This window comes from Lissotriton vulgaris, unplaced genomic scaffold (assembly GCF_964263255.1).
Source record: "Lissotriton vulgaris unplaced genomic scaffold, aLisVul1.2 SCAFFOLD_1312, whole genome shotgun sequence".
Classification (NCBI taxonomy): domain Eukaryota; kingdom Metazoa; phylum Chordata; class Amphibia; order Caudata; family Salamandridae; genus Lissotriton; species Lissotriton vulgaris.
In genome coordinates, this window is record NW_028241407.1 from 302,072 (window position 1) to 374,160 (window position 72,089).

The 72,089-nt window shown below is 45.7% G+C and overlaps 1 protein-coding gene across 1 annotated transcript; it reads right to left on the reverse strand.

Annotated features, from left to right (window-relative positions):
- Positions 1-25,034: 25,034 nt before the first annotated feature.
- LOC147671306 (uncharacterized) lies at positions 25,035-27,035 on the reverse strand. Its single transcript, XM_086948088.1, has one exon. It carries the CDS (start codon positions 27,033-27,035, stop codon positions 25,035-25,037), a length of 2,001 nt encoding a protein of 666 aa, XP_086804214.1.
- Between the last annotated feature and the right edge of the window lie 45,054 nt (positions 27,036-72,089).

Sequence of the window (72,089 nt, forward strand, 5' to 3'; positions counted from 1 at the left end):
TTGTCAAGTCGATCCTTGAATGCTGTTTTCTTGGCCTTTCGGATTAGTTGGTGGTGAGTGCGGGTGGCGTTTTTGAAGGCGTCCTTGGTGCTGGTGGTTGGGTCTTTTTTCCACGCTTTTTCAAGGGTGCAGCAGAGTTTCTTGGACTTCTTAAGATCATCGTTGAACCATGAGGCCTTCTTGTTGCCAGGTTTGCTTTGGCGTTTTTTCAGTGGTGCTAAGGTGTCGGCGGTGTTGGATAACCATAGGGTGAAGTTGGCGGCGGCTAGGTTTGGGTCCGAGGAGTGGGCTGGGGTGTTTAGAAGGAGCGATGAGGAGATCTGGTCGGTGGTGATTTTGTTCTACCAAAATTCCAGCCCTGATGTTCACTGATGATTCCTTCCTCCTAACAAAATCTCCCGTGGGGATTTCAAAGGATACTCAATGGGTTTAACTCATTTTGCATCGAGCGCAGTCTTGAGATTAACGTTGCCAAGATGAACTTTATGGTTTTCAATACCATGCATTCCACCAGAACCAACCCCGTGCTGAATGGAATCCTACTGGAGAAGGCTGTCATCTTTGAGGATTTGGGGATTACTCTCAATGAGCCATTACTTACGAGGCAGAGCTAAGGGGACACAGTTTTGGTAAAGACATTGTATTGTTAGAAAACAAATTAATTGGGGTCTTAGTGATTCTTCTCCCTAACACCCACAGACTCCGCTCCAACTAGATCTAGGGCTGTGCCCCATTTCAGAGACCATTGCCTTAAGGCTTCTGCTCTTCAGGAGGAGGATCTGGTCGACCCCAGAGCAGATCCCATACCCGGGGCCAAAAGCCTACCCTGGTTTTCTCATCTTAGGAACACCCTGAGTTTCTTTATGGGATGACCCTCTAACAACCTACCTAGCAATTTCCAAGAAGACACTTGTGGATTGCTACAGAGCTTCCAGACTATCCTCTTTTAGGAAGGGCCCAACAGAGGTTATTCTGACGAGGAATTTCCTACAGATTAAATACATTTAAAGATATGAAACTTTCTTACATGAGATCAATTAAGTACTAGCCAGGAAGTTGTATGCGCAGTTCAGGCATCACTTGCTCCCCCTACGGACATTTACTAGTGCCTGTTTGAGGGAATTCGATCAGAATTGTCCCTCCTGTGGAACAGCAAAAGAAACTGAAGCACATGTACTTTACTTTGTCCAGCATATAAAAGAGTTAGACATATGTGGATAGTACAGATCTGCAGGAACTTAGGGATCTCTAACTACCTGGAGACCCCCAGATACAGAAATACAATTTCAACATTTGCGGTATCTAGATTCCTCTTTTTCAAATGGTGTTTTAGGAAAAGGTTCCTAGAATAAGGGATGGACAATTTATATTGACTAGAAAAGAGGGCTTCTCGGATGAGGAAGACTAGGCTCATGCTGACATGGCATTTGATTTTGATATTACGTGAAGGGGGACTAGATAGCAATTAATTCTACCTTAAGACTTATTTTTAATAAATTAGCTTTTTAATTCAATTCAGACCTTAACGGGTGTATATTTCGGCGCGCCAAAGGCAATCCTGTCTGCGCCCTTAGCGCGTCCAGTGCCAGAACACCTGGCTGAACTAGGTCCCATATATATGGAAGGCAAAAACTGCTCAAACTGCAAGGAAACAGGTGCACATCCCACAACATACTCCCTCAGCACCTGGGTGGGGCCGGGGCTCGCTGCACAGACGGCTCCTTTTGTATTAACCCTGATGGCTCCTTGACCCCTATGTTTACAAACACGCCAGGAAAAGGGTGGGACGATAATGTGCCTGTAAACCAAAGAAACAGAGAAAATGGCTGCAGGGAAAAAGTGACACACAGGACCATAAATGACCCTAAGGCAACACCAATGGCATCTGCCAAGTGTCTTTTGCCCAATGCCCGCTCTGTAGTTAAGCATAAACACGAGCTAGAAGATCTAATCCAACTCACTACACCAGACTTAGTCTTCGTGACCGTAACCTGGACAGACCTCACATCTGCGCCAGACTGGAATATTGCCCTACCAGCAGGCTATTCTTTCCTCTCACAAGATAGAGAAATAAGTAAGGGGGGGCATAGCGATCATTTATCACAACCATTTAAACGTACACATGGAGGCAATCTCTGCTCTGCCCGCAGAAGCATTGCATTTCTATATACAATTAAGCAACCTATCTTCATTGCAGGGGATACTAATCTACTGTCCGCCGGGTACCGATGCGGCGTTCTCCCATGCCCTCTTGACGATCCTGGTATCATCTACTGATCCTCATTTCCTCACAATCCTTTGGGACTTTAATTACCATCTAGAATCTAAAAATAATTCTGACACCATCAGACTACTGGACAATCTAGAGTCATTTAGCCTTAACCAGCTTATAACCGAACCCGCACACCAGGCAGGACATATATTAGTCGGAATTTTCACAAGCAATCCAGATATTACTCTGACCAACCTGTGAGCCTTGCCATGGACAGATCATAAGGCTATTTAGTTTAACATCAGAGTTACGCAGCCGCATCTCTGCATGCCGGCCAAATCAACGAAGGTCCACATCAGGCGCTGGAATAAAGTCAAGGATAGTGACTTTGAGTCGGCCTTTGGCCATTTCCCTGCTTCACTAGAAACAGATAACAACGTAGCAGCCCTGCGTTTCAATGGCTGGTTACTATCAGCAGCCGATCAGGTGGCCCCCAAACAACTTGTGACAGTAAAAAGAGCCAAGATATCATCACCCTGGTACACTCCAGAGCTTAAATGCCTAAGAACCAACTACAGGAGAGCTGAGCACCTTTGGAGACAAGACTACAACACCTCTACGAAATCCACATATAACTTAGTTATTTCTCAATATAAGGAGGCAATCACTCCCACAAAAAAACTTGTTTTCACTACCAAAATAAAGGAGGCTGGCAACTGCACAAAGGAACTTTTTAAATCTTTCAACTTGCTAGCTAAGCCGCAACAGGAAAATGCTTTTAAGCCCGATCAAACCTTGTGTAATAAACTCGCCGGGTATTTTTAAGACAAGGTGCAAGGAATTTACAATGATTTCATAACTGCCACAGGACCTCAGGCCATACAAATACAAAAGGGACCTACCCACTGTAGATTATCCCGCTTTCAGCCAATAACCAACGAGGAAACACAAAAACCTTTGCTTTCCATAAAATCCAGTTCCCCTACTGACCCCTGCCCTTCCTCCATTATGCATCAGGTTGCCCACAAGATTTGCGACAATCTTACCCCCCTCTTAAACCAAGTTTTGGAATCTGGTCATTACCCAGAAATCTGGAAAAAAGTATTGATTTCATCCCTTCTGAAGAAATCCAATCTGGACCTCAATGAACAAACAAATGATCGTCCCATTGCTGGCCTACCTATTGTGGCCAAAGTCCTGAAAAAACAATTGAATGTAGTGCTGACCGACTATTTGGATGTAAATAATCTGTTGGGTACCTCCCAGCACGGTTTCCGCTCACGCCACTACACCAAATCCGCCTTAATTCTTGCTACTGAAGAGATTCGAAGGGTGATGGACGAGGGGGGGACCTATCAGCTGCGTTTGACACCGTGAACCATACAGTTCTGGTGCAGCGGCTGAGGGACATGGGGGTAGGGGCAACTGCCTTGGCCCTCCTGTCCTCCTTCTTGGAGAAAAGAGAGCAGAGGCTGTCCTGGGATGGCCTGAAGTCAGACAGCTTTCATCTCCCATGCGGTGTTCCACAGGGGTCTGCCCTTTCCTCGGCAATGTTCAACCTCTTCGTCGCACCACTGGCCAACCTTATCAGGAAGCATGGTTTCGTCCTGGTCTCCTATGTTGATGACTCGAGTCACAACTAGTCATCTCTATCACCAATCAGCCTGCGACTACAGCAGCCAGGTTCCATGTCTGTCTCAAGGAGATTATGACCCGGATGAGCCATAGCTTCCTGAAAATTAATACAGACAAGACAGAGGTGATGGAATTCGGCCCGGGCCAGCCCCTGTGGAACAGATCCTGGTGGCCAACTGAGGCCGGAGAATGCCCCGGCCCGGTAAAAAAGGTCAGAACCTAGGGATCATCTTCAATGACAAACTGAATTTTGGCACCAAGGTAAACAGCCTCACTTCATCCTGCTTTCTCTTATTAAAAACTCTGAGGAATGTTTTCCATACATCCCTCTAGAGCTTCAAAAGACGGTGATGGTAGCACTTTTACAATCTAAGTTGGACTATTGTAATGCCTTATTTTTGGGCATTGGCAAAATCCAAATCAGAAAACTAAATTTTCTGCAAAATGCCGCAGCGAGACTACTCCTGGGCATTCCCAAAGGACAGTCAACCTCTGCCGAAATTAAATCACTCCACCGGCTTTCAGTCAAACAGCGCGTAGAGTTCAAGTGCCTCAGCCTTGTGTACAAGGCAATATATGGTGATGGGGCTGAAGACATCAAAAAACTGTTCCCACCATATATCCCGCCACATACCCTCAGATCTGCCAGCTTGGGCCTCATTAAGATTGCAAAGACCCGACGGGCAAGATGGGGGGGTATGGCAATATCACAATGTGCGGCAAAGCTCTGGAACAAACTGCCACTACCGATGAAGATCCAACCCAACTTACAGCTTTTCAGTAAGAGCTTGAAAACCTTGTTGTTTACATCTGCATAGGCCTCCATCAGGCATGGTGCACCATTCCTGTCCACACACTCAGCGCCAAGGCGCAAGGGCGTTCGAGCGCTATACAAGCATATGAACATAAATATGTGCTTTAAATGGTTGATTAATTTTTATGGTTTTTAAGACCCGAAACAAAGACCAAATAGTATGAATGAATGGAAAAAATACATACAACTTGGACGACATAGCGGGCCCTATAGGAGCAGTTTTTCTAAGGTCTCTCTTATTGGGGTTTTTGTCTCTGGTATTGGGATTTAGTTGGGGGCAGTATTTGCCAATTTTTATTTTAGACTGATTTTTTGTTTCTCTTTTTATATGTAAATTGATATCTGGATGTGATTTATTTTTATGATCTTTTTATGTATGTATAATGTTGTTTGCACTGTGCCCTTATATGGTGCAGCTGAAATAATCCCTGTGTATAAGAAAGGTTCCCCCCTTCTATTGGGGAATTACAGGCGCATTATCCTCATAGATGTGATACAGAAGGTTGTCTCAAGGGTCACTCTAGAATGGCTATAGAGGTCATAAAGGACAATGATGCTCTTTGCTCTATACAAGCAGACTTTAGAAACCAAACTTCTACCATTGACCAGGTATTCTGCCTCAACTCCTCTACTGGAAAACAGAGGTGCTGGAGGGTGGCAGTCTGTGTCTGATCTTCATAGATATAAAATCAGCTTGTGACCTAGTTACGAGTATCAAACTCTGGTCTGTCCTATCCAACATGGGGTTTCCACCTACCTCTGAAATATCATCATGAGGATACATGAGAAGAACTATGCGCAGGTTTGATGTGGGAAACTAGGGGAGCTTTCTGAACAATTTCCAGTAACTAGGGGTGTACAACAGGGCTGTGTGTTGGCCCCGATGCTATTTTGTTTGTACATCAATGGGTTGGTGGATACTTTAAATGAGGTCAATGACAATGACATTCCCAGGTTTTGTTCTACCACAATTCCAACCCTGATGTTCACTGATGATTCCCTCTTCCTATCAAAATCTCCCATGGGGATTTCAAAGGATACTCAATGGGTTTAACTCATTTTGCATCAAGCGGGGTCTTGAGATTAACGTTTCAATTCCATGCATTCCACCAGAACCAACCCCGTGCTGAATGGAATCCTACTGGAGAAGGCTGTCATTTTTGAGAATTTGGGGATTACAATCAATGAGCACATGGACTGGGCTTTTCACATAGGGAATCAGAGGTTGAAACTAGCACAGAGTACAGGTGGCCTGGCTAAGGTTTATAGTTCTACATTCTCTAAGCCTCTTAACCCTCATGGAAATATACAAAACCCAATCCATTGGAGCCATTACTTATGAGGCAGAGCTATGGGGACACAGGTTTGGTAAAGACATTGTATTGGTAGAAAATAAATTCATGGGGGACTTATTGATGCTTCCCCCTAGCACCCACTGACTCCACTCCAACCAGATCTAGGGCTGTGCCCCATTTCAGAGACCCTTGCCTTAAGACTTCTCCTCTTCAGGAGGAGAATCTGGTCGACCCCAGAGCAGATCCCATACCAGGGGCCAAAAGCCTACCCTGGTTTTCTCCTCTTAGGAACACCCTGAGTTTCTTTATGGGATGACCCTCTAACAACCTTCCTGGCAATTTCCAAGAAGACACTTTGGATTGCTACAGAGCTTCCAGACTATCCTCTTTTAGGAAGGGCCCAACAGAGGTTATTCTGACGATGAATTTCCTACAGATTAAATACATTTAAAGATATGAAACTTTCTTACATGAGATCCAGTCAGTACTAGCCTGGAAGTTGTATGCGCAGTTCAGGCATCACTTGCTCCCCCTATGGACATTTACTAGTGCCTGTTTGAGGGAATTCGATCGGAATTGTCCCTCCTGTGGAACAGCAGAAGAAACTGAAGCACATGTACTTTACTTTGTGCAGCATATAAAAGAGTTAGACATATGTGGATAGTACAGATCTGCCGGAACTTAGGGATCTCTAACTACCTGGAGACCCCCAGATACAGAAATACAATTTCAACATTTGCGGTATCTAGATTCCTCTTTTTCAAATGGTGTTTTAGGAAAAGGTTCCTAGAATAAGGGATGGACAATTTATATTGACTAGAAAAGAGGGCTTCTCGGGTGAAGAAGACTAGTCTTATGCTGACATGGCATTTGATTTTGATATTACGTGCAGGGGGCCTAGATAGTAATTAATTCTACCTTAAGGCTTATTTTTAATAAATTAGCTTTTAAATTAAATTCAGACCTTAACGGGTGTATATTTAGGCGCGCCAAAGGCAATCCTGTCTGCGCCCTTAGCGCGTCCAGCGCCAGAACCCCCTGGCCGAACTGGGTCCCATATATATATGGTAGGCAAAAACTGCTCTAACTGCGAGGAAACACGTGCACATCCCACAACATACTCCCTCAGCACCTGGGTGGGGCCGGGGCTCGCTGCACAGACTGCTCCTTTTGTATTAACCCTGATGGCTCCTTGACCCCTATGTTTACAAACACGCCAGGAAAAGGGTGGGACGATAATGTGCCTGTAAACCAAAGAAACAGAGAAAATGGCTGCAGGGAAAAAGTCACGCACAGGACCAAAAATGACCCTAAGGCAACACCAATGGCATCTGCCAAGTGTCTTTTGCTCAATGCCCGCTCTGTAGTTAAGCATAAACACGAGCTAGAAGATCTAATCCAACTCACTACACCAGACTTAGTCTTCGTGACCGTAACCTGGATAGACATCACATAAGCGCCAGACTGAAATATTGCTGTACCAGCATGCTACGCTTTCCTCTCACAAGATAGGAAGATAAGTAAGGGGGGGCATAGCAATCATTTATCGCGACCATTTAAATGTACACATGGAGGCAATCTCTGCTCTGCCTGCAGAAGCATTGCATTTCTGCATACAATTAAACAACCTATCGTCATTCCAGGGGATACTAATCTACCGTCCGCCGGGTACCAATGCGGCATTCTCCCATGCCCTCTTGACGTTCCTGGAATCATCTACTGATCCCCTTTTCCTCACAATCCTTGGGGACTTTAATTACCATCTAGAATCTAAAAATAATTCTGTCTCCATCAGTCTACTGGACAATCTAGAGGCATTTAGCCTTAACCAGCTCATAACCGAACCCACACACCAGGCAGGACATATATTAGTCGGAATTTTCACAAGCAATCCAGATATTACTCTGACCAACCTGTGAGCCTTGCCATGGACAGATCATAAGGCTATTTATTTTAACATCAGAGTTACACAGCCGCATCTCTGCATGCCGGCCAAATCAACGAAGGTCCACATCAGGCGCTGGAATAAAGTCAAAGATAGTGACTTTGAGTCGGCCTTTGGCCATTTCCCTGCTTCACTAGAAACAGATAACAATGTAGCAGCCCTCCGTTTCAATGGCTGGTTACTATCAGCAGCCGATCAGGTGGCCCCCAAACAACTTGTGACAGTAAAAATAGCCAAGATATCATCACCCTGGTACACTCCAGAGCTTAAATGCCTAAGAACCAACTACAGGAGAGCTGAGCGCTTTTGGAGACAAGATTACAACGCCACTATGAAATCCACATATAACTGAGTTATTTCTCAATATAAGGAGGCAATCACTGGCACAAAAATCTTTTTTTCACTACCAAAATAAAGGAGGCCGGCAACTCCACAAAGGAACTGTGTAAATTTGTTAACTTGCTAGCTAAGCCACAACAGGAAAATGCTTTTAAGCCCGATCAAACCTTGTGCAATAAACTCGCCGGGTATTTTCAAGACATGGTGCAAGGAATTTACAATGATTTCTTTACTGCCCCAGCACCTCAGGACATACAAATACAAATGGGACCTACCCACTGTTGATTATCCCGCTTTCAGCCAATAACCAACGAGGAAACACAAAAACTACTGCTTTCCATAAAATCCAGTTCCCCTACCACCCCTTCCCTTCCTCCATTATGCATCAAGTTGCCTACGAGATTTACGACAATCTTACTCCCCTCTTAAATCAAGTCCTGGAATCTGGCCATTACCCAGAAATCTGGAAAAAAGTATTGATTTCCTTCCTTCTGAAGAAATCCAATCTGGACCCCAATGAACCAAAAAATTATCGTCCCATTGCTGGCCTACCAATTGTGGCCCAAGTCTTGGAAAAACAATTGAATGTAGTGCTGACCGACTATTTGGATGTAAATAGTCTGCTGGGTACCTCCCAGCACAGTTTCCGCTCACGCCACTCCACCAAATCTGCCTTAATTCTTGCTACTGAAGAGATTCGAAGGGTGATGGACAAGGGGGGGACCTATCAGCCGCATTTGACACCATGAACCATACAGTTCTGGTGCAGCGGCTGAGGTACATCGGGGTAGGGGGAGCCACCTTGGCCCTCCTGTCCTCCTTGGGGAAAAGAGAGCAGAGGCTGTTCTGGGATGGCCTGAAGTCGGACAGCTTTCATCTCACATGCGGTGTTCCACAGGGGTCTCCCCTTTCCCCGACAATGTTCAACCTCTGCGTCACAGACTGATTTTTTGTTTCTCTTTTTATATGTAAATTGATATCTGGATGTGATTTATTTTTATGATCTTTTTATGTATGTATGATGTTGTTTGCACTGTGCCCTTATATGGTGCAGCTGAAATAATCCCTGTGTATAAGAAAGGTTCCCTCCTTCTATTGGGGAATTACAGGCGCATTATCCTCATAGATGTGATACAGAAGGTTGTCTCAAGGGTCACTCTAGAATGGCTATAGAGGTCATAAAGGACAATGATGCTCTTTGCTCTATACAAGCAGACTTTAGAAACCAAACTTCTACCATTGACCAGGTATTCTGCCTCAACTCCTCTACTGGAAAACAGAGGTGCTGGAGGGTGGCAGTCTGTGTCTGATCTTCATAGATATAAAATCAGCTTGTGACCTAGTTACGAGTATCAAATTCTGGTCTGTCCTATCCAACATGGGGTTCCCTCCTACCTCTGTAATATCATCATGAGGCTACATGAGAAGAACTATGCTCAGGTTTGATGTGGGAAACTAGGGGAGCTTTCTGAACAATTTCCAGTAACTAGGGGTGTACAACAGGGCTGTGTGTTGGCCCCGATGCTATTTTGTTTGTACATCAATGGGTTGGTGGATACTTTAAATGAGGTCAATGACAACGACATTCCCAGGTGTTGTTCTACCAGAAGTCCAACCCTGATGTTCACTGATGATTCCCTCTTCCTATCAAAATCTCCCATGGGGATTTCAAAGGATACTCAATGGGTTTAACTCATTTTGCATCGAGCGGGGTCTTGAGATTAACGATGCCAAGACGAAATTTATGGTTTTCAATTCCATGCATTCCACCAGAACCAACCCCGTGCTGAATGGAATTCTACTGCAGAAGGCTGCCATTTTTGAGAATTTGGGGATTACAATCAATGAGCACATGGACTGGGCCTTTCACATAGGGAATCAGAGGTTGAAACTAGCACAGAGTACAGGTGGCCTGGCTAAGGTCTATAGTTCTACATTCTCTAAGCCTCTTAACCCTCATGGAAATATACAAAACCCAATCTCTTGGAGCCATTACTTATGAGGCAGAGCTATGGGGACAAGGGTTTGTTAAAGACATTGTATTGGTAGAAAATTAATTCATGGGGGACTTATTGATGCTTCCCCCTAGCACCCCCTGACTCCGTTCCAACTAGATCTAGGACTGTGCCCCATTTCAGAGACCATTGCCTTAAGACTTCTCTTCTGGAGGAGAATTTGGTCGACCCCAGAGTAGACCCCATACAGACAAGCTCTTAAAGAACTGGGAATCCAGGGACAAAACACCTACCCTTATTTTCTCTTCTGTGGGGTTACCCTGACTAGTATAGGACTAGTTTTTGTATGGGATGACCCTCTAACAACCTTCCTGGCAATTTCCAAGAAGAAACTTGTGGATTGCTACAGGGCTTCCAGACTGTCCTCTCTTATGAAGGGCCCAACAGAGGTCATTCTGACAAGGAATTTCCTACAGATTAAAGAAATGTAACGATATGAGACTTTCTTTTTTTTTTTATTATTTTTTTTTGTAGCAACATTCAGTCAAACAATATAGTAAAACAAAATTAATCGACATATTTAACATATTTCAGAAATATTAAGAATCAGAGCAGGGTAATTATGCCTATTAATCAATATCTACATCAGCTGTTAGAAAAAATAGAAAAAGACAAACCAGAAAAATCAACATATCCAAGATTATATACTCGATACCGTATTTTCTACAATATGATCTTAACAAATCAAGATATAGTAATCAGAGTAGGCGACTTCACATTGGAATACCAGTTAGAAATTGGGGCCCAAATCTGGTTCCCAAGAAGTCTAGTTTTTTTACCCCTAGTATTATAAATTGAAATCTCCTGTTTATATGTGGCGAGGAAACGACCAAGCCACATCTGAAATGTGGGTGGCTCCAGATCTTTCCATCGGGCAGCAAGAATGATACGTAAAATTGCAGTTGCTAAGAACATGGATCTTTGCTCCTAGATGCTATGGCCCAGAGAATCGTCATGGCCCATCAGATAAAGGGTTACTGAGTCTTTTATATTCCGTCCAAAAACCTGGGCCCAAAATTTCATTATCACCGTTTTTAATAGGTCTAATTTGGGGCATTCGGCAAACATATGGATTAAATTTGCTTGAGGTTGTTTACATCTTGGGCAATTATCATCAGCTCGCAGGCCCCATGAGAATAATTTGGCTGGTGTATAATACAGGTCATATATAACTCTATAATATTGAGCTTTAAGGTTGGAGGCAATAAACAATTTTGATGATAAAGCTAATGAAAGATCAATGTCTATATTTGGATTAGTCAACATTAGAGCCCAGGCTTGCTCTACTCGCTCCAAATCATCTCTGACATTTTCCATAAGCATTTCATACAGGATACCTATACTGGTAGATTGCTTCCCAACAATAGAAAAAAAATGAAAGTGGCTTAGTTCAATTTTGGGAGTGCAGTCACGAATATATGTAGAAATGTGAAAATATTTAAGAAAGTCAGTGGCAGGAATGGTATATTTCTGTTGAAGCCATTCAAAGGTAGTAATACCAACTGGATTTAAAAAATCTGCCACTGTCTGAATACCTATATTCGCCCATCTCCGGGAGGTACTATCGTTAGGGCAAGCCGGAATAATTGAACTATCCCACAAGGGAGAGCCCAGGTCTAACCCAAGTAGGTGACATCCTGCCTATGAGTTGGACAGACCACTCGCTCATCAAACTCTACATTAAGAATGCTACAACAAGCAAAACCAAACCCCACCCGCCCCCACAATTTTCGTACCGAAACTGGAAAGCGCTAGAAAAACTCAGCACCTCCACCGGAATCTTCGAGGTGGAAGACAGTTTCACCATTACCAACTCAGTGGAAGATAACTACAGGTCCTTTAGCTCAAGAATTACCTCCCTTGCGGACTCTGCTGCCCCTCTTAAACTCTGTAAACCGAAAGGTAGAGCCTCGGCTCCTTGGTACAACGATTCTTTGAAAACCCTTAAATCAGCCTGTAAACAAGCCGAGAGAAAGTGGAGACACGGATACTGTAACAACAATAAAATTCTCTGGAAGAAGGCACTCCGTGACTACAAGTCCGCTATTGCAGAGAGTAAAGCGAACTACTACTGCTCTACCATTACCAATGCGGCCAACAGCCCAAAAAGCATATTCCAGATTCTGGACAATATCTTACACCCTGACTGCGTCAAAAATTCCATCCCCCCTTCTCAGTCCCTTTGTGACAGCCTCGCTCAGTTTTTCACTGATAAAATCGAGACTATTATTAATAACCTGGCAACACCTCCGTCTTCCACTCTTTCCACCCTCCCCGAAATCAACTCCACCAACCCTGAATCTCTGAGGCCAACCTGTTCTCCCACGAATAAATTGCTGGCTTTCCCTCTTATTTCTCAAGCAGAATTTGAAATAGTAGCACAGGGCATCACTTCCGGATCCCCTCTTGACCCTCTGCCACCGAAAATATGGAAAACCTGTGGGCACCAACTATATCACACCCTTCGGTTGATTTGTAATCAATCCCTGAGCTGTGGCGTTGTTCCCCGCTCCTGGAAGCAAGCGCTTATTACCCCGCTGCTAAAGAAACCCACGCTAAATCCAGACTGTCTGTCCAATTTCCGCCCCATATCACTCCTGCCATTCCCAGTGAAGGTGCTCGAACGCTGGGTCAGTAAATGCCTCTCAACCCACCTCGAGCAGCACCACTTTCTGGACGAATTCCAATTTGGGTTTCGCCCAGCCCATGGCACTGAAACCGCGGTGCTCACGGCCATGGAGGAGCTCCGAATGCGCGCAGACAGGGGCCAAGCTGCGGCCCTCATTTTACTTGACTTGTCTGTCGCATTCGATACTGTCAATCATAGAGTCCTGCTCCAGCGGTTGAGAGCGGCAGGGATTGACGGCACGGCCCTGATCTGGTTTCACTCTTACCTCAGCGACAGAAAACAAGCTGTCTCCCTCCCCCCTTTCCAATCGGTCTTCTCCCCGGTCCCTCACGGTGTCCCCCAGGGTTCCTCTATCAGTCCGATTCTTTTTAACGTTTACTTAAAACCTCTGGTCACGTTAATTAAGTCACACAACATGACCACAGTAAACTATGCGGACGACACACAGCTCCTTCTCTCGTGGGAAGGCGAAGACTCCATCTCCTTACAAGCCTTCCACGACTGCCTACGAGACACGGCATGCTGGTTGCACCGGAACTCACTTCAGTTCAACTCCTCGAAGACCGAGGTGATGTACTGCCCTGCGAGTCGCATACCCCGCCCTCTGCCCGCTGAGTTCTGGCCCCCGGAGAACTCCAACAACCCCCCACCAGTTACCACCGTTCGCAACCTGGGCGTCATGCTCAACCATCAATTGAGCATGGAAACACAGGTCTCAAGAACAGTCGCAACCTGCACCGGCCTTATGCGCTCACTGCGCAAAGTCTTGCCTCTGCTTCCATCCTCCGCCAGAGCACTAGTAGTCAGGTGTACTATTCTTAGTCGCCTTGACTACTGCAACGCCCTGCTGCTTGAATCTCCGGCGACACTACTGGACAGACTCCAACGAGTCCAGTCGGCAGCAGCCAAACTGGCTCTGGGATGGACCAGGAGATCCTCGGCCACTGCCGCACTGGCCGAGCTGCATTGGCTGCCTTTGAGGCAACGCATTGCCTTCAAGGCCCTTTGCCTGGTCTTCAAGGCACTACATGGAATAGGACCCAGACCTCTTCAACGTCTGTTCTCCTGGTATACCCCCACCAGAACACTTAGGTCCACAACTGCTTGCCTCGCGAGAGTGCCCAGATGTAAGAAGGCCAGGATGGGAGGAAGATCGTTCAGAGTAGCTGCAGCCAAGCTATGGAACAGTCTGCCTGCCGACATTCGCCATATCCCTCATCTCCTCCCATTCAGGAAACGTATCAAAACTTGGCTCTTTCCCCTGTCCCTATAAAAAACCGGCCATTCCCAGCCCGCCCCCGTCTATAAACCACATGAGTAGCTACCACAAAAGCCCCACACGGTATCTGCCATTGCATTGGGAGTACCTCTGGGATATAAATTTCACCACTCTGACCGACCTGACAAAATAGGTGGCGGTATCGCCATAATTTACAAAGAGTCCCTCAAACTAGACATCTTGGACAAACAATGCTGCAAAGAGATGGAAACTATGGTTTTCAGAGTTATTCTCCCAAACAGAAAAGCTAGTAAAGGAGTACTCATATATAGACCACCCCCTCCTTGTCCCAATTTCTCTACATCTCTCCTAGAGATGCTTGGCCCTTATATACGGGCTAATGGGGATTTTCTCCTTCTTGGAGATTTTAATATTCATACCGACCAAACTGACTCCATAGGCGCTAAAAGTCTGACTACCGACATGAACACCATCGGTCTGACACAAAAAAATCAGGATCCCACCCATGAAGGTGGACACTGTATTGACCTGATTTATACCAACTTTGACAATATATTGTGTCATAAACCCATCCAACTTAATTGGTCAGATCATTTCTTACTTCAATTTACAATTCTTCAAGCCAATGCAGGTCCCCACAAGAAAATCCTACCCCCTTCCATACGCAGACAGTGGCATAAAATCACACTGGACACGTTACAAAAGGCGTGGGAAAAACCCGAGACTAGAGACACCGAAGTGGTTGAACACAAGCTAACTATGTTCCAACAATCCCTTACCACAGCCTTTGACAAAATTGCCCCCTTGAAAACATTCAAACAATTCCCTGCAGCTAAGCAGGAGAAATGGTATACCGAGGCCCTTAGGAAAGAGAAACAAGAATGCAGGAGGATAGAAAAAAGATGGAGGAAATCACACTCCGAGGAGAACGAAAAAGCATACCGCACAGCGCAAAACAACTATTACAAACATATTAAAGCTGCCCGCAAAAACACCATTGCTCAACAACTATTAGAAGCAGGCAATTCTCCCAAAGAATTGTATAGGATTCTGGAAACTTTTACTAAACCCATGGCCTGCACAAGTCCAGATGACTTCTCACAAAATCTTTGTGAAGAGGTCTCACTGTACTTTGAAAACAAAATAGAGAAAATCTATGAAAAAATTCTGGCATCCCAACCAAATAGTGATATCATGAATACCTCCTCCTCTAATAACAACACAAACTTCACATTAACTACATTTCCTCCTGTCAATACCGAAGAGCTCCATACCATCATGACCCAAGTAAAATCTGGATCACCGAATGACCTCATTCCTGTCAAAACCCTGATTTCTCTCCGTACCTTGCTAGCCCCTTACATTCAGGACGTAATAAATCAGTCTTTGAAAGAGGGAAAAGTACCAGCTGAGTGGAAAAATGCAGTGGTGAACCCCATCCGCAAGAATGCGGCACTCCCGTGGACAGAGCTTTCCAACCTCCGTCCCATCTCCCTTCTGCCTTATTACAGCAAGATGGCCGAGAAACATGTTAATGCTCACCTGTCTAGTTATATCGAGGCAGCGGGCGGCCTAGACCACTCGCAATCTGGTTTTAGGCCTAACCATAGCACCGAATCGGCTCTCCTCTCAGTGACAGATAACATCAGAATGTCACTTGACAGGGGGAGCTCAGTGATTCTGGTGCTATTGGATTTGTCCGCTGCCTTCGACACGGTGTCGCACGAAATTCTTCTCGACCGTCTGAAGGCAGTGGGAGTAAAAGGGACCGCCCTTGCATGGCTTGAAAGCTTTCTCGAAGACAGACAACAAGAGGTCAAATTAGGCTCTCACAAATCTGTCTGCAGGAAGCTCACCAAGGGTGTGCCACAGGGCTCATGTCTGAGTCCCACGTTATTTAACGTATATGTGGCCCCCTTGGCAGAGATTATAAGATCTTACGGGTTCTCTCCAATCTCCGACGCTGACGACACTCAGCTGCTGTTTCCCTTCCAGACCATCACTCCTGCTGTCATGAAATCTTTTCAAGACGGCATGAGAGCAGTGGCGGGATGGATGGCTCAGAACTTCCTCCAGTGCAACGTGTCCAAAACGGAGGTCATGTTGTTCGGAGGGGCCACCTTGCTCTGGTCGCCTGATTGGTGGCCACCTGAGCTAGGACCTGTCCCAGCGCCCAAACTTACCATCAAAAATCTGGGAGTACGCCTAGACCAAGCTCTGATAATGAAAGACCACGTCAATCAGGTTACGGGAACATGTTTCCGTACAATTGGTCTCCTACGGCGTATCTTCCCCTTCCTACCCAACATCCATAGGAAGACGCTGGTACAGGCACTAATCCTTGGACGAGTGGACTATTGTAATAGTCTACTCTTCTCCGCCAACCAGGAACAACTACGCAGACTGCAGGTGGTGCAGAATACTGCGGCAAGACTCATCCTGAATGTTCCCCCCCGTACTCCTTCCCGCCCTCTTCTCTCCCATCTCCATTGGCTTCCAGTGCAACAGCGTATTAATTTTAAAATCTGCTGCATTATGCACAAGTGTATATATGGTTCTGGCCCCAAATATCTAAAAGAAATTTTTCTTCCATATTCTCCTGGACGGGCTCTGCGCTCTAGCAATATCATGCTGCTACATGTCCCTAAAGTCTCCAGAGCAAGACAGGGGGGACGTGCACCCTCCTATAAAGGCCCTCTGTTGTGGAATTCTCTTCCTCCTCAGCTGAGACTTACGCCCAATCTTTTCTCCTTCAGAAAAAAATTAAAAACTCACCTGTTCTCGCACGAATAACATGGTCACTCCTGCTGTCATCCACTTACTACAGTCTGCCCAAGTCATGCAAGCTACGCGCGGAGATACCCCTTCGGGGCTGATTCATGCGCGATACAAGACTTTAAATAAATAAAATAAATACCAGCGCCAGGATACCTGCCAGGTGACAGTCGCGCTTTATAAATATTTTAAATAAATAAATAAATAAATAATTAAACAAGGGAGTATATTTAGTGAACTTTGGGATCTTCAGTTGTTTTGATGTAAATTTCCAGACCTTCCAGGCATCAACAACAACTTTGAACTTAATTTTTTTAAAATAGGATGGTTCAACCTGCCTCATAAATAACCCCTGACATTTAGTCCCCAGGCTAAGCTCATAGATAGAAGGGATACAATAATGTTCATTATTACGTACAGTACGTGAGTTTAACAGAGGGCCCATGTGTTGGATCAGTGTTGCCCATAACTATAATGTTAAATTAGGGATAGCTAATCCCCCCTTTCTAATGGTAGAGTTAAGTATGGTAGAGCCCTTCTAATTTTACCGTAACTCCAAATAAATTTAGACATGAAGGAGTCAAGAGTCTTTATATAGTTACCTCCGGCCAAGAGCGGTATTGTTCGAAATAGATAGAGTATTGTTGGGAAGATGTACATTTTTAGATAGTTGGCCATTCCGATAATAGACAGATGTAAGTTGTCCACTCTTCTAAGATCTTCTTTAATCTTCTTATTCAGGGGGGTATAGTTAAGGTGATTAATTTCGCTCACGTTGGAGGATATAATGACCCCTAAGTATGTGGCTTGTTTAACTTTATAAGGGCTTTCAAATATCGTATTATTCGTGCATAGGACCATTGTTTTATCCCTGTTAAGGGAATAGCCTGAGTAAATACCAAAAGTATAAGTAATTAGTTCAATTTCGCTAATCGCCTCAGTTGGGTTTGTTGTTAGAACAGCCACGTCATCGGCGTAGGCCAGAATTTTCGTTGAGAATCGATCCACCGTAACAGGTTTAATAAGAGGTGAGGAAAGAAGTTTTAAAATAAGGGGGTTTATATAAAGGGCAAATAATAACGGGGAACAGGGACAGCCCTGTCTTGTGCCTCTTTGTATCTCAATAAACTCTGACTGCGAGTCACATATCCGGCCTTTATAGCATTGATGAATTTGTACCCGATGTTGTTCAACGCCAGTATGTTCCACAGAAATTGCCAGGAAACACGGTCAAATGCCTTTTCGGCATCGAGTAGGATCATCGACATCCTACCCCCCGTGGCGCCCATGATGTCAAAAAGGGCAATGGCTCTGCGGGTATGATCTGTGGTACCCTTCCCCGTGATAAAGCCATGTTGCCACGGGGAGACAAGACGTTCGATGACCCGACTCAACCGATTAGCTAGGACCTTGGCATATAATTTGGAGTCGGAGTTTATAAGAGAAATGGGTCTGTATGATGATGGGAGATGTGGGGGTTTGCCTTTTTTAGCAAATATTGCTATATTGGTATGCTTCCAAGATTCTGGTGGTATTGAATTACATTGGACCCCTAGAAAAAGATTTAATTATGTAGGGTAATATTTGTTTGTTTAATATTTTGTAGAGGTCCAAGGGAATTTTGTCGGGACCTGCGGCTTTGCCATTTGCGAGCTCCGCTAGCGCCCGTTCCAGTTCTACAATCGAGATGTCCCTATCCAATTCTTCTTTAATTGATTCATCAATCAGTGGGTTGTGGCCTATCTCTAATAGCCAGTTGTTGAGAAAAGTTTTTAATTCTCTGCTAGAGTATTGATCTTCATTTTGATATAATTTTTGATAGTACCTCTGGAATACTCCTATTATGTCCTGTGCGGAGGTATATTGGTGACCCTCGTACTCAATCATTTTTATGTTATTGTATGATTGTTTTTGGCGTGTACGTAAGGCTAACTGCCTGCCAACATTTTCCCCAGATTCATATAGACTTCTTTTGTTTGATTCATATGTTTCTGCGGCTTTCCTAATTAATGAGCTGTTGATTTCAGTTTTCAAAACTGTTATTTTATGAAGAGTATCATAGGCTAGGTCTCCTTGATGGATCTGGGTTGCATGTTGAGCTTCGAGTTTGGACAGCTCCAGGTTAAGCTCATAGTTGTTGATATCTTCCCTCTTTTTCCTTTTGGCAACAAAAGAAATAGTTTCACCCCTTAGTGCTGCTTTAAAGCAATCCCATACAATCAGTCTAGACGCACTAAATCTATTACAGTCAAAAAAACCCTGAGCCCAGGATGTTATATGGGTTATATATTCCGCATTGACAAGTAACTTTCTGTCAAAGGTCCATTGCGATTTGGGTATATTATGACTAGGCAGATTGATGATAAGGGTAAGTGCATTATGGTCCGATATTGTTCTTGGGGATTTGATTATATCTAATATTTCGGGATCCATCAAGGAGGTCATGATGTAATCGATTTCGGACATATTTATTGTGGGGGTATGAAAAGAAAGTGAAACCAGAATCATGATGTTTTTTCAAGTCCCAGACATCTCGCAAATTATGGTTATCCATTAATTGGCGTATGGCCCTGTATACCTTAGGCTTACGGCCATTGTAGTTCAGGGGCAATTGATTAAGAACATAAGCCCCCACTGAAATATTAAAATCTCCACAGAGGATAAGAGGAGAGGGCCAGGAGGCTAGTTCTAGATCTAGATCCCTGAATGTTGTAGGGTCATCTAAGTTTGACCCGTAAATTGCACAGATCGTGGGACCCAGTTCTAATTGTACTATAGCCCACCTTCCATGTTTGTTAGCTAATTTGCGTCTAGGATTACCAAGTAGTGGTTTGGCCAGAATTGCAACCCCCCTGGTTTTAGCTATTTGGGAAGTGGCTACGATCACATTATACCCTGGGATCTTCAAGAGGTCTTTATCGGAATCTGCTATATGAGTTTCTTGCAGGCACAGTATGTCAACTGGATCTTGCTTCAATAGTTGATATAGCTGTGCCCTTTTGTTTCTGTCATTCAGGCCTGCAATATTCCAATTACAAAGTTTTAATCTCCCCATTTAATATGGCAATTCTGAACTTAGACTTAACCGCATGGTGAAGTATATATATACATGTTTCAATCCACATGTTCCTATTCTGATTTATCCCTTTCCTCCCTTTAGCCGTCACATGATCCCGTATTCTAGGCAAAAAGATTGTTTGAAATTGATTTATTTGTCTGAAGTTGCTATTAATTTGATTTCTCCCCCCCTGCCCCCACCCTCAACTCCCCTCACCCCACTCACCAATCCATGATATGAGACTTTCTTAGATGAGATCCAGCCAGTACTAGCCAGGAAGTTGTATGTGCAGTTCAGGAATGGCTTGTTCCCCCTGCGCACATTTACTACTGCCTGGTCGAGGGAATTCGATTGGAATTGTCCCTCCTGTGGAACAACAGAAGAAACTGAAGTACATGTACTTTACTTTTGTCCAGCATATAAAAGAGTTAGACATATGTGGATGGTACAGATTTGCAGGAACTTAGGGATGTCTAACCACCTAGAGGCCCTCAGATACTGAAATACAATTTCAACCATGCAATAGTGTTCACAGTATGTAGATTCCTCTTTTTCAAATGGTGTATTTGGAAAAGGTTCCTAGAATAAAGGATGGCTAATTCATATTGACTAGAAAAGAGGGCTTCTCGGTGAAAAAGACTAGGCTTATGCTGACATGGCATTTGATTTTGATATTACGTGTAGGAGGCCAAGATAGTAATTAATTCTATCTTAAGACTTATTTTTAATTAATTTGCTTTTGAATTAAATTTAGACCTTAACGTGTATATAATTGACTTATGTGCTTTTAATGTTTGATGAATTTTTACAGTTTTTAAAACCCGAAACAAAGACCGAATGAATGGAAATAATACATACAACTTGGACGACTAGAGGAGTAGTTTTATAAGGTCTCTCTTATTGAGGTTTTTGTCTCTGGTATTGGGATTTCGTTGGGGGTAGTATTTGCCAATTTTTATTTTATGATTGAATTTTTGTTTTCTCTTTTTACATCTACATTAATATCTGTATGTGATCTGGTTTTATGATCTTTTTATGTATGTATAATGTTGTTCGCACTGTGCACTTTTATGGTTCATCGAACCAAAATAAAGTTAATATGATGACGAATTTTGGGATCTTATTAACTCTCCCTATAACACATCAATCAAACGTGAAGGTGGGCGAGTCAATAAAAATTCTTCAAGTAGATAGAGTATACCCCAGAAATATTGTTACCGGAGGTAAGTAACCTTTTCCTATGATGGACTTGGTAGAGGGTTGACGCACTGATGAGATGATATCTACCACCTCCGGTGGCAGCTGCAAGGAGTTCATATGTCCTCTGTGGATCTCCAGGCATGAAGGAGAATGCCTCTGAAATTGGGATGCAGCACCATTCCCTCCGACTGGGAGAGAAGGTCTAGTCTCCATGGCAGCTTGAGAAGGGAACATCTGGAGAAGCGCTGAAGGTCTTCATACCACACTCCCTTGGCCAATCTAGGGCGATGAGAATTACTTAGAACTGGGTCTTAGTGCATCTTCCACAGAACACAAGAAATGAGGGGAAATGTGTAGTGCCCTTGAAAGTGTCAACTCAACTGAAACATGTCCCACAACACCCCATGAAGGGATACTGGGGGGCACAGATCTGCTGGCATTGAGCATTTTCCAAAAAGGCAAACAAGTCCACCTGAGGAGTACCCCAGCAGGTGAAGATATCCTAAGCTAATACCCATAGTGGACGCCACTCATAATCGGCAAACCACTCCTACTGCAGCACTGGGGGAGATTATGATGGAGTCAGACGGGTCTCCCCCGTACTGTAGCCACTGCTCATAGAGGCACCACTGCAGGGTTCAAATGAGCCAAAGAACATGCAGGACTAGGAGAATGCAGAGACCCATCAGACCTGAGAGTCAGAGGACCTTCAGAACTGTGACTCTCCCGGTGTGCTGGAAAGAAGGAACCATTGCAGTCCTCAGAGGTGGAGGAAAGGCCTGGAGCAGAGTGGTGTCCAGTATTGACCTTATGAACTGGATATGTGGGCGTCGGGTGGGATTTCGGCTCATTCGACCAGAACCCCGGTCAAACAGTAGGGCTACACTTGACTGTAGATGGGGAGATACCGCCTCTGGAGATCCAACTTTGATTAGCCAATCATTCAGGTTTGGGAAAATAGGTATGACCAACCTTCGGAGATGGATTGAAACCACTGCCATCACCTCTGAAATCTTGAGGTGCCGATGTTAACTCAAAGGGTAGCACTACAAACTACTACTGCATAGAACCCCCTACAAAACATAGATACCTCTGATGCAAATGCAGGGCCAGGATGTGGTTGATTGGCACTGTACAGTCTACTGGTTTCAATGCCGGTTACATTAGAGCTAGAGTTTGTCTCTTGAAATTTTCCATTTTGACCTGTAGTGTGATCGGAAGCAGTGTCAACTGCGCTCTTCGTCCCTGGCCCAGCGTATAAAGCGCCTCGCCTCATGGTCCTTGATGGCCTTCGTGTGCTTGCTCTGGCAGGAGTAACAAGACCAGTAGGCGTGGTCTGAATCGAGGCACTAGGGGCAGATGAAGAGGGGCTCTGTTCTAGATCTCAGTCCTTCCCAGTCCCTACAGGGTTTGAACCCTGATCTCTAGGGAGGAGACACAATACTCCACTTGTTGGAAAATGCCTGTGGGAAAACATAAGACTCTTTGAGAGAGTAAGCGCTGGACCAGCACCATAGGAGTAGGTAAAAGGGAATTGATGACCTTGTGCTGGGATGCTTTGGTGATGTCATCGGATGCTGCTTTTGCTACTGATGCAATGCTAGAGTCTACTACTGGCAATGTGATAGCCTTGAAGATTCCTGATCCAGACTGGCACCTGGGATTATGCTATAAGTGAGGAAGCGTCAGGTAGAAGCATCCATCAGATGAGATCTCTCTTTAGACGCTTGACTCTCACTGGTTCACAAAACCTTCAATGCAAAACATGCAGTGATGGACAGAACTCTGGCGGCATAGATGTGCTGTGCTCAGTCTGGTATTTAACAGCAAGTAACAGTTTCCTTTCCAAGTTCTGGAAGTGACCTCATCCCAAATTACCACTACAAGATGGTTGTGATGATGCACAGCAGCAAGGACTAGGCACTTTGTTAAAATGAACTCAGTGGAATGCATTAGTTTCTACCATCTTTGGCTACTAAAGGTGTTCCTTTTCTGTCTTGTGACATGAATATTTTATCGGTGATCTCCTTCGTCTATACAAGGCTGGGTTATGAGAACACTGTATTTGGTGGCTCCAGCAACACAAAAGCAAATTTCTGATGATTCTGAATGCTATGGTCTATCTTATTTGTGGGCTAAGAAAGTCTAAAATGCATCAAAAACTTTCACTATTTGCTCACGAGGCAGCATATGCTTTTTAAGTTCGTGCATTCACCAGCAGAGTTTATAAAATGAGGGTTCCTTTTAGCTTGTAAACACAAACCTGAATATAATTTGTGCTCCTTTCCTTCTGAATCCAGATTTCTTTCCCAGTGTCAAGGTTGCACGAACTGCATAACAGAGAGTCGATACTTGTGGATTCTAGCTTCTAAGAGCTGGAATTATTTAGTGCTCAATATTTAATCTTTACTTAACCGTCAAACCTTAAGAAACCTCATTAGAAGTAAACATTTCAACATCGTTTTCTCATATCAATAATTTTGCCATCAAGCACTAATTCTATCCATGAAACAGTTAGGATTTGGTCAAATGATTCTCCGCAAATAAGAAACTCATAAAATATTTTTACATGCAATTAATCAAACAATTAATTATTTACATAGTCAGTGGTGAGCGGTCCAATCCCCCAAGGATCCAGCTGTTGAATGCCACTGGGGAAATACCCCTATAGTGGGTGCATTTACAGATGCATGTGATGATGGAAATGAGCGTCACTTCTCCCGTGTCAGGTCTTGGGAGGTACATGTGCACTGCATGCATTAACCCAGAGAGTTACAGATCACAATGTCCTACTTTCACTTCTCATGTTTTTGGACTCTGTTCTCTGGCTGCAGCAGTGGAACCATCAATGTTGCACAAAGCACCTAAAGCCCACAATTAACTATGAATATTCTCCAGTGCCTGCCAGTTAAATCAGTTCGAGTGTGTTGGGTTTATAGGTTTTAGAATTAATCCCTAAAGTTAGCTGAAAATACCCTCGTTAGTCCAAGCCCTGTCCATAGTGTTGATTTTAAAAGTAGCATGAACAGGTGTGTGTGGATGTTGTTCTTTATAACTCTACTTTACCAAAGTAAAAAACAACACTATTTATTTTCTTTGGTCTGCACTCTGCTAATGTCTTAATGTGTTTCCTGCAACTTCATTTTTCTTATCTGTAGAGAAATGAATTGATCAATCACTTAGTAGACACAATTATTCCACAAATATCTGTGTTGCTTCCATTCTGCTAGTCGGGGTGTCTATCTTCTACTTAACATCCTCCGGCGTTTGAATGCCCCACATAATTGTAACTTTATCATCTTCTGTACTTTGCTGATGGCTTTGTAGGCTTGGTAACCAACTAAAGCTCTTCTCTTACTAACTGGACTTGAATGGTTTTCCCCGGCATGTGTTTTCTGATGTCTTTTGAACTCTGAAGATTGACTAAAGCTCTTCACACATTTACTGCAATGGTATGATTTTAACCCTGTGTTAGTTTGCCGATGTCTTAGGAGGTATAATAACCAACTAAAGCTCTCATACATTTACTGCAATTGTATGGTTTACCCATGTGTGTGTTGTCAGATATCCCTGTAGGGCTGGTCATTGACAAAAGCTCTTCACACATTAACTAGAGTTGTATGTTTTATCCCATGTGTGTGTTTGTTGATGCCTTTGGGGGTGTGATAACCAACTAAAGCTCTTCACACATTTACTGCAGTCATATGGTTTTTCCCTAGTGTATGTTCAATGATGTTTTTGTAGCTCATATAATTGAGTAAAGAATTTTGCACATTCCCTTCATTTGAATAGCTTTTCCTGTGTGTGTTCGGTGATGTCTTTGCTGCTCTGATAAGTGACTAAAGCTCTTCATACATCCCCTTCACTTGAATGATTTTTACCCTCTGTGTGTTTGTTGATGTCTTTGTAGGTCTGATAATTGACAAAAGCTCTTCAAACATTCACTGCACTTGAATGGTTTTTCCCCTGTGTGTGTTCGTTGATGTCTTTGTAGGTCTGATAATTGATTAAAGCACTTCACACATTCACTGCACTTGAATGGTTTTTCTCCTGTGTGTGTTCGCTGATGTCTGTAGAGGTGTAATAACCAACTAAAGCTTTTTTCACATTTACTGCAATGGTATGGTTTTAACCCTGTGTGTGTTAGCTGATGTGCTTGAAGGTGTGATAACCGACTAAAGCTCTTGACACATTCGCTGCAATGGTATGGCTTTTCCCCTGTGTGTGTTCGCTGATGTCTTTGGAGCTGTGATAACTGTCTAAAGCTCTTCACACATTCACTGCAGTGGTATGGTTTTAACCCTGTGTGTGTTCGCTGATGTACTTGAAGGATTGATAATTGACTAAAACTCTTCACACATTCATTGCAGTGGTATGGCTTTTCCCCTGTGTGTGTTCGCTGATGTCTTTGTAAGATTGATAATTGACCAAAACTCTTTTCACATTCACTGCAGTGGTATGGTTTTTCCCCTGTGTGTGTTTGCCGATGTACTTGGAGGGCTGATAACTGGCTAAAGCTTTTCATACATTCACTGCAATGGTATGGTTTTTCCCCAGTGTGTGTTCGCTGATGTACGCGTAGGATTGATAACTGACTAAAGCTCTTCACACATTCACTGCAATGGTATGGTTTTTCCCCAGTGTGTGTTCGCTGATGTCCGTGTAGGATTGATAACTGCCTAAAGCTCTTCCCACATTCACTGCAACGGTATGGTTTTTCCTCAGAGTGTGTTCGCTGATGTCTTTGTAGGTCTGGCGATCGACTAAACCTCTTCACACATTTACTACACCCGAAAGGCTTTTCCCCAGTGTGTGATCGCTGATGTGTTTGGAGGTGTGATAACCATCTAAAGCTCTTCTCACATTCGCTGCAGTTGTATGTTTTTTCCCCTGTGTGTGTTTTCTGATGTCTGTAGAGGTGTGATAACTGACTAAAGCACTTCAAACATTCATTGCACTGGTATGGTTTTTCCCCTGTGTGCATTCGTTGATGTCTTTGGAGATCTGATACCTGACTAAAGCTCTTCACACATTCATTGCACTTGAATGGTTTTTCCTCTGTGTGTGTTCGCTGATGTCTTTTCAGGGTTGATAACAGCCTAAACCTCTTCACACACTCACTGCATCTGAATGGCCTTTCTTCTGTGTGTTTTTGCTGATGTGCTTGGAGATGTGATAAACAACTAAAGCCCTTCTCAGATTCGCTGCAGTTGTATGTTTCTTCCCCTGTGTGTGTTTTCTGATGTTTGTAGAGGTGTGATAACTGACTAAAGCTTTTCACGCATTCACAGCAATGGTAAGACTTTCCCTCTGTGTGCTTTCGCTGATGTCTTTGGAGATCTGATAACAGCCTAAAGCTCTTCACACATTCATTGCACCTGAATGGCTTTTCCACAGTGTGTGTTCGCAGATGTACTTGGAGGTGTGATAACCAACTAAAACTCTTCTCACATTCGCTGCAGTTGTATGTTTTTTCTCCTGTGTGTGTTTTCTGATGTCTGTAGAGATGTGATAACTGACTAAAACTCTTCAAACATTCACTGCAGTGGTATGGCTTTTCCCCTGTATGCGTTCGCTGATGTCTTTGGAGATCTGATAACTGACTAAAACTCTTCACACATTCATTGCACTCGAATGGTTTTTCCCCTGTGTGCATTCGCTGATGTCTTTTTAGGGTTGATAACAGCCTAAAGCCCTTTACACATTCACTGCATCTGAACAGCTCTTTGCCTGTGTGAGTTTGACGATGGGACTTTAATATGGATGAGAAACTAAAGCTTTTGCTGCATGTGTATGATTCTTCCTTCTTGATTAGTGTCTCTGGGTCGGGTATATATTTGTCTACATCCAATGACTGTGTTTCCTGAAGGGCCAGCATGGTTGAAAAAGCACTTGTATTATTCCCACATTTCCTGCATTTGTTGGCATTTACAGCATTTGATTTCCGATTTAAAAATAAAGTACAATGGCCACTAAACACTTGCCACACGCATAATATTAGACAGGCTTCCTTGCAAGAGATGTTGTCTTTGGATTGGATAACAGGTTTTGACACTTGTGGGTAAAAATAAATCCTTCCCGTTGGTTTAATAGGGACAGTGCTCTAAATGTTAGACAGCAGAACTCCTCTTTCTTTAACACTTTAGTTGTTTGTCTCCACTCTGTTGTGCTCTACACTGGTTGCTGTGGTATAGCCAGGAAGAGTTTACAATACACCTAGAGCATTGAATGATGGTCTGTTATCATTTTATGAATCAACGCACTGCTGTAACCACGTTATATCGATCCCATGATCACAGCTGAAGGTGGTGTTGTGCCTTACTTTTCTAGAGGTCATTTCCTCAGTCCTGTGACGTGGAGGTGCACAGCTCAGACTCTTACGTCCACTGAATTATCCTTCACAGCCTCTTCCGGAATCTGTCAGTTTATGTTCAGGTCTGTCCGTCTCTGACTGCGCTGATGTTTTCCTGAATACTGTAGTTCATTATTTCTGACCATTATTTGTAGATTTACAGAACAATAGCTGTTATTCAAAAGCATTTCATGCTTTCAAAGCTTGTGTTCTGTTGGATGTAAAGAGATTTAAAATTACGAAATGCAAATGTAACACAATATGAATACACAATATTTAACTGGCTTTTAACGACATCTCAACTTCACCATCTTTGAAATTTAGCAAGGATTATTTCACCATACACAGATATTTAAGCAAACAATCTGTTGAACATGTAATATCTTATTAACTTCTGAAAAGGAGGTGAATTACCAGTGCTCACAGAGTAACATAGTATAAAAAGGGCACTCACGGAGCACCACGTGCTAGAGGTAAAGCTTTAGTTAGATGCACGTGGACAAGATTTCATTTAAACAACAGATTGTGGAAAAAGAGAGATTAGGGTGTACGGTTGTTTATTTAGTTTCAGGAAGTGTACAACAAATTTGACTCCTCTGGAGGTACATAAGAAAGGTAACTGCATTCACATACTTCAGTGCTTTCCTGTTCACATTATATCAGCTCAAGTACTAACTCTTGTCTTTACCTTGCTGTTCGTTAAGTAATCACTGCCACCATCTCAGCCCACGCCGGGGTTGGTTCAAGAATTTCTGGTTTCTTCTAATCTGAAAGATTGGAACATTATCATGTGATGAGGTAGATATTTTTATTGCTGTAACATCCGTCCATCTCCCTAAAACTAGTTCAACTTGCAGGGCCTGGTTCTGGCCGCACACAATACATACACAAGAGATTCTTTTGTTCTTCCTAAAGTATCTAAAGTTCAGACCTTGTTGCATTTCAAGCCGCAGCTCCTTCCACAGCTCTTGCTGTAAAACCACGAGTGGTTCATTGTAATGCCCGACCCTTACATTGTAAGCGCAGATAAAGCAAACAAACACTGATCTATAAGTTAATATTCAATCATAACAGGTAATTAGTCCTTATTTTTGAGACTTTATGACAACCAATAATTTATCTGACATATCAGTGCAGCCAGCAGATGTCTGCATATTCATCTTTTTTTTTCTTCCTTTCAGGGGTATCTGACTTAGTGTTGTCTCTTTTGTGCCGAGTAGGCTACTCTTTGGCCGGACGGGGTTTTGGCAGCGCGCGAGGAGGTATCCGTCATCCGCAGCTGAATATAGCATTTCTACCTCAAGGCATTTCTTACATCCAGGTTTGACTTGTTCCCTGTTATTACCCGCCCACAATGTCTGTGTACTCATTTAACAGGTTATTTTTTAGCTGAATCAGGGGGAACATACTTGATGCATTCACACAGCAGATGCCAGATAATTGCCTGATAATCATGCGCCCGTTGCTGTCTGTGTAGGATTACAAGCTTCATTGCAGAAGCTCACAAGGTACAAACAGATGACGTGCACAGGTAGGTGCTTATGAGCTATAGATGGAGGAGGTGCACAGGTAGGTGCTTATGAGGTATAAACTAAGGAGTCGAATATTTAGGTAATTACGATATATAAGTAAAGGTGGTAAACATGTAGGTGATTATGAGGTATAAACAGAGGCGGAGCACAGGTAAGTGCTTATGAGGTATAAAGAGAGGAGGCGCACAGGTAGCTGCTTGTGAGGCACAAAGACAGGCAGTGCACAAGTAGGTGGTTGTAAGATGTAAATAACAGAGGTGTATAGGTAGGTTCTTATGAGGAGTAAACAGAGGTGCACAGGTAGCTGCTTATGAGGTACAAACAGAAGAGGTGCACACGCAGGTACCTATGAGGTACAAACAGAGGAGAAACACAGGTAGATGCTTATGAGGAATAAACAGGGAATGCGCAGAGGTAGGTGCTTATGAGGTAGAAACAGAGGAGTGTCGAAAGATGGATCTTTATATAGTACACCAAAAAGAGGTATGCTGTACAAAGAGTCCACATATTCCTATAAGTGGACAGGGTTTGCTCTAGCAATCCCAAGATGCTCTTCTCGGGGGTAGTGAGGCCGAGTAGCCTTAGGCTTATCAGAGATCAGTGTTAGACATCTGTAAAATACACATACAATAAATAAACGATACACACAACTCAATAAGGAGATCCCCAATTTATAAAAATAACAAATACATTTATATATATGTAAGTGGCAGAATCAATATGATCAGGTAAGTACGTTTCGAGATAGAAATTCTTTCAATTTTAAAAAGTCAACACTTCGTCCATTTTCAGAAGCTGCAATGTTATCTTACGGGAGGAAAAACAAGTATGGGGTACAGTAGAGTAATGATACTTACGAGACCAATCTCTTGGACTTAAGGTAAGTATGGGGCAAGGTCCATGGCAGCGCCAGCAGGTCACCTTCAGTGGCCCTAGGTCAGCAGGGTGCAGTGGCAAAATACAGCGTCCGGTGGCCAATATTAGTCTATGGGGATCAGTCTGCATGAAAGGAGACTGCAGGTTTGGATTGGGAGGCCAGACGGGCTAAACCAACAGGGGGGCTCAAGCCACACAATGCTGCGGGACATGGAGAAGCCTTCAGTCCTCGTCTCCTTGGGCCACGGGTTGACGTAAATAATTAATTTACTCTCTTAATTTCTATGCAGGTAAGTACCTAATCAATAATAACTCAATCAGAAGGAAAGAAAACAGAGTCCGTGGTGTTAGAGTTTCTAAGGGTTTTATTCCTCATAAAGGAATCAGGATATCATGTTCTGACCACCACAGGGGTGTCAGAAGGGATAGATGAGCGCGCTCTCGTTTATTGATATTACATAGCTTATATACTTGATTTACATCATAAGTTTCAATGTGAGAGGCGTAACAGCTGAGAGAAGACAAGATAACAGTATGCACGTGGTACCAATACATCATCAAGAGGCGTAAACTAGGCGTGAACTAGAGGTGTGTGCTAGAAACGTCACTGACAGGTGACGCAAGTGGGTGGCACCAAGGGGTGGTGCTAACAGAATGTTGCAATGTCAGCAGAAATCGGAAGCTTGGATGCGCGCGCAGCTGTATGACGTGTGACTGACGGGGTGCAGGGGTCTTGACATTTACACTGACGGGAAGAGACAGAAGTCTGGCATGTCAGATCAACCTGTACTTCTATCATATCTGATATCTGATGTTTAGGAACTATACTATCTGGGCGGAAAGGTCTCTAGGGTAGAAGCTATTCTATGCTAACTGTGAATGCGTGTATAAGCGCCTGAGTGTCTACATGTGAAGCGTGGGGGCACGGGGCCTTCCATGGAAGCATGGCAACGGAGGCTATGAATTACTTGTATTAAGACAGATCGGCCTTTTGGCTCTGCAGCTGGAGAGGATGTTTACAGGATCTAGTAGGCAGGAATGTATTCTCGGGGAGCGGAACAGATAACTCGAAGGTTATAGTCAGTCTTGGCAGAAAGCAGGCTTGAGCTGAGCGCGAGGGGCCGCGCTGAATATAGGACATAGTTCATGAGTACAGAGGTAGCCTGGGCAGAGCCAGGAGCCACAAGAGAGGTTCAGATGGCAGGAATTCAGGGCCTACTCTGGCTAGAGCAGGAAAAAGTGAAAGTGTACTACAAAAAGACGTTGGCATAGCATACTTAGGAACGGACTATATAATCCATTCATGGTGCGTCTGAAAGAGGACAAGTTGACGGTGGACGCAAATGTATTTGCGTCTTCATAACTGGCACAGGAGGGAAGTTACATGCACTTTAAGCTGGTACATGGAGTCGGTGGGGTACGCGCTAGGGAACACAACATGGCCAAAATTTAATTTTCCTCATTCCCTCCTTGTTCCCTACGGACCCTTCATGAAATATCGATCCTCATGAATCGATCAGTCTGTTCTTGTAACATCATTTGTTCTTCTTTCTTTCGGTTACGTTTTGAGTGAAAACTGGAATGTTCAATGCAAGAAGTGGCACACAGTCCACAGATCGCTGGCCCACACTGTAGGCACAGACAGCAACTGAATACTAGGACTAGGCCAATGCCTAGGAAGGATAGTATTTTCCATCCCCAAGCTGTTAACGTTGTCCAGAACCAACCGGACCAAGTCCAGGTGCCTGGATTCTGATGTATCTGATTTGCAATTTTATGAAGACGGGTGATAGCTTGATATACAGATGGTGCATTCTGTGGAATGAAAACACAGCAGCTTGACCCGATGACCTTACAGGCTCCACCTCTATCTGCCAAGATGACGTCAATTACAAGACGATTCTGAAGGACAACAACCCGCATAGCGGACTGCTCCTCTGTTAAGTTTCCTAAGGCGGAGGTAGTTTCATTTACTACAGCTTCAAGTGTTCTAGTTAATCTGCGTATTAATTTACTATTCTGGACAGGACCTAAGAAGAAAAAGAACCCTTTATTAAAATCAGTGTACTGTTCCCATGCTGTTTCTGTGTAGTCGACAAGGGGGGCATCTCTTCTGGGTCTATTCTTTATTAGATTGCTATTTCTGTGGTAATCAGAAGGAGCTAGAAAAACGGGTGGCAAAAGGAATGCAATGTAACAGGTACCATCCCAATCTGGAGGTAGACGAATGTATGCGGTATGACCACACACAAAGTAAGAATGACTGATAGCTTTGAAGGATGACTTTCCATCATCACTGAATTCGACCACAGTAGTGCATTTACTATGACCTAAGTGTACTGAACCTTTCTTCTTGATACATAATTCACCAGTGACTGGCAGTACTGACATAATAGGTAGAACTGGTGCAGCTTCGGATTCGACGGTAAGAATCATAAGGCTAATTGTGTAATTACCTAATCCATATACTTCATTTTCTAGATCAGTTCCTATTCTAATGGGGAGTCCCTCCTTATCCGGGTAACAGACGTCTAGTAGGACCAAGTTCAAGTTTCCCCAAACCCAACCCCCATCGAAAACAGCAATGTCTGGATCTAAAGAATTAATTATCTTAAACCATGCCCCGCAGGAGCCATTGTGAGTGAACGGATACGGAAAGAGAGGCAGTGCTCCCTTGTAATTCTGGTAGGGAGGGAGTCGGCCACATATCCAGCAATTTGTAGCATTGTTAGTTTGATGAGAATGATGTAACATACTAATGAATGTATTGTTGCGCAGCGCCAGTCTGTAGGAAAGCTCATGAGGAGGTAGCTCACTAAAAATGTGTTCAGCAGAGACATTGTAAGTAGATTGTTCACGCTTGAAGATAGGATAGTATATAGATAACAAGATACTAGCAATGATTATTAATATACTGAGAAAAAACATAATTATTAGTGTCACTATGCAGTGACTACGAAGTGATTTGCAATATGTTCTTTTCTTTTCCTCTCTCTCTCTAACTCGATCTAGGGGATACATGTCAGAAACTATTTAACCGATTCACCTAGGGGAGGACTTAAACAATTAAACTGTCTGACTTGCTAGATCGTAACTTCATACGATATTGTTCTTGAGGAGTTTTTCCTCGTTTGCATTCGGAAAAGTCTTTTTTATCAGAGTCTTTGGTGGGGGTGGGTGTGTCTTGTTCCGGTTTCAGTCCTGGGAATGTTTTGATATGGCTTAGGTGGACCCACCCCTTTCTTCCTTCCAATTTGACTGCGGTCTTTGTTGTTAGAAGAACGGTCTTCGGAGACTTCCAGCGGGGCTCCAACGGACTTTTCCTGTCGAAGTTTCGGACTAAAACAACGTCACCGGGGCGGACATCATGCTCCTTCACATCGGTGTTGTCAGGGAAGGCAGCGGCAACCTGTGAACGACATGATTGGAGTGCAGACATCAAGGAGGCAAGGTAATCTGTCAACATATTAGAATCAACATCGGTTATCTTTTTAGGAATGGGCGTCCCCCACATATTCGGTGGTCTTCCAAAGACCACTTCGTACGGAGATAGCCCTGATCTCGAATGGGCGACCATTCTCATATAGAATAGTGCCACCGGCAGGGCGACTATCCAGTCGACCCCTTTGTCCTGACATATTTTGGCAAGGCGAATCTTTAATGTCTGATTATGCCTTTCTACAAGGCCTGCTGCTTCTGGATGTCGGACACAATGGAACTTCCACTGGTATCCCAATAACAAGGAAACTTCTTTCATTAGGGCAGACGAGAACGGCTGACCGTTATCTGAGTACACGACACGAGGCAAGCCGTACCGTGGGAAAAATTCACGAACCAACTGTTTGGCAGTGGTCGGAGCAGTGTAATCTGGGACTGGATATGCTTCGGTCCAGCGGGACAGAGCACAGACAACTACGAGAACATATTTAAATCCTCGACAACGGTCCATCTGGATATAATCCATCTGGAGGACTTCAAAAGGGTGATCGGGAGGATGAAATCCACCTTGCTCTACAGGGACGCTTTTACCTGGATTGAACTGACAACAGATCATGCAAGTACGCACTTTCTGTTTTGCGGCTGCTCGTAAGTGTTTATTATTCCAGATATTTTGCAAACTGTCTAGCATTGCTTTCTCTCCTAAATGGGCAGGACTATGTGCTGTATTTATCATGACTTGAACCATAGAGTCAGGGAGAAACCATGTAGATTTTCCCTTCGTCATCCAACCCTGATCTGTCTGGATCCCTCCTAGTTCGATCCATTTCTTTATTTCGTCTGCAGTAGCGTGTGTCTGAATGTCAATAACATCTAGGGTGGGATCTCGGACTGTCATGCAGTTTGTCGGATCTGATGTCTTGGTCGTGTCAGCTGTCTGAGTGTGAGTCAGTGCTGTATGTTTTGCTGTCTGATCTGCCAGGTCGTTACCCTGGGAGACAGAATCTGTGGCTTTAGTATGGGCTTTACACTTCATGACTGATATGGCTGAAGGCAGATGTATTGCTTCTAACAGTGCTTGAATGAGAGGACCGTGCTGTATCTTGGTACCATGAGAGGTCAGGAAACCTCGTTCCTGCCAGAGCATACCAAAGTCGTGTACGACTCCGAACGCATAACGGGAATCTGTGTATATGTTAACATTTCTGTTCTTCGCTAGAATACAGGCTCGGGTCAGAGCGATGAGCTCTGCTGCTTGAGCAGACAGTGTATCAATACGATGTGTTTCTTTAACTTCAGTTTCAGTGGTCACGGCATATGCGGCCACTAATTCTCCTGTACTTGTTCTCATGCATGAACCATCCACATAAAGTGTCAGGTCTGGATTTGTCAGTGGAACATCTGTTAAATCTCGTCTGGGCTTTGTTACTGCATTAATAATCTCTATACAATCATGTGGAGCTGGATCTGTCATAACTGTAGGTAACAATGTTGCTGGGTTCAAGATACTGCAGCGTCTGATTTCTATGTGTGGCTGGAATAATGTCAATTCGTAACCTGTCAATCGTGCTATAGTCAAGTGTTGAGTCTGGGTTCTGTTTAACAGAACCTCTACAGAATGTGGAACTTGTACTGTTAACTGATGACCTAAAACAATTGAATCGCTTTGTCTGATTGCTAACGCTGTTGCTGCTACTGACTTTAAGCATGCAGGGAGTGCCTGTGCTACTGAATCTAATGTACTTGAAAAATAAGCGCAAGGCTTATGTGAACCTGCTTGATCTTGAGTGAGGACAGACAATGCTGTACCATCACGTTCTGTAACAAAAAGTGTAAACGGTTTACTGTAGCATGGTGTCGCTAAAACTGGTGCTTGGCATAAAGCTTTCTTTAATTCCTCAAAGGCTTGTGTGTGTTCCTGAGTCCAAGGAAGGACAGTCGAAGTCGCTGCCTCCTGTGTCGTTAACTGGATGAGTGGTTTAGCTAGAAATGCATATTGAGGAATCCATTGTCTGCAGTACGAGGTGAGGCCTATGAAGGCCCGCACTTCTTTTTGTGACTGGGGTCGGGGCATGTTTACTATTAACTGAATGCGATCGGGAGTGAGCTGTCTCCCCACTTTGGACAGCAAGTGACCCAAGTACACAACTTGCTGAACACAGAATTGTAGCTTCGAAGGAGACACCTTGTGTCCCTTGTCGGCCAGAAAATGCAAAACTATCAGAGATGCTTGTTCACATTCGGGCTCACTTCGTGCGGTGATCAGCAGATCATCGACGTACTGTAGTAAGGCTGTATTAACTGGCATTTGGATACAATCTAGTTGTCTTTTCAGTGCTTGACTATAGATGCTGGGGCTTTCTGTAAATCCTTGAGGTGCGCGGGAAAATTTGAAACTTCGTCCATTTAAACTGAATCCGAAGAGATATTGGCTCTCCGGGTCAATGGGTACACTGAAGAAGGCGTTCTTGAGATCGATTACAGTAAAGAACGTTGCTTCTGAATCAATAGCAGTTAACAGGGTGGAGATATCGGGGACCACAGGATACTGTGGTACAATGCATTTGTTCAGTTCTCGAAGATCAATCACCAGCCGGTATACTGGCGGTGCATTGCGGTCTGTACGTTTAAGAATTGGAATGATGGGGGAATTACAGATATTGGAGTCGGTCTCTACGACCACTCCTTGGGCAATAAGCTCTTCAATGATTTTCAGTAAGGCCACTACAGCATCGGGTGGTAACTTGTATTGTCTGATTCTGGGTAGAACAACACCTGTCTTGAGTGTAACACGGTATGGTGTGATATGCATACAACCTACATCAGCTGGGCCCTTTGCCCATAAGTGATCTGGTACATTTTTCAATCTGACATCAAAGTCACGTAGAACATAATGACCCTTGAAATCTCGTAGAAAGAGTCTGACTCCCTCCGGAGAACAGCAAATTATAGCTCCTAAAGCCTTTAGTGTTTTAATTCCTAACAGATTTTCGGGACATGATTTCGTAAGTAACAAATCTGTAACTCGAGATAATGGACCCACAGCTAGTGGTACTGGTTCTGATACCTCATTTACAATAGGCTGTCCTGAAAAACCAAGGGAAACATTCTGTGAGCCTGAGAGGGGTGCCCCTGGAACCTCATTATGACTTATAGTAGTGCGACTTGCCCCTGTGTCAATTAAAAACTTTCTGTTTTTTCCTAATACGTGACTATGTACATAAGGACCTTCTTGATCTACAGGAATTTCAATAAGAGGCAAATCACTTTCCCTCCCTAGGCTGTTTCATGTATAACGCTGATAATCTGGATATGCCGACTGGGCATACTGGTACATTTGTTGTGAGACTTCTCTAGTTGCAGCAGCGGGCTGTGTCTGAGCATGCTGTGGCTGTGGTACTGCTACTGTCTGTACTGTATGGGACTGATCATGCATAGGCTGTGTATTCTGCATTGGCTGTTCGTTCTGTGAGGTCTGTTGATGACCCTGTTCATGTCTAGGCGGACGCGGTCTTTCTTTAGTTTTACCTGTCTCGATGTTATGTTTCAGGACTGGACATTCATGTGCGTAGTGACCTGGCTGCTTGCAATAATTACATGTCCCTTTAACGGGAGCGGCAGAATGATTTGTCTGAGCCCCACCTTTTCTATGACCCTCGGCTGGAATTGTCTGAGCTACTAACATTTTCATTTTCGTGTCTTTCATGCGTTTCTGTTCCTGCTCTTGTTCTTCCCTAATTCTATTCTGGTGATATTGTAACATTTGTAACATCTGTGATGGCGTATTTGCCTGCCAAGTACTTTCAACCTTGTACACTCTATTTTTAACCAGTGGTAGGGCGTTCTCTACTAATTTCGTTACAAAAAGGTGTGGATATGACTCGCTACTTGTTTTTAGGCCACTATTGATAATGAAACATTTCTCGAATCTCGAATAAAAGTCACTAGTATCTTCATCTTGTTTCTGTTTGCAGGACGAGATTGCGTCCCAATCTTCCTTTCTAGTTGTCAATAATCTTGGCAGAACCTGTACTATTAAACCTGGTAATGCTTTAGTCAGATCCCCAAGGCCTAACCCTGGGACTCGTTTCTTTTCTTCGTCTTCTATCTCCGCCCATGCTATCTTTGACTCTCCCACTTCCCAATCCTTCTCCTTTAATTTCTCGTAAATGCCCGTGGGCAACAGTACTTTTAACATTTTCATAATATCGTCATACGTGTAATCTCCCATCAATAACATGTCTTTAAGCTCTCTGTGAAAACCTGCAGGGTCTTTATCATGGCACGGAACTAATTTCTTCATTTCTAATAGTTCTAGCTTAGTCAGTGGTGTGTGAACATACACACGTTTCAGGATATGATCCTCGCCCATAACTGGATGTACTTCTCGTAAGGGATTCTGGCTTTCAATGCCGCCACCGCATTGCATGTGGTACATTTTTCTTTCTGGAGGCGGGGCGGGAACATATTCAGAGCTCAGGAAAGTGTTATACTTACGTCGTTGTTCTAGAATTATTTGTATTAATTTGGTACTAAAACCTCTCCATCTATCCATGAGTAGTGCTTCTAATGTTTCGTGTAAGGGACCTGGATCAGAATGATGGTTTCTGAACTTGATGAGGAGGTGCTGAATCATGTATACACCTGCTATTTTCTGCTCTTCCGGGGAAAGGTTCAAGAATGTCTGCACTAACGTGTCATCATTATATATGTCTGCGTTTTCGGCCCACAACACGGCCGACCGGGCTAGTTCCTGTTCATCCATAGAATTGAGTATATGATACCCTACTCGATCTCGAAGCCTTTTATCAGTTTCTTGGAACTGATGTTCAGAAGAATTCGGATTGGTTAAAGCGGAGAAAAGAACTCTCTTGCTCTCCGGACGGACACCTTTCCTAAGGTAGTTTCCCCTACCTACATACGCTATGATATCTGTAGACTTTTCTGATGTTTCATCTTCATCTTCCTCCCCGGAGGAAGTTTTATCAGTTTCTTCCTGATGTGCAGTTAATACTGCCTTTCTAATTTTCTGGGACATAGTGGCTATGCTAGTCCCCTTGTCATGTTTTGCTTCTGCTATATTTTGGCCCCACTTGTTCAATGCATCTAATTCACTCTGATCTGTCCCGGGCCTGTCTCGTTCTCTTATCACACAATTAATGAAGAATCGTAATATCTGTTTTTGAACGTCAACTTTCTGTTTATACATGGCAGCTTTAACACTGTCGGGGTCTTTCCCTGTCTGTATGAATTTGTATAGTCTGTCGAGAGCTTCCTGCATTCCTACACAGCATAGCAAGCTATCGGTGGCAGATCTTAAGCGTAGTGATGCTAATACCATCAGATCGTCTGTTCCGGGCACTGGATCATATCTGCAGAATGACATCCTATCTTTGAATGCGTCAAGCCGGGCTGAATAGGGAGACTGGAAAGGATTCTGTGTGTCCTTTAAATGCAATCTGTGTGTCGGTGGCGGGGTCTGTAGACCCGCTGTCGCACCTCCTGAGGCGGATGCTTGGGCATTATCTCTCCGCGGAGTCTGTATCTGGACTTGAATCTGTCTTTTAGTAAGATCAGGTAGTACTGGTTTCGGTAGGTCTGTCTTAAGTACGGGGGGTGGCGGAGCTGGCGGAGCGGGAGAGGTCTGTTGCGGTACCGGTGGAGCTGGATCTGGGGGCGCAGTGCCCCCCCCATCCCTGTCAGTAGGCAGGGCACGAACAGGCATATTGGTATAAGCTGGTACTACATCCTCTAGATATGAATTCAGGAATATGTCTTTAGTAGTTTTATGCATTACTTTAGTTGGAACTAACGGTGTCGGTAAGTTTGTTGGTATCTCTGATTCAGTTTCGGGTGGGCCATCTGCTACGAGATACATACCGTTTACAAGATTATTTCGGGCACGGTCTATTTGCTCTGTTTTTACTCGGATCCCTTCAGTAACTAATTCGTTTTCTCGCTCTTTATCTGATTCTCTAAGTCTGTCTTCTCTACGGAGTGCTTTGTCAGCACGCTTACGTGATTCCTTACGCCAAAATTCTATGGCGTCCTTCTGAGATTGCCTAGCTTTCTTTTTCCATAATGCTTCTTCTACCCTCATGATGCACTCGGCATCCCACGTTCCGGTAACTGGCCATCTGTGTCTTTCGTCTAGGTGCTTGGTGTAATCGGCCCATAAATCTAGATATAATATGGCATCTATGCCGTGCTTTTGATACATAAAATTGCCTGGAGTGTCCCTAGGGGGGATAGGAATTTCTTCCTCTAGTAACCCTTTCCTAGTTCCAATCTGTTTTAACTTACTGAGGAACGGCATCCTGCTTACTTATTACTGAATGCTAGATCTTTTATTCCTTGATACGAGTTGCTAGTTGTTACAAGAAATACAATAATACACAGTAAAACAGTCACATTCATACCACAACATTAATCACATGAAAACATTGAAGACATAGCTAACTACCCCCTACACTGAATGTACCGCTCAACGGTACGGATACACTGCTGTAACAGTGCAGAAATTCGGAATCCTAGATATACTGCTAAACAGTACAGATACACTGCCTAAAAACAGTGCAGACCGGACTTGCGTACCCAAACCCGTCTAGATACGACCCAGCAATGGTACTCACCGGGAAGCACGGAAACAGAAGGCCTCGGAAAACTCGACTGGACTCGACTCGGAACTTCGGAAAACTTCGGAAAACCTCGGAAAACTTCGGAAAACTGGTGGGCCTCTTCACACCTCGGACCTTGCTTCTTTCGGCTGGGCTCTGGTCGGGATCCTCCGCACTCCTCACCGCCTCGTCTGGGCACTGATCGCAGTCTTCGTCACCTCCGTGTGTCAGAGGGGGATGCAGGAAATCCTGCCAGTACACGTGTTGTCCGTCTAACTGATGGCAGGGGACACGGATTGCAACGCACCTTCCGGCGCGTGAGGTGGGGGAGGGGTCCCTATTCGGGCGCCAAAATGACGTAAATAATTAATTTACTCTCTTAATTTCTATGCAGGTAAGTACCTAATCAATAATAACTCAATCAGAAGGAAAGAAAACAGAGTCCGTGGTGTTAGAGTTTCTAAGGGTTTTATTCCTCATAAAGGAATCAGGATATCATGTTCTGACCACCACAGGGGTGTCAGAAGGGATAGATGAGCGCGCTCTCGTTTATTGATATTACATAGCTTATATACTTGATTTACATCATAAGTTTCAATGTGAGAGGCGTAACAGCTGAGAGAAGACAAGATAACAGTATGCACGTGGTACCAATACATCATCAAGAGGCGTAAACTAGGCGTGAACTAGAGGTGTGTGCTAGAAACGTCACTGACAGGTGACGCAAGTGGGTGGCACCAAGGGGTGGTGCTAACAGAATGTTGCAATGTCAGCAGAAATCGGAAGCTTGGATGCGCGCGCAGCTGTATGACGTGTGACTGACGGGGTGCAGGGGTCTTGACATTTACACTGACGGGAAGAGACAGAAGTCTGGCATGTCAGATCAACCTGTACTTCTATCATATCTGATATCTGATGTTTAGGAACTATACTATCTGGGCGGAAAGGTCTCTAGGGTAGAAGCTATTCTATGCTAACTGTGAATGCGTGTATAAGCGCCTGAGTGTCTACATGTGAAGCGTGGGGGCACGGGGCCTTCCATGGAAGCATGGCAACGGAGGCTATGAATTACTTGTATTAAGACAGATCGGCCTTTTGGCTCTGCAGCTGGAGAGGATGTTTACAGGATCTAGTAGGCAGGAATGTATTCTCGGGGAGCGGAACAGATAACTCGAAGGTTATAGTCAGTCTTGGCAGAAAGCAGGCTTGAGCTGAGCGCGAGGGGCCGCGCTGAATATAGGACATAGTTCATGAGTACAGAGGTAGCCTGGGCAGAGCCAGGAGCCACAAGAGAGGTTCAGATGGCAGGAATTCAGGGCCTACTCTGGCTAGAGCAGGAAAAAGTGAAAGTGTACTACAAAAAGACGTTGGCATAGCATACTTAGGAACGGACTATATAATCCATTCATGGTGCGTCTGAAAGAGGACAAGTTGACGGTGGACGCAAATGTATTTGCGTCTTCATAACTGGCACAGGAGGGAAGTTACATGCACTTTAAGCTGGTACATGGAGTCGGTGGGGTACGCGCTAGGGAACACAACATGGCCAAAATTTAATTTTCCTCAGGGTAACAGGTGCAGAAGTGTCTTTAGGCATCAGGTTTTGCCACAGGGAGCGTCGTGGTCGAGGGGGCCTGCAAGCAGAGGCCGCAAGTGGCATTGATATGTCCACAGAGGTGAAACTCAAGGTGGGCATCGGGTCTGGTGACTGGGTTGGCACTGTCGGCCTACTTCACCCAGGTGCTAGGTGGCTCAGGTATAGCGATGCTTTCCAATGTCGGGTTTTCACGGTCTTGGAGCCTTACAGTTCTTTCTTGGTACATACAAGGTACAGGGGAGCAGCTCTGCTGTTCCACAGGAGTTTCTAGTTCTTGGCCGAAGTGCTGGCAGTTCTCCCAGGGTTTGGAGACATCACAGCTGCAGGACAAGTTGTGTTTCGGTGCAACTGTCTAATAACAGACAGGTCAGCAGGGTGGCCGCTAAGTCAGTTGCTGGATCTTCTGTTCTTGTTTCTTGCGAGTCTTCACGTCTGTCCATCTTCTTTTAGGTCGGCAGGATCTGATCTCCTGATGCCAGGGTCTCCCATAAATACTAGATTTAGGGGCGTTAGCGGAGTCTAGGGTAATAGCCATTCAGCTATTGACCCCTGGGGTCCTACACCCCCAATATCACTACTTTCACGAGTTCTTCAGTTGGCCATCACAAAGATGGCAGACTCTGAAAGGTTGTGATCATTTCAGGTAGTCCCCCTGAAGGGTGGTACTAGCCTGGAGGTGAACACGCCTATCTGACTACTAATTTTCCTGCCTTGCTCAAGTGCCAAATGGGCCCTGGTCAAAGGCGGTCAGCATCCTCTCCTGTGAGGGAATCCAGATTGGCATACCAAAGGCGGTTGTCTCTTGGACCTGCCTTGGAATGCTAATCTGTAGGTCATTCTGTGGGAGGGGGTGTAAAAAATCCTCTACCCGGGCAGGATTTGTTTCTGACACCTGAGAGCAAAGGCCCACACCCAAGGGGTCAGAAACTCGTCTGTGGCGGCAGGCTGGCTAAAACCAGTCAGTGAGCCCACTAGTAGGGTCTGGGTTCGCTCATGCAGGGATTATTATTATTTTTTTTTTTAAACCTTTATTTAACATTTGCACATATATACAAAACCGGGCCTACAAGCCCCAGGGCTGGCCGCTAAGCAGTTCAACATATTATCACAGTCAGTCTCAAAGCAATTGTCCCTGGGGATCATAGTAGCTCAGATTACCAAATACAGTGGTTGGGAGTGCAATTCAATGCGTAACAGGATAGGAGGTTTTCATTTTCGATATAAAATAGAAAGGATCAGGTATCATATAGTGTCTCGGACCATGGGAATGGGGGCGAACAGGAAAACGATGCGTCCATATCAAAGTTGCTACCCTAGCAATCAGCGGCGTTTAAACATGCAACATCAGGATAAACAGCACATCATCAATATCCACACCGTCCTTGTTGTCCGCCCCCCAGCACCCAGGCCCCGGAGGGGTCTAGGCCCAGGTATAGAGATGAGGTTGCAAAGAGAGCCGAACCCACTACACTAACCCGGAAAAGAAAGGAAAGAAAGGCAAGAGAAGAGAAGAAGAAAAAGAGGCCATAGAACAAAGACAAAAACTAAACACCCACCCCCACACCCACCCACCCTGCACCCCTGCAAATGACTACGGCCACCCCCCACGCAGCGTGCCTGTCGCCCAGCAACCAGAGCCGGAAATATAGAAGAAAGGGAAAAAGAAAAAAGTAAGAAAGCCCCACTCGAGAGGGGAAATCGGAGGAGGGCATAATGCTACGGACTCCCGGTCTCCTTCCCCCAACCTAGCCAACCCTGCCCCGGAACCCGTTAGGACAGTGAAGCAATCCCGTCAACCATAAATTCACCTCGATGAGCCCAGACAAAGATCTCAACCCTGACCCCTACGATCAAATGTACTGAAGTCAGTAGTTAAGGGAAGTCCCTTACACACAATGTCCCATAAGTCGGCAGAACAGGAGCGCAGAGATGTTGATTGCTGGTACCACCATCGCCCCTCCCCATCTCCGAGGCCAAGCTTCGTCTCATCCGCCATCTTGAACGACCGGTGGAGGAGGGGGATAAACAAAGTCCAAAACCGCATACAGTACAAAGTAGAGAATACCACAGTGGGGACGTATAAATGTTCCGAAGGGTGCAGGATCGAAAGTTCCAACAGTTCAATCGGGTGTCCAGGCACACTCCAGTCCGGCAAATCCGACACAATAGGGGCAAACACTGTTTCCACCGCCGGGTCTAAATACACCTCCGAAGCATCCATTGCAAAGTGGGCTGGCGTCGAGTCGAGCGTCGAGTCAGGGTCCGGTCTCGAGCCTGTGACTTCATCCATCGCAGACAACAAGGCATGAGTCCGAGCTTTGATAGTGCCCTGAAGCGCCATAAGTGCCTCCATCACCGTTAACAAAGACGGGCCAGATCGAACCCGCTCCTTTAAACTTTTTCTGTCCGCAGGCATGGTGACCCCAACGGAGAGGCTCCTTCTCCGGGGCAAAGTGAAACGGAGCAGGAATAAGCTAGGAGGGAACGGCGGTCAGCAAGCAGTGGTACGCAGCGAGGCGCCGATACGGGGGGCTCGGCATTATGGATGCCGGATCCCCGGTCGGGGACCCTCACAAGACAGTACCTTGCGTCACTCGTCGCCTCACACGCTACAGGGAACCAGGCAGCTGATGGTAGCAAAACAATCGGGAAAAAGTTCAAGTAGACCGGAGACCGGGCCCAACCGCATGCAGCAGCCCGTTGTTGTTCAGCTCGGACCCGGCAGGGCCAGCACTTGAGATCCCGGCCTCCCTGGCAGGTTAGGCCTCAGTACGTTCTTCGACGTATCTTCGCTCCACGACGGCGGAAAAACTCCGGAATTGCACCACTGGAGTGTGGGACGTATCACCCACACGGATCCGGTTCAGGAAAGCAGGATTTTCAGCAGGATAGTGAAGCGTAAGACGGAGGTCAGCGGAGCCGGGAGACTAAGCGGCCATCTTAGTTGGTGTCATAGCTCCTCCCATGCAGGGATTATTGCTACAGTTTAATTACTGAAGTACCGCTATTGGTGGCCAGGTCTATCAAAACAGACCAAGGATTTTGTCCTTAAATGCAACATCTGCCAGCAGATGAAGGGCTCCACCTTTGCACGTCCAGCAGAGACATCTTGTTTGATTTAAGACAAGCCCTTGGCATGTGTGTATTGGGATCCCTGCGGTGCCTTACAATCAGATGGGGCTTACAAGTACATCTTGGTGGCAGTGAATTCATGATCCAGATTCCTGTGGGTTTGGCCACAGCGCTCAGCTGATGCTCAAACTGTAATAAAGGATTTGTGAGTCTTCATTGGCTCATACTCAATAGCACACTACATTGCGACTATAGTCTGGCCTTTAGCTCTCTGGCTTACAAAGAAGCCATGGGAGGTTTGGGTGTGGCCTTGCAGTACTCCTCCCTTACCATCCTGAGGAAAATTCGGTAGTTGAGAGGAAAAACCATGACTTAAGCAGTCCTCAAAAGCAATGTTGTTCAGAGGGCGCTTAACAACATGCCAAGTAAAATCCCTAGGGTGGTTGTATTCCTTATGAACTACTGTTTGGTGTGAGAATGTAGGTACCAGACCTCGATAGTGTCAGTACAGTGGTGGCTGAAACACTATTTGACAACAATGAACGTTTGCCTGTTTTACAGGAACTCAATGAATTTCGCGTTTATAAAGGAACGGCTAAGTAAAACGCACAAACACTGGGGAAGTGATGGTTATGCCAGCAAGATCTGCCTTGGTCCGAAGATTGGGGACCTGGTCAGAGAAAAAATAGTGTATCTTAATTATAATAATATTTGCAGTAATTTATATGTATTAAACATTGTAATAAATAATTCATTATTTGAAAAATATATAGTTTTTAAATTTACATTTATTTTGTTATTTAGTCTGTTTCTGAAATTATTTTATTTTGTTGAAGTGAATTAGTGACTGGAGTGGTTATAGTACATTTTATCCCTCCACAAACCAACACTTTTCATATTTCACCCCTCTGCAATTCAATACTTTCCCTAAAGCTGTACTGAGTGGAGTGGGAATACTAACTTTTACCCCTCCCTAATCCAACACTTTCTTTACAGTTGCACTAAGTGGAGTGGGAATTGTAAATTCTACCCCTCTGCAATCCAACACTTTCTCTACTGTTGCACTGCGTGGAGTGGGACTAGTACATTTTACCTCCCCTGCGTTCAACAGTATGTCTACTGTTGTATAAATTGGAGTGGGATTGACATATGTATTATTAGTACAATTTAATAGTTTACTGTAGGAATCTGCTTCTAAGGTTACCCCACTTTTTTCCTGGTGCTAAGCTATATTTGACTAGTCTGACTGCTATCCTGCTAATCAGGACCCCATGTTATCTGCTTTCTCCCTAAATTGTCATGTTCAGTACTTAAGTACACCCCACATTGGATACTGGGGTACCCTTATAAGTCCCTAGTACCAGGTTATAGGCACCCCAGATATTATGACACCCATGAGTGTCAGGAAGACACATCACACAGGGTCCATGGTGGCTTGTGTCATCTGTCGACATCCCCATGGTTTCTACATTAACCATGTTGCAATGTATGTTTAAAAGAATGTTTGCTTTTACCAATGCTTGTATGTTAGACCAACTAACTTTGCCATTGCTCCTTAACATTGGGGGCATCCATTTCTTAGGCCAATTCAAGCTGCCAAATACTTTGTAAACTCCAAATGGCAGTCGTAAGAGAATGTTCTATTTTAAAAAGAACCGGTACACGCTAAAGAAAAACACGCATCAGCTTTGTTCCCGGTTCCCAGGGCAACACACGAGACTGGGGCATGCTGCAGCTAATCTCGTGGTGAAGCAACTTTGCTAGACATGTTGCTACAACATGCCCGCCTACGCACAACGATTGGCCATAAATAGCCATGCCCCACAACACTTATTGCTTGGCTTTCATTTACTTTCGTCGCAATGGCAGCGTGAGGACTTCCCCTACGAACAAGCCACCCGCTGCGTCATCGCCTTTCACGGAGATCTTCTGAAATAGCGGAGAACTCCTTCGAGCTGGCTCCCGTGGAGGAATTGCATCAAGACAGAGTGCAGGACACGGAGAAGCTGAGTGCACGTTCCTTGATTTCGCTTCGCATGCAACATGCACTTGGGGAATGTTTGATGACATTAACTTCTTTTTAACCCACAGTTAAATTTGATATCCTAGAGTTTAAATGATTTCCGTTGGGCTTTGGATGTTGATGTTTGGCTTGCTATAAATTGGGGAGAGGATGTGGCCTTACGGCTAGAGCGTTTGACCTTGAAGCTGGGGAGCCGGGTTTAAGTTTCGGCAACCACTCTCAACATCCAGTGATTCTAGGCAAATTACATAATCTCCCTGTGCCTAATGAAAATAAATGAATGTGTCCATCTGTAATGAAACCGCTGCTCTTGTAAAGCTCTCCGATACCTGAAATCCTCCGGTCTAGTTTGCGCTATATAAAACTCGAAAAAGGACAAAAAAAGGCTGATAAGGACACAAGAATTTCACCTACACCCACAGAGACTTCATTGCATCCCGGTAAGCCTTAGAGGCAAACACAGGACCTTGGTCAGAATGGAAGGTGCAACAGGAAAATGTCCCAACAAAGACACGCAAATCTTTTATAACAGTTTGAGTGTCAGCACTGCGTTGCGGCCAAACCCAAAGGAATCGAGTGCACAAATCCACTGCAACCAAGATGTGTTTAAAAGCAGTATCAGACGTCAAAGGACAGCAGTGATCAAGATAAATGCAACCAAATAACTGCTTCTTAGAGATGTAAAGTTGAGTGTAGGGTGGACGTATAACAGTAGAAGGCCTAATTTGTTGACAAATATCACAAGAAACAACATATTTACGTGCCTGTTTATATCAACCAAGCCACTAGAAACGTTGCTGTAAAAGTGAAATTGTCGCAGTAACTCCGGCATAGGCAGAAGTCACGCCTTCATGAGCGGCAATGATCAAAGAAAGTCTGTGGTCCTCGTTGGGAATCAGTCGCTCCCCAACTGACAGAATAGTTGCAAATGAGACTTGATCGGAAGACAAGTGATATGTATAGCATGAAGGGAAACCTTGGGGAAACTCTGTTCCCTCCTTCGTCTCAGCTATAGCCACCAAAATACCATCATCAATTTTAGTCAAAGACCTAATGACTGCTGCTACTGAACAAGTGGCTACTGCAGATTTGGCTGCCCCCTCAGCCATTGAATTACCAACGTGGGTCCTGGGCTCAATGTGCCACTGGAATCAAGCTATCCTGGCTGATGAGGGGTGAATCCCGAAACTAGTCCTAGGATGCTTGTTTCCAGTCCAGGGAGGAGGACCTGGCTTGGCAGTTCAGGCTGGACTGTTCCCATGAAGCACAGGGTCAAGACTGATTTGCATATGGCCAAGTCTAAACCGGGGTTGCATGGTGAGCAAAAGAATTAACAATTTATCCCAGATCTCTTGACGAGAGGTGAATGTTTTGATTTATTCTGCATTCTGTCCATCAATTGTGTGTCTTTTGCTTTCCCACCCTAAGTGTGCCAGGTATGTCCAGACGTGGGTCCTGGGCTCACTGTGCTACTGGAATCAAGCTATCCTGGCTGAAGAGGGGTGAAACCCTGAAACAGGTCCTAGGATGCTTGTTTCCGGTCCTGGGAGGACCTAGCTTGGCAGTTCAGTCTGGACTGTTCCCATGAGGCACAGGGTCAAGACTGATTTGCATATGGCCAGGTCTAAACCGAGGTTGCATGGTGAGAAAAAGAATGATGGATTTAACCCAGATCTCTTGACTGGGGGTGAATGTTTTGATTTGTTCTGCATTCCGTCCATCAATTGTGTGTCTTTTGCTTTCTCGCCCTAAGTGCGCCAGATATGCCCAGATGTGTGTCCTGGGCTCACTGTGTCACTGGAATCAAGCTATCCAGGCTGAAGAGGGGTGAAACCGGTCCTAGGATGCTTGTTTCCGGTCCAGGGGGGACCTGGCTTGGCAGTTCAGGCTGGACTGTTCCCATGAGGCACAGGGTCAAGACTGATTTGCCTATGGCCATGTCTAAACTGGGGTGGCATGGTGAGTAAAAGAATTATGGATTTATCCCAGATCTCTTGACTGGAGGTGAATGTTTTGATTTTTTCTGCATTCCGTCCAATAAATTGTGTGTCTTTTACTTTCCCGCTCTAAGTGCGCCAGGTATGTACAGACGTGGGTCCTGGGCTCACTGTGGGCCCGATTCACAGAATTAACTTAAGACAAAATCCTAAACGTACTACTTTTGGTATTCACAGAATGCACTTACTACTTTTGGTACTCACAGAATGGATTTACGACTACTAACTTTACGTCAGCACTCTGGCCGTAAATTCTGGCCCGGGGGAGGAGCATCCGGCTTGGAGGTGGGGCTTGCAGCCTGGAGGCGGAGCTTGCAGCCCAGAGGCAGAGCTTCCGGCTCGGAGGTGGGGATTTAGCCATGGCTGAAATCTCCACCTCTGGGACGCAAGCTCCGCCTCTAGGCTGGAAGCTCTGCCTCTGGGCCACAAGCTCCGCCTACAAGCCTGAAGTTCCGCCCCCGAGCCAGGAGCTCCGCCCCCGAGCCGGAAGTTAGTAGTCGTAAATCCATTATTTGAATACCAAAAGTAGTAAGTGCATTCTGTGAATACCAAAAGTGGTAAGTTTAGGAATTAGTCTTAAGTTAGTTCTGTGAATCGGGCCCTGTGTCACTGGAATCAAGCTATCCTGGTTGAAGAGGGGTGAAACCCAGAAACCGGTCCTAGGATGTTTGTTTCCGGCCCAGGGAGGATCTGGCTTGGCAGTTCATGCTGGACTGTTCCCATGAGGAACAGGGTCAAGACTGATTTGCATATGGCCAGGTCTAAACCGGGGTTGCATGATGAGAAAAAGAATGATGGATTTAACCCAGATCTCTTGACTGGGGGTGAATGTTTTGAATTGTTCGGCATTCCGTCCATCAAATTTGTATCTTTTGCTTTCTCGCCCTAAGTGTGCCAGGTATGCCCAGATGTGTGTCCTGGGCTCACTGTGCCACTGGAATCAAGCTATTCTGGCTGAAGAGGGGTGAAACCCTGAAACTGGTCCTTGGATGCTTGTTTCTGGTCCAGGGAGGACCTGGCTTGGCAGTTCAGGCTGGACTGTTCCCATGAGGCACAGAGTCAAGACTGATTTGCATATGGCCAGGTCTAAACCGGGGTGGCATGGTGAGCAAAAGAATGATGGATTTAACCCATATCTCTTGACTGGGGGTGAATGTTTTGAATTGTTCTGCATTCTGTCCATCAATTTTGTATCTTTTGCTTTCTTGCCCTAAGTGTGCCAGGTATGCCCAAATGTGTGTCCTGGGCTCACGGTGCCACTGGAATCAAGCTATCCTGGCTGAAGAGGGGTGAAACCCCGAAACCGGTTCTAGGATGCTTGTTTCCGGTCCAGGGAGGACCTGGCTTGGCAGTTCAGGCTGGACTGTTCGCATGAGGCACAGATCTCTTGACTGGGGGTGAATGTTTTAATTTGTTCTGCATTCCATCCATCAATTCTGTGTCTATTGAATTACCACCAGCATGTGCTCCCACACGTTGATGGCCCCAATGTATGGATAATATGTCTGGGTGGAAAGCGCTCCTTAAGAGCAGGCACTTTAACCCAAAGCGTTTTATGCTTAATGGTGCTACCTTTAGAATCACGAAAATCATTTTGTGTCTAGAAGAATAAGTTGTCATTGAAGGATTGTACACAGTAAAACGAATCGCACACTAAAAGTGTTGGAACCTCAGGGTCAGCAAACTCAAGAGCTAAAACCCAAGCAGGTAGCTCCATCAATTGAGCCGTGTAATCACCAAAAGACTGTGTGTGCACCAAGGAGGATTTAAAATCACCATCAACAATGTTTCCTGCCACAATTGCGCAGGCTGCTGTATAAGCATGTTTAGAACCAACGGCGGGCTGTGCTGCTCCATCAGTTTAAATAATGCATTTGTACTGATCAAGAGGGAGTATTGATAAAGAAGCTGGATGAACATGTTCATACTGCAAAAACTCCGGCATCTGCAAAGAAGGATCAAAGATAAAGTTGACATCAGCCGAAGTCAAAGAAGTAGCCCATTGTAGCCAACGAGGATGCAAGGCTTTTGAATTCAGGACACTAGCCTTTATAACTGCTTCTAAAGCAGGAACCGATGAAACCATGAAAATGCGTTTATCCTGAGCCAGAGAGTGTTCTTTCAGAATCGTCATCTGTACTGCTGTCAAAAGAATTTCTGTAGAAGAGAAACGCATCACAGATGTAGTATACAAATGCGATTTATAAGCAATGGGGACAGTGTCCCCTCCATTGAACGTCAAGTAAGTAAAGCCTTATGCCCCATGTACAATTCTTGTGACCAAATTTGTAGAATTGTCTTGTGTTAACAAGAAGTTGGTCGCAAGCAGATCAGACTGCAGAGACTGAAGAATTGTGGGATGTTCCGGAAGCCCACTGGAAGCCGAAAAAGAAGGTTGTATCAATGAGTACACCGGTTTGATACACTGAGCATAATCTGGAATGTATGTCCTCCCGAAATAAAAAAAACAGCAAAGATTGCAATTTTTTAAGTGTAGATGGAAGTTGCAATTGAGCACATTTCTCCAGAAAGTGGGGGGCCAACCCCCTACCTTCATTGTTGATTTTTTGCCAAGAAAAAGAACCGCCAAGAAGGCGGTGTGAGACTTAGTAAAATTGAATTTGTAGCCAGAGTTTGCAAAATGTGCGATAATGTGGTCCACACGCAAGAGATGCAGCTCTAATTCATCATCCGTCAAGTATATGTCATCGACGTATGAGAAGGCATCAGGTTCGATCTCATGGAAAAGGGACACTATGCGTGCCGCAAACACACTAGGGCTATTCTTACATCTCATAGGTAATCTCGCGTATCAATGCTGATTGCCCAACGCACTGAATGTGGTCAAATCACGGCTCTCAGGAGCCAAAGAGTGGCAGTAAAAACTGTTGGCAATATCCAAATGTTTTTGTTCTTTTTTCAAACAATGTTATTCACTGACGCAGAGCTATGTGTGTTCTGGACTGCAAAGGTACGAACGTGACTGTTTAAATGTCCGTAATCTAAAAGTATGCGATATGAACAGTTCGGTGACAATATCGGAATAAAGAGGATTATACATCGATGAAACACAGGGTTCAATCACACCCTGGTATTCCAATTACGTCAAGAAGTCACTTATGGACACTTTAGCATCTCTTTTGATTGGATAGTGTGGTTAGGGCTGAGGTGTGGAACACAAAGGAATCACATGAACCGGAGAACTCTAGTCCCAACCTGCCTTATTGCGATATAATGCTGGGGCCAATGACAAAGCCAACTGCGAGGCATAAGCCTTTTTATTGTCATCAGGAACATATTGTAAAAAACTTGGTAGAATAACACCTTCCCCTCTGGAGGAAGCTACGATAAAAGGGGGAGGCCAATCAACCTTCGCCAACAAAATATCATAGGAAGTAGTGAGATTCTCCCAAAACACTGCTTTAATCGGGTGTTTAATATTACCTTCAATTTGGAGAATCATTTAATAATGTCTATAAGGAGGGCCAACTCAAGTGTCAGCTGTTTCTACGGTAATGAAAGTATCAGTTGCTTTCGCCTCCAGATGCTGGTGGAGTGTCTGGCGCACTATGGTAACCTCCGCCGCACTGTCAAGAAGGGATAGTGCCAAACTCCTGTCGAGGAGCAGGGTTCTCAGCATTTGAGGCATACTTTGCAGTCAAAGCAGAAACAATTTTTCTTCTGAAATGTGGCATGATATTTAGGTGGATCCCCCGGCTTGACTTTCAGATAAAACTGGCGCTGCTAGTCGCCTCTTGCTTGCGCACACTTGCCTTCTCAGCTATCCTGTTGTCATCCTCCATCGAATTGTTGATCCGAAGATTCCTGAAAGGAACAAGGAGAACGAGGATCAGGAACCTGGAATCTCTCAGGTGTCTTAATTTTAGAATGGTCATGCAAATCATATCTACGTTTAGAAGCATCAGGTGGAGGCAAACCTCCACGGGAACTAGACTTCTGTTGATGCTGTCACTGATTTCTGTTCCAAGCCTTTTTAGGAAAGACTGGACAACCCTCCTTATCAGGAGGGGACTTAATTGGTGGTTGACTAAATGGATGAATGCCTAAGCTATTCCAACCTAAAGATGTAACTACATCTGCTATGATAATCAGCAACTGCCGTTGCTGACCCACATCGGCCACCGCCGCTAGGCGTTGGCGTACCTGCAAGCAAACTGCCTCACCTTTAATGTTGGTCAGAGTCATATCGGAGACAATAGGGAACATTCCCACTAACTTCATCCCCAAATCCAGGGCTGGACACAAACACCATCCCTCAGGTGATGCCGTCACCTAAAGCAGGAATCAAACCACTCGGTCAACTCATTATGAGGATCCTGTGTTTTTCTACAGGAGTAGTATGTGGAAAGACAGCTTCAAGTTGTTCAAATTGTTGTGCAAGCCAAAATGGAAAGTCATCACGGTTTTGAGGACGTTTTCCCATCACTGAATTAATCATGACAGACTAATAACAAGACCACCACCATGTCCTGCCGGGGCCACTTGAATCGCACGCGACATAAACTGAATCAAACTTCTGTGTATATAAATCAGCGTTGTATGTAACTGATGTAGCTCAGTGAGTGTAATTTTAAGATAATTTGGATGCAGTGCAAAACCTGCCAAAATTGGCCAAGTGGCTCCATCGACTGATAAGGGGCCTAAACAGACCACAGAAACAGGGTGAGGAAGGGCACTATTAAACAAGATGGTATGCTCCAAGTCCGTCAACGGAACTTCAAGCAATGCATAAGGGCAAAAAGCCTGCGGTACTGCGGCTGCTGTATATTCATGAAACAAATTATCATTCCCATCCACTGCCGGAAATGTAACCCAAGAGTAAAAGACCTAAAAGTAGTGAGCCGCGCCCGCCTCAACAACAGAAATAATGTTAGCCCTGCATTGGGAACTCCACGTTGATTCACGAATGCCGTGACCACTGCGTGGTTAGGTGCCGCAATAGCGACTGCCATAATAAAAATGGAAAAGGATAAACTGAAAGAACGGAAGCGCAAAACCGGGTTGAGAGAGAGTAAAAAGCTTTTTAAACTTCAAGCTTGACAGATCTATAAAATACAAATATAGGAGGCTAAGCCCTCACACCACAGACGTCTCCAGAAACCGGTGAGAGGGGATTTTTGGCGAGCACAAGAAATACTCAGGGGTCTCGTGAATAAATACCAGACCAAATGTTGGTGGCGCCATGTGGCAGGGATTCTGCAGAAATACAGAACTATGTACAGGAATATGGGACCTTGGTGTGTAGGGACTGGGTCTTCCTAACACCTTAGTACCCACGAGCCCAGGACTGACTAGCTATAGTGTCTCACTTGCCCTCCTACTCACTCATGGAGAAACAAATGATTAGACACCCCAGAACACAACACTCCCATATCTCTCAAGAATCACGGTAACGAGGCACAACCTTTCGCACGCACTCTTGTACTTGTCCACAATAAGATCTGACAGAGACATGGAACAGTTTAAAATATTTATTTTAACTAACGTGCCCTAACATGCAGCATACATGCCACAACAAGCAGAAAAATGCATAGTACAGTCAGCATAGCAACTAGTCCATATATCATGAAGGGAGATGTCATCATGAAAAGACAATAGAGAAAAGACTATAGCGCCTAACCTCCCTCCCCTTGCTAAGAAGAAGTATCATTATATAAAAGAAGATCTCTGGGCTTTGTCATCAGACCCCATATCTTAGCCTATAGATGGTAGATCTAAATCATAGGTGCTGTCTCACTCTTTTTCTGGAAAGGTCCCTCTCCAAGTGTCCAAGTGTCTGTCACCTATTTGTGTATCCTACTAAAAATCCAAGTACGCTGTCCAAATACCAGCTGCATCTGTATGTTTTGTCAAAGGGCTACGGTCTGGCTAGAACAAAATAACAAGGAGCATTGTTGTTCGCCCTCTCTCATAATGTTCAGTCAAATCCCAGGATCATGCAGAGAATGAAAACAGCGTTGAGTGCTCGTGTGAAAGCAGCTATAAAAATATTGCAAAAATACCGACATGTAGTAAAGTGCGCAAAGCAGCAGGTGGGCTTTAACGTGCTCATGCTAAGTTAGAAAAAAACAACAATGTCCTTATGGACCATGTGACAATGGGCTCAAGAAGCATGCAGAGATCGGAGGGGGAGACGTTGTCTTCCATAGGAGGGCAATGGATTGTCTTGCTGCTCTCAGCATCTGCACGATAAGGCGCCAATCGGAATGTGCCATGGCTTTGAGTTGAGTTGGTCTTATACCCAGTAAAATCACCAGGGGGGGTTTGGTATATGGAATACCACCGTGTCCTTGATGTGACTTAGGACCTCTTTCCAAAACATCGTTTAGAGCGGATATAACCACCAGATACGGATAAAGTCCCCTGTCGCTGTTTGGCATCTCCAGCAGAGGGGGGAGAGGGTAAGTAGCATTTTCTGTAGTCGTGCAAGGGTATAGTACAAGCGAGTCATTAGTTTGTATGCTGCTTCCCATTGGGGAATGTTCCTGTAGATTCTGGGGATATCACGCCACAGTTGTTCCCAGTTTTGTGGGGACACCTCTTCCCCAGTGTCAGCTACCCATTGCTTTGGATAGGTGTTGAGGTGACTGGATTGTGAGTGTTGTAGAACCTTATATGTACGGGATATTAGGCCGTGGGTGCCCTCAAGGCTTCGGAAAAGGGTCTCATAGGGGTGAGGGGCTAGTGGCTTCTAAAGTGTATTTGGGAGTGGGCAACCAGTGGTGAAGTTGGTAATACTGTAGTCCATTGGCTTCAGTAACATGGAAGGGTTGTTTGCATTGTTCAAAGGTTTTGAAAGTGTCACCCTTGAAGAGGTCCTCGATGATGCGGCCTTCTCCTCCCTGGCTCCAGGATGGAAATGCATGTAGTTGTAAAGCAAGAACAATGGGTTTTGGGGTAATAGGTGTGTTGGGGGAGGGGAAGGATGTCAGGCTTCTGGGGATCACAATCTTATCTCAGATTTCAAGGACAGTTTTGGAAGAGGTTGGTATGTATGCGCTACGGGGTTGCGCCATTCTAGAGAGTCAAGCCAGGTCCCACAGGGGCCTGCATGCAACTGTCCGATCCATGTGGAACCAGTGCTTTTCGCTCTTGCTAACCACCCATTCAGATCTATATCGAAGATGAGATGCCTAATAGTATTCCAGAAGGTTAGGGCAAGCGAGGCCGCCGCGATCTTGGAGCAGTATAAGCAATTTGTTCGAAAACTGGTAGTGATCTTTGCCCCATAAGAAAGAGGTTAAGTCACGTTGGAGGCTTTGAATGTCTACCTGAGGGATGGATGTGGGCAGGGATTGAAAAGAGGTGGAGTATTTTAGGCAGGATTATAATTCTGACCGCGTTGAGGCGACCCATCCAGGAGATCGTGAGTTTTTTCCAGTGGTGTAGTTCTTCCCAGACTTCTTGTCTGCAAGTCGGCCAGTTGTCCTGTGTCCAGGAGGAGAGGGACGGGTCAAGTTAAGGCCTAGGTAACGGATTGAGTTTCCCGACCAATGCAAAGGGGTGAGAGATTGAAGTTTTTGTATCTCTGGAGCAGGGAGGGTAAGATTTAGAGCACGGGACTTGGTCATTGTTAGACTTGGCATCATTGGCGTGAGTCTCCCTTCCATTTTTTACTGATTGCCTCCTCTGTTTTTGTGATTCCATGACAACGGGCCCGCAGGCTGAGAATCTATGCATCATCCCCGCACCGGTAAGGATCATGACGCATCCCCTACTCTGCGCAAGCATTGAGGCACGACGCATCCTTTCACCCGGATCACGGAACCGACTCAGCTCCCACTCTGCAAGTCTTTTGTTTGTTTTGTGTGACGCATCCAGGTACTTTGTTGAGAACTTTGTCGCATTTATCATCAATTTGAACTAAGCAACTTTTTATCATCTTTTTTTTTTTTTTTTTTTTTTTGAAGACGTTTATTATTGTAAAAGGAAAAGTGCAGTACATATAGCAGAGCCTACAACCCTGCGGGCCGGCTGCAAGAAGTCTGTGAATTGTATAGGCATAGGGTTACAGAGGAAGGCATTATGCATCTTCTCCTTCTTTGTTTGGCGTGCTTCTTCACTGGTGGATTATATATACACTGCACATTTCGCACACAATCTGTTCCATAATTGACGTCTCATTTTACATTTTTCTATAATTCAACCAGTAACTTTTCAACATAAAACAGGGGTGATCATATCAGTATGTCCCAGCGTGTCTGTGTTGCCAGTGCCGTGCCACACATCGTCCGTGCGCACGGCACCATCGTCCCATCAACATGTTGGACATGCGCCGGCGGCGCAGCAGTGAAATGTGGGTTCTATAGCCCGCGTGTGTGAATAGCTGTGAAGCTGGTGTGGGACAGGGTCCGTGGGCGGTGGTATCCCCCCGTTCGTCGGTTCAGTGTACGGCGTGCGCGGCAGACGCAAGTGTCGCCCCTGTTGCATGTTCGGTGGGTGGCACCCATTCCTGCGTTCCTTGCCGAGTGTCCAGTCAGTGGCGTTTAACCGCCGCTGTGTGACGGTATGTGTTCACGCATCTGGCAAGCACAGGAGTGCGAAATCTTTGACTTGGGGTTACGTGGGGGAGGTCGGACAGGAGGGGGGGGAAAAGTGTACTCGTGGGGGCCGGGTCAGGGCAAAGTTGCTAAGATCCGTGTTCGGGCTGTTGTGTGGTGGAGGGTCCTCGTGTGTGTGCGGCTGATCGTTGGTCGTGGCTTGTGCGTCGGGGGGAATCAGTGCTGCCTACATTGAGGGGGGGGGGGCCAACGCGGCGTATGTTCCTGTCTAGGGTGTCGCCGCTCGTGGTCTCTGCGTGAGCCCCCTGGCCACGCCTTCCTCCCGCAGGGACACCAGGATATCATTCCATACTTGTGCGATCGGGAACTGCCTCAAACCCGCTATCTCTTCACTTCGCAGCGCCGTGCCCTCTGCTCTGGCCCAGTTGAGAAAGGATGTGTACCAGTGTGCGGGGGTTGGCGGTTCTCTACTTTTCCAGTGCTTGGTGAGTAGGCGCTTGGCCGTGATGAGGCCTAGGTCCCAGAACCGGGCTATCGTTTTAATTTGTTTAGTTCTCTTGTATAGCCCAAGAACGCATGCCTCCCACGTGTTGGGTAGCCCCGGGCCTGTGCTGTGCGTCAGGAGCGATGTCACCTGCAACTTTTTATCATCTTTAAGTCAACTTTAAGTACAGTATTGTTGATTTTTGTTGTTTGTGATCTTGTGTTAAGTCTATATAAAGAATACTTATTTCATAAAACCTGTGTTGTGCCCATCTGTAGTGTTTTCACTGTATTCCTGTGTATATTCACAAATGCTTAACACACTGCCTCTGAGAAAAGCCTGTCTGCTCGTGCCAAGCTACCAAGGGGGTGAGTAGGGGTTATCTAGGAGTGTAATACCCTTGTCCTGACTTAGAAGCAAGGGTCCCTATTTGGTCAAAGGTGTACACCATAGCCAACTAGAGACCCCCAGTTCTAACAGTCATATTAATCTTAAAGCCTGAGGCTAGTTCGAAAGAGTGAGGGAGTGAGGTTAATGCCAGAATAGAGGTGGCAGGAGTAGTGAGTGAGAGTATGAGATTGTCTTCAAACAGTGATACTTTTTGGTCGTAGCCTTCAAATGGAATGCCCATCATTTCTGCTGACTGGCGTATCGCAATAGCTAGATGTTCCACTGCTAAGGTAAAAAGTAGAGGGGAGAGTGGGAATCTGTCTGGTGCTCCTGTATACCCAAATTGGGGGTGAGTTGACCGTTGATACAGAACCGGGCGTTGGGAGAGTTGTAGCGGGCCATTCGTTTTGAGATAATTTTGTGTCCTAGACCAATCTTATGTAGTACATGGATAATTATGCCACAATATTTTTGTAGGACGATATTTGGAGGGTCGACTTTTTGTCACTGAACCGTTCTCATGCGCTTCCTGTACGTTTTCATGCACTTACTGCACTAACACTAACACTAACTACTTCTTTCAGAAGGCCTACTTATGATAGAATAGGACTTGGTAGGATGTAAGCTTCTGTATTTGATTTAGGCGCCTTGACGCCCACTGGGCAAAGTTTGCGCGATACAAGAAACCCCTCATTCATTCATTCATTCAACATCACCCAACACCCCACTCTCATACAGTCACACAGTCCTCCAACTAGACATAACACTACCTACTCGCATGCATAATCATCAACATCGGCTCATTCACCAATCACGCCACAGAGATCTGGGAACTTCTGTTCAACAACACCTTGACCTACTTTTCCTCATGGAAACCTGGCTGAATTCTTCATCTGCACCAGACATCACCACAGCCACTCCCTCCCCCCCCTTCAGGTGTAATATAAGACCAGAGGTGGAACTGCCCACAAGAACTCCATCAGCAGCACCACATCCACAGATACGTCACCTCCATAATAGAAAACCTGTTATTCAAACTCAACGTCACCCTAAGCGGCATTCTCATCAGTAGACCGCCCGGACCGTGCACTGACTCCATCACAGACATTGTCACACCACTTACCCTGGACGTTAGCAATCACATTCTACTCGGACACAGTGAGTTCCATCTGTAAGGCCAAGCCAACTGCAATTTGAAAGCACTCGTCAAAGACCTTGGAAACATGGGTCTCACCAGAAGTGCAAAGGGGCCTACCAAGGTCGCCGGACACCTCCTGAACCACTTGAACCACATATTCACCACCTTACTTAGACAACATCAAAGTGGAGGAGCCCACACAACTCTCCGGGACGGACCAAGCAATCATTAAGTTCAGCATTCCAGCCCAACACACACGCACCACTACGCTCAACACCCAGCAACCTGAACATAGCAACAGCATCCTCAAAGCCATTGAGAATTTCAACAATTGGATCGCCTCCTTTGCCAACTCCATGGCACCCCTCAAACACTGCAATACAGAAAGTTCTAGACTCCAAGCCAGCTGGTACACAGAGGCACTCAGACTGATGAAACATCACTGCAAAGAACTAGAGTGCAAATGCAGACTGCTCCAGGACAATATAGAGAGAAGAAAGTTCAAATTCCCTTTGAGACGCTACCACAAAATGATCCAGATCACAAAATATTCCACTCTGGCAGACCTTAATGACGGTAGCACCAACAGAAGCAAAGAAATCTTCACCATTGTGAAGGATTTCACCTCACCAGCGGCTTTCTCCAACTCGATCATCCCCTCGCAGGAGCAACAAAATCACAGCAACTTCACCTCTTCCGCAAACTTCTCAGGTGCTTTGAAACTGTACGAACTCCAGTGGCGCGTGGTCTAGGGCCTGCACGTGGGAAGATCCCTTTCCTACCTCAGGGATACTCAAGCAAAGTACAACTACCTTGTGGAAAACCCCTCTGCAGCTTGCAGAGACCACCAAATGGTGGTCCTAATGCAAATTCCACTCTGTCAGGTAACACCTTGACCCCTGCCAGAAATGGTGTCTACATGTATTGCAATATGTGATCAAGAGTGCTGCTGTAAATTAATGAGAGAACAAATATTGTCTGTTATTACTGCCTTGAACACCTGCCTGTATTGGTCTTTTCATTTAATGCAAACTGTGAATAACATTGCCTGCTGTGATTCAAAGCGAGAACTAATCTTGCCTGTGTTTGCTCCCTTGGACCGCTGCCTTTACTGGGGTTGCATGCAATGCAATAGCAATCAATATTGCCCACTGCGATTCTATGATTCAATATGGGAACTAATATTTCCGTATTTTAGTTCCATAAACAAGGGCGCGACAGCGCTATCAATCTGAGAAGCGATAAGCGCTGGTCCTCTTGGGTGGGGCTAGTGTATAAAACTGGCCCTGCCCAGAATCACGCGCTCACTGTTCCAGGAATTGATCAGAGGAACAGCTTTCTTCCTGGGCTCCCGCGCTAATCTGGATCTCTCCGTTGTGTTGACGGAGTTTGTTGGCCAACGTTTATTCAGCCGAGCGCTTTGGTGGTGAGTACGCTCGCCCTGCCAGAGATCCGGCCTCCACTTGGGAGAGAGTGAATCCCCTGGTAGGGGCTCAGTCCGGCCTCCACTCGGGAGAGAGTGAAACCCCTTGTAAAGGCTGAGTCCGGCCTCCACTCGAGAGAGAGAGTGAAACCCCTGGTAAGGGCTGAGTCCAGCCTACACTCGGGAGAGAGTGAAACCCCTGGTAAGGGCTGAGTCCTTCCTCCTCTTGGGAAAGAGTGAAACCCCTGGTAAGAGCTGAGTCGGCCTCCACTCGGGAGAGAGTGAAACCCCTGGTAAGGGCTGAGTCTGGCCTCCACTCGGGAGAGAGTGAAACCCCTGGTAAGGGCTGAGTCGGCCTCCACTCGGGAGAGAGTGAAACCCCTGGTAAGGGCTGTGTCTGGCCTCCACTCGGGAGAGAGTGAAACCCCTGGTAAGGGCTGAGTCCGGCCTCCACTTGGGAGAGAGTGAAACCCCTGGTAAGGGCTGAGTTGGCAAACTTTTTAGCGTTTCAAGCCTCATCATAGTTTTGGTTCTAACTCGAAGGAATAGACTAAATGTAACCTGATTTCCTGCGCTACCAGTAAAGACCATTAGTAGTTGAAACAATTCCAGGGAAGGCAGCTCCATAGAGACAAAACAGTTTGATTGAAGAGCAAAGAACACGATTCATGAATATTATTGTTCAGTTCATATAACTCTTACTATCTACCCAGGTGGCTTAACCTGGGGTGTTGAAAAATTTTAAAAGAGAGAGAGGGAGAGAGAAATGTTTAATGGAAATCTTTCTGGTATGTATGTCTGCAGCAGTGTTAGAATGCAATGGAGCTAAGGTGTTAAAAGGTTAGCGTTGAACAAGTGAGTTTCCCTTATCCCTTTTATCTGACAGCCTACTATTAAAAACTCCTGTATAGACACTGAAACCCTCGAAAAAGCAGAATAGAGAGAGAGAGTTCACCATTCCGGGTAAAAATCGAATCCTCCAAAAGCAGAGGAAGTTTTACGGGGAACTCAAAACTCAAGCTCCATCTGAATATTATGAGTGTTCTCTTTTTCAAATCTCGTTCCTTGCTGTTCCTATCCCCTAAACCCCTTTCACTCGCCTGGCCACTCCAATGCTCTGCGCTAATACAGCATTCAGAGTTGGCGGTGCCTGAAGGTGGATCTCTCGATTTTCATATAGACCCGAGGAAGAACCGGCCTGATAGAAATACACAATGCAGACCCCCCAATGCTCGCCAATCTCCCTGCTACCATTCCCGGCTAAGGTCTTAGAGAAAAGGATCACCTGACACCTTGTTAAATACCTCAATGACCACCAGCGCCTTACCACACCTCTCAGTCTGGTTTCAGACCCAACCACGGCATGAAAACTGTCCACAACACCGCCATGAATGACATCCGCATGACTCTGGACACAAGAGACAAGGTGTCCTCTCTGCAGAGTTTGAGACAGTCTCCCACCCCATACTCATCGACTACCTCCAGGTGATCAGAATCCAATGAGACGCACTCTGATGGATCTGCTTCTTCCTGACTGGAAGAACCAAGTCAGTCAGCCTGGCACCGTACACCGTGGATGCCCCCGACTTCACCTGCGGAGTTCCACAAGAATCTTCCTTGAGCCCGACCCTCTGAAATGCATCACTGATCCCTCTAGCCAGAATCATCTGCTCTCATAGCATCAACGTCCTCTCCTGCACTGCTCTAATGGTCGAGACGCCCACTACCCGGATCCAGTTCAATTCCTGCATGACCGGAATTGCCCACCGATCGAATGATAACTGCCTAAAACTGAACACTGATAAGACTTAAATTGTGATCTTTGGGAAGAGTACTTCACAGTGGGACGACACCTGATGGCCACCAGAAATAAGACCAACATCCCCTGCCCATGCCAAGAACCTTGGCATCGTCATAGACAGCAAACGCATCATGGCCGCCCAAGTCAGCACAGTCACCACCTTATGTGTTGTATCCTAGCTGTATTGTAGTTTATGTCATCCATCGCTCCAACAGCGGACCTCTGTAAGAATGATGGAATAAAGAATGTTGGTGTCTGGAAACCACAGTTGAGACGGGCTGAGCAGCATGCTGGCTGCTCCTGGTGGGGCTGAACCTTTGGACATGTAACTTGAACAATAAATACTACTGAAATATCACTATCAGTCTGGACCACATTACTACATCATGCTTCCAGTCCCTGATGCTGTGGAAGATTGTCAAATGCCGCCCAATCAGCACCCTGAAAAAAATCCCACAGACCCCGGCAAAAGGAAGCTGGACTACGGGAACACCATCAATCCTGGAGTCAGCAATAAAAGTCACCAGAAAGCAGCAGACTATTCAGAACTCAGCAGCAGAATCACTATCAACCTCCTACGCCGCACACAAGACACCAAACCTAAAGGAGCTCCACTTACTCACCACACCTAAAGAAGCTCCACTGACTCGCCACACCTGAAGCAGCTCCACTGACTCACCACACTGAAGTAGCTCCACTGACTCACCACACCTAAAGGAGCTCCACTGACTCACCATACCTAAAGGAGGTCCACTGACTCACCACACCTAAAGGAGCTGCAATCACTTACCACACCTGAAGGAGATCCACTGACTCACCACATCTGAAGGAGATCCACTGACTCACCACACCTGAAGCAGCTCCACTGACTCGCCACACCTGAAGGAGCTCCATTGACTCACCACATCTGAAGGTGCTCTACTGACTCACCACACCTGAAGCAGCTCCACTGACTCACCACACCTAAAGGAGCTCCACTGACTCACCACACCTGAAGGAGCTTCACTGACTCACCGCACCTAAAGGAGCTCCACTGACTCACATCTGAAGGAGCTCCACTGACTCACCACATCTGAAGGAGCTCCACTGACTCACAACTGAAGGAGCTCCACTGACTCACCACACCTGAAGGAGCTCCACTGACTCACCACACCTGAAGGAGCTCCACTGACTCACATCTGAAGGAGCTCCACTGACGCACCACACCTGAAGCAGCTCCACTGACTCACCACACCTGAAGGAGCTCCACTGACTCACCACACCTAAAGGGGCTCCAGTGACTCACCACACTTGAAGGAGCTCCAGTGACTTACCACACCTTAGGGAGCTCCAGTGACTCACCACATCGGAAGCAGCTCCACTGACTCACCACACCTGAAGATCCACTGACTCACCACACCTGAAGGAGCTCCACTGACTCACCACACCTGAAGGAGCTCCACGGACTCACAACGCCTGAAGGAGCTCCACTGACTCACCACACCTGAAGGAGATCCACTGACTCACCACACCTGAAGGAGCTCCACTGACTCACGACACCTGAAGCCGCTCCACTGACTCACCACACCTGAAGCAGCTCCCCTGACTCACATCTGAAAGAGCTCCACTGACTCACCACACCTGAAGCAGCTCCACTGACTCACCACACCTGAAGCAGCTCCACTGACTCACCACACCTGAAGGAGCTCCACTGACTCACCACATTTGAAGGAGCTCCACTGACTCACCACATCTGAAGGAGCTCCACTGACTCACCACACCCGAAGCAGCTCCACTGATTCACATCTGAAGGAGTTCCACTGACTCACCACACCTGAAGGAGCTTCACTGACTCACCACACCTGAAGCAGCTCCACTGATTCACATCTGAAGGAGCTCCACTGACTCACCACATCTGAAGGAGCTCCACTGACTCACCACACCCGAAGCAGCTCCACTGATTCACCACACCTGAAGGAGCTCCACTGACTCACCACACCTTGATAGCTTTAGTGCTCCTGAGGCGGAAGCCGGGAGCTAGGCGTTTTACTTGTACTGTTGCTGCTAACTTTTTGATTTTTGCCGCTTTTTAACAAATCACTTCAAGCTTTTCTTTGCACTTACAACCCCTTTTTAAATGCATTTACCTCTATACTGTGCTCCCCTCCTGGGACCCCTGCCTTCTTCCTCGAGCCGATTTACGGGCTCGATAGCATCATACTCCTCTCCTCCCCAGGCGCAGACAGCGGGCGCCATCTTGTGTGAGTGGCAGGACAGCGCTCTAGTGCAAAGGCCGTTTTGGGGCCCGAGCACTATAAATTGAGCGTGAAGAAGCAGTAAGGTAAAATGATAGCTTTAGTACTCCTGAGGCAGAAGCCGGGAGCTAGGCGTTTTCCTTGTACTGTTGCTGCTAACTTTTTGATTTTTGCCGCTTTTTAACAAATCACTTCAAGCTTTTCTTTGCACTTACAACCCCTTTTTAAACGCATTTACCTCTATACTGTGCTCCCCTCCTGGGGCCCCTGTCTTCTTCCTCGAGCCGATTTACGGGCTCGATAGGATCATACTCCTCTCCTCCCCAGGCGCAGACAGTGGGCGCCATCTTGTGTGAGGGGCAGGACAGCGCTCTAGTGCAAAGGCCGATTTGGGGTCCGAGCACTATAAAATGAATCGCACTTCCCGTCCGCGCAGTGGCCGCGCCGATGGCGCGCCAGAGGCAAGCCCGTCTGGGCTCGTCCGGGCACTGCCGGGCTCAGGGCTAGAACCTATGCCCGTTTCAGCCGACGGCCTCGTCTCTTATTCTCGGAGTGACCTCCTCTTACTTAGACCCCTGAGGAATACACGCTGTCACTATGTGCTTAAGCAAGAGGATACTGGGCATTCCTGCCTACGAGTTGCGGTGCCTCCAGTCCTTCCAGAACCATGCCGCCCCCCCTTATTTACAGGCTTCCCAAATTCAGTCACACTACCCCCTTACTGAGATCCTCTATTGGCTTCCCATCCTGTAGAGGACCCTCTTCAAGATGGGTTGCATTGTTTACATGGCTCGTGCTTGTACGGCCCCTATTTTCATCAACTCCTTGATCACTCACTACCTTCCCTCTCGTAATCTCCGTTCTTCCACCCAGGCACTCTTAACCGTTCCCCGCTTTCGTAAGTCCAGAGTAGGTGGTACTAGATTTTCCATCCTTGCCCCCCGCTTCTGGAATAGTCTCCCCCTGACCATTAGGTCTATTCCTGCTTACCAACCCTTCCGCAAGGCCCTCAAAACACATTTGTTCTCTTTAGCTTTTCCGTCTTAATCACTCCCAGGTGTTTCGCTCTGTTGGTATTGACTCAATCCCCTAGCGCCAGGAAGCCGCTTGGCCACAGAGCGCTCTATAAGTATTTTAAACTTCAAACTTCAACTTCATACTTATACGCACTGCGATCTCTGTAGTCTAGACTCACGGGGCCCACGTACTAACCCTCCAACCACTACTAACCTGCGGATGGCCCTGTTGAATTGTAGGTCCCTTCCCAAGCACTCTCTGGAGATTAATTTTTTGTTACAAGACCATAACCTAGACATCTTGTTTCTTACCGAAACATGGTTAACTTCCAACTCCGAGGCCGACATTGTTTGCGCTCTCCCCCCTGGGTATCTCATCCACTCGCAGATCAGACCCTCTGGTAAAGGGGGTGGCTTGGCCATACTGTATAAAGACCATTTCGGAATCCGAAAATTGCCGCTTCCATTTTCAACTATCTCCTACCATGTCCTTCACAGGCCTCTTAGTCTATCGCCCTCCAGGGAACCCCAGTCGCTTTATTAGTTCTCTCCTGGAAGCTGTTACCGTTTTGGCCTCTTCTTCTCCCAATTTCACCATCCTAGGTGATTTTAATCTCCATTTTAATGACCCCTTAGACAAAGTGGCGACTGACCTTCTGCTTGATCTCACATCATATGAGATTTATCTTGTGAACACAGGTGCCACACAAAATAAAGGTCACCTTCTTGACCCGGTACTCACTAACATTAGGTCACTTCAGGCCAGCCCCCCTTTCCCCCTCCCTTGGTCAGACCATTTTCTTATTACCCTTACCTGGCAGGCCGAGTCTAAAACATCACAAATACTTAGTACATCTAATTGTGAAAGGGCGTGGTCTAAACTCTCGGTTGAGAACTGGACTCGTACGCTTGAACGTTCCCCTCCTCCCCCTGTTCTGGACCCCGTGGTAGCTGACACCAATTTTAAAAACTGGCTTACGAGCTCACTGGACTTAGTCCTTCCAAAAAAAATTCTGCGGAAAAAGACTGCCAGAGCTGGCTCTGCCCCCTGGTATACTCCTGAGCTCAGAATTCTAAGGAAAGGCTGTAAGAAGCTTGAGTGTATTCGGAGAAAAAACTGGGATACTGCAAACAAAGACATCTATCGCAAGGCAATTAGAGCGTATAAAGTTGCCCTCAGAAACGCCAAAACAGCATTCTATGATCAGAGAATGAAAAACTCCTCCAACTCTACAAGAGAAACATATCAGATCGTCAAAGAACTTCTGAAAATCCCCGACCCCCCGTGATCCCAAGATCCATCAGGAGACAAGTGTAATGAACTAGCCATTTACTTTGACCATAAATTAAAAATATTGTATCCACTCTACCCCAAATGGAGAGCCCTGCCTTTACCGACAATCTGCCCCCGGACACGGACCCCCAGCTCAATGCCTTCAATCCTGTTTCGGTAGAGGAAATTTCGTATCCGGCATCAAAAGCGGCTCCCCCAGCGACCCAGTCCCTATGCGGTCCCTTAAACAGATAGCCACTACCCCGGCAACGGAGCTCATCAACACCTCTCTTTCCAAGGGCATTGTCCCGCCCAGTTGGAAAGGGGCCATTGTGAAGGGCCTTCTAAAGAAACCGCACCTCGACCCTCTGGAGCTTGCTGATTTCAGACCAATTTCATTACTACCTGGACTCAGCAAGATCACAGAAAAAGTGGTGAACTACCAACTTTCCCACTTTCTAGAGTCCAACGATCGGCTGCGTAACTCTCAAACCGGATTCCGCCCAGGTCAGGGCACTGATACGGCCCTCCTCTCTGTCATCGAGGAGGCAAGGCGCATCCTGGATTCAGGAGGATCAGTGCAGCCTTCAATACGGTGAATCACCGTATCCTTATTCAGCGCCTGGCCGAGGCAGGAATACGGGGGTCCGCCTTGACCTGGTTAACATCTTATCTTTCCAACCGTACCTTTCAAGTCTGGGAAGGCAACTCACGATCTGCCCTAATACCCCTCCAGTGTGGGGTGCCCCAGGGCTCGTCCTTAAGCCCCACATTGTTTAATGTGTACATGGCTCCCCTGGAGGACGTGGTTGCCCCGTTTGGGATCAAAATAGTAAGTTACGCCGACGACACTCAACTGGTTGTTTCACTCTCCCAATTCAATCAATGCCCTGACAGTTTCCATCTATGCCTGACGAAGATATATGCCTGGATGTGTGACTCCTCACATGAGTTAAACGGGTCAAAAACGGAAATCATGTTCTAGGCCACAAGTCGGCCTCAATGCCCTCTTCCATCTGGCCTGCTTGTTAAGGGGACCCACCCACCCTAAAAAAAGAAATTAAAAGCTTAGGGGTCTGGTTGGAGCAGGACCTCTCGCTCGAAACACAAGCGAGAAAGACAGCAGGCACCTGCTTCAGTCTACTCCGGTCTGCCCGGAAAATCCTTCCTCTCCCCCCGCAGCATTCCAGGAAGCTACTGATACAAGGTCTAGTTCTCTCTAGACTAGATTTTAGTAACACGATTTTCTTAGGAGCCCCTGAAGCTACTATCAATAAGCTTCAACAAATCCAAAACGCCGCAGCTAGGCTTTTAATGGGTATCTCCCTTAGGACTTCAGCTAAACCTGCTCTTAAATCGCTCCACTGGCTCCCCGAACGGGAGAGGATTATGTTCAAATTCCTATGCATTACCCACAAACTCATGCAAGGCAAAGGACCCCCGATTATGAGAAGCCTAGTCACGCCCTACAAACCTAATAGACCCCTGCGTTCCGACAAGGGGTTCCTGGCGACAGTGCCGAGAGTCAAGAAAGCACGCGCAGGAGGCCGCCGCTTCTCTGTGAACGCGGCCATGCTATGGAACTCCCTTCCACTGAAGCTGCGTGCGGAACCTGGCCATATGCGCTTCCGGAAGACACTGAAAACATTCCATTTTCCCAAAATGATCCCCCTGTCTCCTTTCCCCTCTCGAGTCTGACTCTATCGCAGCGCTGGGATGCCTAACCAAGCGCTATAGAAAAACGCCTTACATTACATTACATTACATTACATCTGAAGGAGCTCCACTGACTCTCCACACGTGAAGGCGCTCCACTGACTCACCACACATAAAGGAGCTCCACTGACTCACATCTGAAGGAGCTCCACTGACTCACCACACCGCTCGCTAAGGCGTGTAAAGTCCGTGATTTCTTTCTGCTGCTGGAAGCTGCCTGTAATTCTTGTGACCTGCCCACGGACTGTGCAGAGGGAGGAGACGCCGCGGAAAGGAGGTCAGCAAACGGGACTGCGAGGCCCACCAGGCAGTGCAATCACCATCAGGCACACCTGCCGCCTCTTCCCGTGACCCCTCCCCTTTGGTAATCCTCCTGTATAATGGGAAGAGGAGCTGCGCGTGTGCGGGACGCGTGTGCGGGACTCAGCCCGGGACAAAGCCCGGACTAAGGGCGGACCCTCTGAGACCCTCCGAGAACCGAGGAGACTGGACTGACCATAAATCTGGGCCCTACAGGTACTGTTTGCTCTGCCATTTCCCTGCATCATCTACGATTGTCTTGTTTTGTACTTGGGTTCCACAAATGTCTTCGCTTGACCTGGACCAGCCTGTACCTGATAAACAGGGAGTGATGTTAAATGGTACTTTGGATAATTATTTTTCAAAATCATCCCCTGATATCGCAAGGGAGTTGGCCCTGGCGGAGCGGCGGGCGGACCGTCGTCGCTCCGTGGAAAGCATAAAAAATGGGTTAACTCCTCTGCCCCCTTGTGCTGCCACTGGCTCTAATGACACTGATATTGACTTAACAGTAAATGAGTCGTCTATCTTGTTGGATAGCCAGCCTTTGGAAGCAAACGTAGTTGTCCTTACACAAAACTCTCTATTTACGCCAGACGCGAGTGGGCCATCTCCGCATGCTAATAACCAAAGTACATCAAAAGGGGAAGTCTTGCCTATAGCGAAAATACTCCATACTAAGGCAAAAAAACTGACTACTCTTCAAAAAACGTATGGTCCACCACCGAGCAAAAAACAGCGGAAAAGAAGAGATCCCCTTCAACCAAAATTAAGCTGTCGTGATTTTGGCAAAAAATGTGCAATGTAGCTAAAGATTCATGCAATCAGCATATAGGAAGTGAGGGGGGCATTACATCATCAACCCCCTCCATCTTGCCAATTATCCCGGCAGCCAATGAGAGCAGTGAGGACTCTATGAACATGAGTGAGGTTGTAAATGCACCTATTGTGAGCAAGGATTCTGTGTCACTATCAGATATAGAGAGCTTGATTAAATCGTACTCTGCAAGTATATTGGAAAGGTTGATGGAGGTGGAATGTAGGTTGTGTAAAATTGAGCGTGTACTGGGGAATAAGGATGTTGTAACTAACACCGGTTTGATTAATGTAACCAATGCAACTCCAGTCAATGCCCTAAATATACCAGCCTCAGCTCAACCACCTAAAACTACCCTCAGCCACATTGTTATTCCCCCGTCAATTGCATCTACCTCTAAATCTATGGGGAACACGTTGATGGCGACTGCACAAACTCACCCACCCCCCAAACTTCCCAACCAAAAAAATTCGGTTCAATTATCTTCTAATGTTTTAAATACAAACACTGGTAACACACCCAATCCACCTCTGGTTAAACCGACAAGTGAGGTGGGGGAAAATAGACATGCTTGGGGGAAAGTCAGACGGACTCCTCTGCCTGAGCTCCCACCTGAGGCAGTACCCTTTGTGGTAGTTTTAACAGGGGTGCCTGTGCTTGGACCAAATAAAAGGGAGGGTTTTGCCCAACTAAAAAACAAGATTATGCATTGGCTCAGCTTATATAGGCCAATTTCAAATTACGTTAATGGCGAAATTGTCCACTTACGTCGCCTAAATTGGTTGGGAGGCAGACCCAAAGATATTGATGGTGACGTGGTGGTGGTGAACTTTAGGGACCCAAACGCTGTCCAATTCATTTTGAATTGGCAGACAGGTAGTGCAAAAAATATAATCATCCCCAAACCACTGACTTACTTTTACCCAAGGTCAGTGGTGTTTCCATCACAGCACCATCCGCCGCAATACCAACCATTACAGCACATACCCGTAACTCAACCAAACAATCATCCCATGGCACAGAACGTTGGGAGCAATTATTATGCCTCATATCCCCCCCTCTTACAGAATGTAAATAATATGCATTACATCCCATGCCCTGTGAGAGCACCAGACCCGTTGGGATGGAAAAATCGGCCAAGACACACAATACCATGAAAGGCAGGATGGACAACCTTAAACCCTTTACACCGCTAGAAACTTTTAATAGGTATGATATCTTCAGCGGTTTAGAAGACTGTGATTGATGCCATGAGGTGTGGGGGTCCGTGGGGCTAGATATATCGAGTTCTGGTGATATGAGTACTAACTGTTCGAACGCAATGGCCAATGCTGTACCATTTGTTGATGATGTGAATGATGTACTGGCCAATACTGTGTCCCCTTGTGTGGGGAAATATGTCTATGATAATGCTATTGTACCCCATGGTGTAATAAATCTAGAGGAGCAGGTTTTGCAGACAACCGTCCCGCATACCAATTCACATTTAGAAGTAATGGCCTTGGCGACTCAATCTGTGCATGAGGAGATGCTTAGGGTTGCTATTGAGAGACCAGTTAATACCGAAACCCCGACTAAAATGATCTGTTGGAATATAGCTGGCGTAGACAAACATCTAAGGGACCCAGAGTGGGCAAATTACATAGAATCCTTTGATCTCTGCCTTTTTCAGGAAACTTGGGCAGTGGAGACGCCACATAGGGTGGGCTATAAGACCTATGGGAATGGTGCGATACCCTCTAGATGTGGTAGGCCGTCAGGGGGACTTTTGATATGGGTGAAAATTAATTTAAGGGTAGACATTGAGGAGATACCCACTAACTCTGCAGATATATTAGCTTTAAAGATCACAGCCTACAATGGGAAGAACTTATTTCTTATAAATGTTTATAACAGGCCTTTACCCTCCTCAAGAGAATCACGGACCATTGCTAACCTAGATTGTCTTCTGAGTAGACTAGATCCCAGGGAGGATTTTGTTATTTTGGCTGGTGACCTAAATTGCAATTTCGAGCCAGTTTTGGGTCTTAGCGAAATTTTTGATGAGGACGACCAAGCAAACAAAATCCCTATCCTGGAGAATGTAAAACCGGTCAAATGTACAACATTGGGCTTGCAATTGATTAATCTATGTACGGTTCACTCACTTAGGGCTTGTAACGGACGGTTACCCTCCGACAGCTCCAGAAAACCAACATTCACCAGGAACACCTATAAAAATAACTTAGATTTTGTGATTGCTTCTGTCCCCCTCTGGCCTCATCTTTTGGACCTTGAAGTAATGGAACGGTTCGAAAGCGATCACTATCCCTTA

Excerpts from the sequence above, each read along its gene's own strand:
- LOC147671306 (XM_086948088.1), bottom strand. The coding sequence starts at position 27,035 with ATGCTGGCCCTTCAGGAAACACAGTCATTGGATGTAGACAAATATATA.